Here is a 72089-nt window from a genome sequence, read left to right as displayed (position 1 = left end):
TCTTATTCAGTATTTGTGAAACTTGGACTTGGAGAATTACACCCAACTCCAGTGGTGTTACAGCTTGCAGATCGGTTCACGAAAATACCTCGTGGTATTGTGGAGGACGTACTTATCCATGTAGACAAGTTTTATTTTCCTGTTGATTTCATTGTAATAGACACTCAACCAATACAGGATTCAAGGAAGCACATCCCCATTATCCTAGGCCAACCTTTCTTGGCAACTACGGATGCTTACATTCAATGCAGGACTGGAAATATGCTGTTGTCCTTCGGCAACATGACTATGGAGTTGAACATCTTCAACATTGCCAAACAACCTCATAATGCAGATGATGGAATTGTTGATGTGGATTTAATAGAAGCATTAATTGATAATACTTTTGTTTCAAACCTTAATGATGATCCTTTACAAACATGTTTAACTCACTTTGGTTTGGATTTTGATATTGACAGATCAGTCGATGAGGTCAACACCCTACTTGGCTCAGCACCATCCATGGGCACTAATAAATGGAAGTCAAGAGTTGAACAAATAGCACCATCAGAAAAGAAACTCATCCCATCATCACAATCACCACCAAAACTCGAGCTCAAACCATTGCCAACACTCTGAAATATGCATTTTTGGGAGAAGAAAGTATTCTGCCGGTAATCATCTCATCATCCCTAAATGACAAACAAAAAGGTAAGTTGTTGGATGTTTTAAAAGAGCACAAAAGAGCATTAGGATGGAACATAGCGAACATAAGAGGTATAAACCCAGTAGACTGCATGCATTACATTTACCTTAATGAAAATGCTAAACCTACTAGGGAAATGCAATGTCGGTTAAATCCTAACATGAAAGAAGTTGTTAGAACTGAAGTCCTTAAGCTATTAGATGCATGTATCATTTACCTCATTTCTGATAGTTCATGGGTCAGTCCTGTACAAGTTGTCCCCAAAAAGTCAGGAGTCACAGTAGTTACGAATGCTAATAATAAATTGATACCCACTAGAGTAACTACAGTATGGCGTGTTTGCATTGATTGTAGAAAGTTGAATTCTGTCACACGTAAAGACCATTTTCCTTTACCATTTATCGATCAAATGCTTGATAGATTAGCAGGCCATGAATTTTATTGCTTTCTAGATGGCTACTCAGGATATAATCAGATCCTCATAACACTAAAAGATCAAGAGAAAACCATTTTCACTTGCCCTTTTGGCACTTTTGCATATAGGAGGATGTCATTTGGATTATGTAATGCACCTGCTACATTTCAACGATGCATGTTGAGCATTTTTTCTAATATGGTTGAACGATTCCTTGAAGTCTTTATGGATGACTTTTCTGTCTTTGGTGATTCATTTGACCAATATTTACGTCATCTAACATTAGTTTTGCAGAGATGTATCGAGAAGAACTTAGTCTTAAATTGGGAGAAGTGTCATTTTATGGTAAAACAAGGTATTGTTCTCGGTTACATCATTTCAAGCAAAGGTATTGAGGTTGACAAGGCCAAGGTGGATCTCATTTCCAATCTTCCTCCACCTAAAACAGTTAGAGAAGTAAGATCTTTCCTTGGGCATGCTAGTTTTTATCGACGTTTCATTAAAGATTTTAGCAAAGTTTCTAGACCCTTATGCAATCTACTTGCTAAGGATGCATCTTTTGTCTTTGATGATTCATGTCTTGTGGTTGAAAAATTGAAGCAGTTGTTGACATCATCACCCATCATCCCCAAACTGGAGCTTACCATTTGAACTCAAGAGTGATGCATCTGATTATGCAATAGGAGCAGTATTAGGACAAAGAGTTGATTGAATTCCCTATGTTATTTACTATGCTAGTATGACATTGAATGATGCACAGTTGAACTATTCAACTACTAAAAAAGAAATGCTAGCAGTAGTGTTTACATTAGAGAAATTTCGATCTTATCTCATTGGTTATAAAATAATTGTATTCACAGATCATACTACTCTTAAATATCTTCTCACAAAGAAATATGTAAAAGCTAGACTAATTCGTTGGGTGTTACTTTTGCAGGAATTCGACTTGGAATTTAAAGATAAGAAAGACACAGAAAATGTCGTGGCTGACCATATCTCTCGTCTCCATTTTGACACAATTAAAGAGCCATTAACATTGAATGAGTCATTCCCAGATGAACAATTGATGAATGTGGAAGTATTACCGTGGTATGCTGACATCGTGAATTATCTTGTTACAGGTCAACTTCCAGAGCATTGGATCAAGCAGGACAAGGCCAAATTTTTTGCAGAGATAAAGAATTTCTTTTGGGATGACCTATATTTGTTCAAGTATTGTGCAGATCAAATTGTTAGACGATGTGTCCCAGAAAGTGAAATTCAAAATATCCTTTTATTCTGCCATGAGCAAGCTTGTGGAGGCCATTCCAGCGCTAAGAAAACAGCGACTAAAGTTTTACAATGTGGTTTCTATTGGCCAACTATATTTCGAGACGCTTACACTTTCTGTTCTTCATGTGATAGGTGTCAACGAATGGGGAGCATTACACGAAGGAACATGATGCCACTAAATCTAATTTTAGTGGTTGAGATTTTTAACGTATGAGGTATCGACTTCATGGGGCCCTTTCCCCCTTTTTTTGGCCATCAATAAATATTGGTTGCTGTTGACTACGTATCGAAATGGGTAGAAGCAATTCCATATAGAACCAATGATCACAAGGTGGTGATAAGATTTTTGAAAAGCAATATTGTTTCACGCTTTGGATTCCCTCGAGCGATAATCAGTGATGGTGGTGCCCACTTTGTAACAAAGCATTCAAAGCTCTTTTGACAAAGTATTCAATCACTCACAAAGTGGTGACCCCATATCATCTGCAAACCAATGGCCAAGTTGAGATCTACAATCGAGAAATAAAGCACATATTAGAAAAGACGGTGAGGCCAGACAGAAAAGATTAGTCATTAAGACTTGATGATGCATTATGGGCATATAGAACGGCTTTCAAGACCCCGATTGGAATGTCACCCTATAGGCTAGTGTATGGAAAAGCTTGCCACGTACCTGTGGAACTCAAGCATCATGCATATTGGGCCATCAAGAAATTCAACTTTGACATGCAGTAAGTTAGCTCAGAAAGAAGATTACAGCTGGCAGAACTTGAAGAAATTCGCAATGATGCATACGAAAATGCCAAGATTTACAAGCAACGAATGAAAGTCTTTCATGACAAGCAAATTATGAGAAAATCTTTCACTCCAGGTCAGAAAGTGCTTTTATTCAATTCTCGCTTGCACCTATTTCTAGGTAAGTTACGCTCTCGATGGTCTGGCCCATTTATTGTTCATACTATTTTTTCACATGGGGCAATTGAAATTAAGGACCTAAAGAACGGTGTCACATTTAAAGTTAATGGTCAAAGATTAAAGCCATATCTAGAGTACCAACCACATGGAGAAGACACCAAAATAAATTTGAATGACCCACCAGAATCGAATTGATTTTTTTTCTTTTCGATGATTTGATTTTTTTTAATTTCTTTTTATTATTCTTTTGCTAATTGAAATTATTTTTGCATAAGTGTGTTTGTTTAACCATTAAGTTTTCTCTTATCATTGTTAATCATGAGTGTCATAGCTAAACAGTTCCTCCTGAATATTCTTAAACCACTTCAACGTGTAAAATCTCATCTCAAAAGGCAGATTCGATTTTGTAAAACACATTGTATTTGGGCTTTGCAACCACCAGAGTTAGTATCCTATGTTGAGGATTTAGAAAGCCAACTCAGAGATATTGAGAGAAGTGTCTTCGACGTCCAATTGGAGCTTGAGGTAAATTCAATAAGAGGACGATTTTAATTTTCTTTGTGTGTTTTAATTTATTTTTCTGTTTGTGTGCTTTAGTTTGTTACCCCGGTGAAGTGTGGATAACGGTACTCCGTGACAATCAAGTCGGTTACTTCAGTTTCCCAAAATAACTGATTTTCTAAGGCGAAGGTATGGACAGAAACGAGATTTTAGCAAAGCTTCACAATCGATTCCCTTCACTTCCTCAGAATGCCCTCCTTACAATCTATAAAGCTCATTCCGAACGCATGCGATTGCTCATGAGGAATAACATACCTGCTGATATCCGCTGGTTAATCGAAGCTAAAGTACGATTGGCAAGTGAGTTACCTCCAAAATTTATTGCATACATGCCTGGTTGTGGTAAAGGAAATTATGCAAGAAAACGAAGAGTTCGAAGAATTTCTGTTGCTTGTCATAAATGTGCCAAAATGAGATGCAATAAAACCCATGTTCTTTAGGAATAATGTCTGATAACAGGGAAGATAAGATTCAATTCATTAGGGATGGCTTGAATAAGGAGTTATTGGATGATATCTTTTTGTCTCTTAAAACGCATCCCAGTGGATATGTGCAAGGAACGATTCTCTAGTTATAGCCATTATTCCAGAAAGAGCATGCACGATATAGTCTCGGGAATCTGACTATAAACGACCCTGTTTGCCAGTTTATAAGAAAACTGGATGGGAAGCCTATCCTCGACCCATAGAGGGCGTTCAAGCCGTTTCTAGACGTAAAACCAGAGGAAGATGTGAGCCACAGTCACAACTACCTGTAAATATCCTTTTACTTCATTGTTATTTTATTTCACTGTTGTTTTATCATTTGCATTATTGTCTTTAATAATTTTATTTTATCATTGTTTCTTTTTCTTTTTACTGTTTCCTTTTTGACTCGCGAGCCATGTGCTTTACGCGTTATTTGACACTGACATGCCACCTCATACACAGTTGTGACCCACTATCACCAAGATTCTTAAATATGACTTTTTGTTAAGCATTCACAAATTGTTTTTGAGAAATATTCCAATGGCAGCTACTCCCAATAGACAATTCAAGAACATTTGTGTGCTTTCTGGATTTAACTATGACAAACATAAAGAGTTCGTTGAGGCAGCGGTAGATCTTGGTTGAAGTATAGCAGAGAAAAAATTAAACTTGGTGTATGGAGGAGGTAACCGAGGGTTATCAAAATTGGTCTCAGAAGCTGCTTTTGTCAGAGGAAGCCAAGTGTTAGGTATCATCCCAAGAGCCCTAAAACCTTTGGGTAGTTTGTCTAACTCACCGACTGGAGAAGAGTTAGTCGTCTCAGGTATGCAAGAAAGAATAACTGAAATGCTTAATCATGCTTATGCTTTTATTTTTCTTCCAGGAGATCTTGCAACACTAGAGGCACTTATCACACTAGCATCTTGGGCCCATTTGCACATCCAACAAAAACCCATCGGTTTGTTAAATGTCAATAATTTTTATGATGGCTTCATCGCATTTCTTAACCATGCAATAAAAAACTATTTCATTCCTTCCAATGCGAAAAAGCTTTTTATTTGTGCTCACACTGCTAATGAGCTACTTGATCTGTTACAAGCTTATAGACCGGAGCCAGACCCCTGGACCTTTGTATTGGAGCGTCCAAATAATGATGGTAACAGTAGCCGTAGTAAGAAGTACAAATTAGATTTTCTTCTGTGTTGCACCACCCAGGTGATGTCTTCTAAACTCTACTTCTTTCCTTTAAAACATTGAGGACAATGTTTCGTTCTGGTTGGGGGGAGGGAATAGTCGACAATTGTGAAATTTTGGTTAAGTTTTTACTGATTTTTTGTTGTAGAAACTAACTGTTGCTAACTTTTTGTGTTGAAGATGGCTGAATATGGAGTATAGTGACTCTAGAAACGCATTTACATCGTTTGAAAAAAAACAAAAAAAAAATTTAAAAAATTTCAGACATTTTCTTTTTCTTTATTAATCTTTGATATTCATTTTTTTTACTTCTTCTTTTTTAATTTCTCCTTTATAAATATACATTTTCAAAATTTTGAGTCGAAGATGGCTGAATATGGAGTGTAGTGCCTCTAGAAACTCATCTTCTTAGTTAAAAAAAAAAATTCATTTTCTTTTTCTATTATTTTAAGTTTAACTTTTCTAATTAGTTTTTCTGCATCATTTTCACATTTCTGCATGCATATTTTCCTTTCATGTTTAGAATAGGTTGGGGGTTGGATGTTGTTTGAAAAAAAAAAACGATTGTGTGATTTGTTTTAACATTGGATGACATGATGAATTTTAAATTTTAGTATTTGTATTATCTTTGGTCTTAAGTGATGTTACAATATGTTTGCTACTCTATATGTTGATGTCAGAGATAAATATGAGTTGCTTGGAGGAATGAACATGTCATAATAAGTACCGAGTGAGTTTTTGAGCCTATTATTTTTCTTGGAGAGTAACCATTTTGCCCATTCTTTATACGACTTAGCAGTTCATTATTTTATACACGATTTCTAGATTTCTTTTGAGTTAACTCTTAAAAAAAATTATAAAATTAAAAAAAAAATGTGTGTTGCTACATTTGGAGGCCCATCTAACTAGTAGATATGGAAGATTATTTAGAGCCCTAAAAGATTATGGAAAGGCCATCTTTGATCTGTTTGAGCCTTTCTAGTCATTCCTTTTATGAAATATCCATAGTTAACTCTTTTGAGCCTTTAAAAAAAAACATTTTCTTTGTCAAACTTATCATCTTGACCCACTCCGATTTGGAGTAGTACCCAATATCTTACACGTTCCATCACCTCTTTATGTTTGAGAAAAATATAAATAATTATTTTGTTCAATCAAGTTGTGCCAAACAAAAAAAAAAATTTGTTGTTTTAAAAAAAACGAAGAAAAAAAATAACAATAATAGGTGAAATCCACCTTGCAACTTCAAAAAAAAAATATTGCTGCATTTTTCTCAAATATACACTTGGTTTTCCTTATTTCTCTTCTTTGTTAGCCATGTCCCTAACCTACGTTACGTCCTAATAAAAGTCCTTCTTGATTTTAGAGAACTATAGTCTGAAGTATAAGCTAGTTATATGGGCTAAAAAGTTGTAGTGGTGTATAAAAAAAAAAAAATAAATTAGGTTGACTAGCATTTTTATTTGACTTGATATCATATTATTTCTAAGCTGAGGGCATATTTCTTTCATCTTAGTGAGAGCATGTGATATCACTTCTTTATTATTTTCTCTCTCAATTACCATTCATTGGAGTGACTATTTTTATTGGGGTTTAACATGTCATTCTTGAAAGTAGCTGTGACAAAATCTACTGAGCTGATTTATGTGGATGGTTGATGTGGGTGTGATGTTTCTTTAGACTGGAGATAATGCTTATACTTTTATTTGATTACTATCATTTGTCTGATTGAATAAACATGATTGTTAAAAAAAAAAATTCATTTTGGATTTCAATTTTGTTTTCGCTTTATTTGCTAGGGACTAGCAATAAGCTGGTTGGGGGGTGTGTTGAGTGTTAGAAAATGTATATTTATAAAGGAGAAAATCGTCATTTTACATTTCAAGTCTTACTAACACCCTTACTTTTATGTATCTAACCTTCTTGTGATTTAATTACGTGTATTTTATTTTATTTAAGTATTTTATGTATTTAGGGGCATCATGGTCATTTCACAATAAATGAGAAATCAAACGGCAAAACGGACATCACACATGTACGGTACTGTTTACGTTACTGTTCACATAGACAGATCGATGACGTGGCATTGATCGATGATGTGGCATTGACTGATGAGGTGTCACAATCCTGTTGGACTGAAATTCTTATGCATTGTTGATTGGTGATGTGGCAGCATGTTAGTGGACCAAAAATTGCGCGTACGGTACATGCATTACACAAGATTATTCAACCAAACTGCGTCACTGTTCAAGTCGGGTCAAACCGTGTTACTGTTCAAACCGCGTGGTAAAACCGCGTACTGTTGACTGATGATGTGGCGCAATCCTGAGCGTCCAAACTGTTTTTAATTCGATGGCCATGATTTACTCAATGTATCTATAAAAAGGGGACCTCCCCCCCCTAATTTGATATCTCTGAATCCATTTTTGGACTCCATTTTTTGTAATTCCTTCTCCATTTTGTATTTTTATTTTAATAAATTTCCATTTTACCCCTCGTTTAATTATGAGTAGATAATTATTTTCAAGCTTGGGTTGAAGGTGAAGTCTCAACATGTGTCATGGGCTTTATTTGGTAAATTTATTTTCTCTTTCCCTCTAGTTTTTGTGGATATTTTGACTTCTCGTAGACATATAATAATAATCTTGTCTAGATACCACCCTGGTTTCACCGGCTCCTTAGTACAAGATTATTATTATTTGGCACGATAAGCCCTTAGCACCATATTGATTAGAGTGTGGTTCATGAGGTGTGGATTCCCCCCTCATGATTTAATTGGCATTAATAAGGAATATTTAGCCTATGGTGCATGTTGATACGGATCTAAATACCCAAGTATGTCATTTCAATAGATTTCTCTTAAATTTATTCTCACCATTTCAATTCCAATTTTAGGATAATCTAAGTCACTTTCACCAAAAATCCAACCACCCTCATACAAAATTAATTCTACATATAATTAAAATCCACCTTCTCGTGGGATCGACACTCGTCACTATTAATCTATTCTACAATAGATTCGTGCACTTGCGAGTTCAATAAAATTTGCACAACAATACTTTGAATGAAAACATTAAGTGCTTAGAAGTAGAAAACAAAGTTTGCATGAAGAAATTGCGTCTTTTAAAGGAAAACATAATGTTTTATCTAGAAATGAAGGTTTATTTATAAATGATTTGAAAAATGAAAATGAAATGCTTAGAGAAATGAGTGATGAGCTTAACGATATTGTCTTTAAATTTACAAATGGGCAAAAGATTTTAGATAACTTGCTTGGCTCACAAAAATGTATTTTTGATAAATGATGTATTGGCTATAAACCAAATTTAAAACAAAAGTATTACAAGAATCACATTGTGAAATCTAACTCCATTGATGATCAAATTGTATGCCACTATTGTGATAGAAATGGACACGTGAGTTATAAATGTCTAGTTAAGAAAAATGCATATTATGGAATCAAATGTGTTTGGATTCCAAGAGGAACCGATGCTAACACTCAAGGACCTAAAAAGCCTTGGGTACTTATAACTTGAGATTTTTTTTTGTAGGGATTAAATAAAAGAAAGAACAAATGGTATTTGGATAGCAGATGCTGGAGAAATATGGCAAGTAATTACTCTTGGTTTTCGAGTTTTGCAAAGATCGAAAATACTAGAGGAGTATCCTTTATAGATAATTCAAAAGGAAAGATTATTGGTATTAGTAACGTCGGTAAAAATTCCTCTACATATTGAAAATGTATGTTTAGTTGAAAATTGGAAAAAGATGTGTTAAAGTATACACAATCAATATAGATTGTGCATCAACTCATGACAAATATTTTTTCGCATTACACAATGATAATTGGTTATGTTATAGAAGACTAGGTCATGCAACCATGGATTTGATTTCAAAATTTTCAAAAAATGATTTGGTTATAGGTCTTCCAAAAATTAGTTTTCAAAAAAATAGAATTTTTGAAGCTTGTTAATTTGGGAAACAAATCAAAATATCTTTCAAAAACAAAAATCATATTTCTAATTCAAAAGCACTTCAACTTCTTAACATGGATTCATTTGGACCTTCTTAATATTCAAGTCTAAATGGCAAGTATTATACATTTATAATTATCGATGATTATTCTACATACACATAGGTATTGTTCTAAGCTAATAAGGATGATGTCTTTGATGCTTTTAAACTCTTTTGTAAAAAGGTTTAAAATAAAAAAAAGGTTATGATATTTCTTATATTAGGAATGATCATGGTGGAGAATTTGAAAATCGTGATTTCGAAAATTTTTGCAATAACCTTGGCATAGAACATAAATTTTCATCACCAAGGACCCTATAACAAAATGGAATCGTTGAGAGAAATAATAGGTCTATTCAAGAAATAGCTAGGATTATGCTAAATGAAAATGCTTTACCAAAATATTTTTGGGCCAAAGCTGTCAACACTGCTTATTATGTTTTAAATTAGATGTTGATTAGACTTTATCTCAATAAAACTCCCTATCAGCTTTGGAAAGAAGGAAACCCAACATTAGTTATTTCAAATATTTTGGATGCAAATGTTTTATATTGAATAGTAAAGACAATCCTGATAAATTAGATCCAAAATCTTATGTTGTTATCTTTCTTGGATTCAAATATAAGCAAAGCTTATAGAGTGTACAATAAAGGAACCTTGGTTGTTAAAGAATCTATACTTGTCCCATTTGATTAGTCTAACCTTCTTCTGCAGAGAAAGTTGTTGTTAATTATGATGTAGATGAAAAGTTACAAAAAGAAGAGTTTTCAAATGACAAACAAGATAATGCACCATGTGAGAATCAAGAGGAGCAACAAGAAGAACAAACTAGTATAGAGCACAAGGAAGGTAATCAAGTGGAGCAACAAGAAGAACAAACTAATATGGAGCACAAGGAAGGAAGCACTCCCCGATGAGTGGAGGTATGTTTCTTCTCACCCTAAAGAATTAATCTTAAGAGATCCTCATGAGGTGTAACTACTAGATTATATCTTAAATTTGAACATACTGCATTCATATATTAAATTGAACTAAAATCCTTTTTGGATGCAGAAAATGATAAATCTTGGATTATGGCAGTATAAGAAGAGTTAAAATCAATTTGAGAGGAATAATGCATGAAAACTTGTTCATAAACCAGAACATCAATCTATTATAGGTACCAAATGGGTATTTAGGAACAAAATAGATGAATCCAATGTGGTTGTAAGGAATAAAGCTAGATTATTACCTCAAAGATACAACAAAGAAAAAGGAATTGATAGACTTAGCAAATTTTTATTAGATAACGATTTTTCAATGGGAAAAACAAATACTACTCTTTTTGTTAAGCACAAAGACCAAGATATATTTGTTCAAACTTATGTTGATGATATTATCTTAGGCTCTACTAATGAATCTTTATACATGGAGTTTTCATCTTAGTTGAGCAAGGAATTCGAAATTAGCATAATGGGAGAGTTGAATTATTTTCTTCGAGTTCAAATTAAACAACTTGCCAACATCGTTACAAAACCGCTTTGTGAGGATCAATTTTTCAAAATTCAATATGAACTTGGGATGATGAAATTTTCACATTAGCACATCTTTGTATGATATTGAGATTACTAAACTGCCTATTGTGTGATTATTGATGTGTATGTGTGTTAATGTTGAATGATTTGTTTTGATTTTGAAGCTTATATTTGCATTCACTTTTCATGCATTAAAAATGGCTTTTTAAGACATTTTGGGCTTTTGAAATAACCTTGGAATAGAACAATTATTGGTGAAAGATCAAAATAGATGTGTGAAATCGTTGTTAACATAAATGAATAGCCGTTTGTAAATAAACGGTTTAACATTTAAAAACAAAAACTTAGGAAATGAAAACTACAAGTTATCAATTAACTGATTGAGGATAACATTTTACCAATTAAAAATATAAAGGAGTTTGTGTTAACGGATAACCGATTGGAGTAAACAAATGACCGTTTGAGTGAAGGAAACATTTTATTTTATAACGGTTAATTGATTTGCACAAACAGTGAACTGATTATGCATTAAGTGGTTGCTGGAAATTATCAGTTAACCATTTACAGAAAATGGTTCACTGTTGTTGCATGGTAATTGAACAGTTCTAGGTTTTCTTTTTTATTTCCAGCAAATCCTTCACCATTTTCTTTCTAAACTATGGCGGCTATGCTTTCTCTCTCTAAAATCCTCTATGTCCTTGTGTTTTCTTGCCAAATTGAAGCCATATAATCATTTACAATCACTCTAAGAACATTTTTTTTTTCTGATCAAAACATCAGTTCAAGCCTAAAATAAAAATTTCCTAATTTTAGACCCCACTGTCAGTCGAACCTCTCTCTTCAAAATTAACCAATTTTCACCAATTTTTGATCAAATTGAGCACCCACATTGTTTCCTAAACTCTTCATTTACATTCTAATCAGTTTATCTTCTCTCAAAACACCAAATGGCCAGAATAAAGTCTTGAGGGGCTGGAACAAGAGAAAACAAATGGCAAAAAAGAATCTAGCACCTCCTAGGGAGGTCTCGGAGTTTGAAAGAACCCATTACAGATAAATGGAAATTTTATTAATAAGACCTTTTTCAATTGTAGCCAATATCTTATTACGAAAAATTCTAACAACTTCAGGAGAAAAAAAGGCATTCTTCTATCCCTATAACTAGACAATTCTAAACCCACTTTATGAAACACAAGGTAACAGATCCTTACTTTATGGGTTTGGATGATTTTAAGGAGCTAATTGTATGTAGTGATCGTATAAAGGAGATTTTAGAACCTTAGGAAAAAGCCTTGAGTATTAAGAGAGGATATATCTTAACCTAACTAGAGTATTCTACTCGAAATGGAACTTTCTGCAACTAGGCTAGATAAGATAATTACCAATATTGGAGGGGTGCCTATTGATTTCGATGTGATGGATTTGAATCTATTTTAGGTACTGAGGATGTGGGTTTACAGTTTTACACTTCTAAGAAAGAGCTCCAATTTTAAAATTTTGTCCTAAATATTGGGGTTAGGAACATTTGTAGGCGTAGCGGCCTCACTGGTGATAAATGTTCTTTACCCTTCCGTTATTAGCTTTTACCCCTTCAAGTTAGAATCCTTCACAGTATCTTATAGCATATAGTCACTCCTAGGATAAGTCATAGTGATGAGGTTACAAGGCTGGATATGGGATTACTAGATTGCCTTATTAGGAGACGACCAGTTAACCTAGGCTATATTATTCCTCGCTACATGTTTGCTACTCCGACAGTAACCAATAGGTTATTCATCTATAGTAGTGTCATTACTAAGATTTTGAGAGCCCTTAAGTGAGCCGGTCTATGTGTAAACCAAAAGTTTAGGAAGGGAAGCCATAATAGGGATAGGCTTTCATGAGAGGAACATAGAGTGGGTTAAGACAATTTCATCTAAGAACCGGAACAATCTTGTAGCCTTAGAAGATGATTGAGTGCTTAATAATGTCTATCTCGCTGATCAGTTGCCTGATATTAAAATAGGAGCTAGACCTTTAGGGCCACGTCGAGCTACAGCAGCACAGGCTGAGTAGCTAGAGGAACAAGAAGGACATGACATGGATACCGATGAGCTTCGAGTTCATGAGAAACCTCCATTTTCTGAGGGCATTCTGCAGTAGTTGTTTGGCGAACTTCAGACACTTTTCGAGCAGTAGCAATAGTCCTAGTTTTCGTTCACTTTCTTCCATCTTCAGCAACAGCATATCTTTAATCAACAGCAGCAGCTTCTGGATGGCCAGCAGTGCATCCTCATTGCTCTTGGCATTCTTCCTCCATTTTCTTCACCACATCATCTACAATAGTCCATTATTAGTTTCTGTATTTAGATCTCACACAAACATTTTTATGCATCATTATTTTTACTTTATGACACCTTGATTTTGTTGTATATTTGAGATGTGTGTGTGTGTGTGTGTGTGTGTGTGTGTGTGTGTGTGCGCGTTTGTGTGTGTGTGTGTGTGTGTGATTGGCTATTTGTTATTTAGTATTCATGCTTTGATGTTGATATTTGATTATATGGGTGATATGTGTGGTGGTTTGGTGATGATTTTGATATGTTGTTATCTATGATTTAATGATTAGGGTGTAATCTTATTATCATGTTTCTTGAGGTAATGCTTGTTGTTAGTGGGAGGTTCTGCCAAAATTTCAGATAACATAGGCAACAACTTTGTGAATCTTTCTCTTTATTACTATATTTTCTTTTTTATGATAAAGGGGGAGATATATTAAAGTGTATGTATTTGATGAACTTGTTAAAATTATTATACACACACGCACACATAAAGGGGAAGATACATTTTTCAATAGATAAAATTGGATTAACTTGTGATTTTGGCATTTAAAAAAATTGTTAAACTCTTAGGGAGGTCTCGAATTTAGGAGGATCTAGTATTTTTAAATCATTCACACTATAAATACTTGCAAGGTTTGTCATCATAAAAAAAAGGGAGATTGTTGACATCAATGTTTTTATAACATTGATTTTGATTATAACAAAACATATAAGTCATAGGTTAAGAATGCTGGAAACTTTAAAATTGATAATTTCTGAGGTCGTATGATGTTTTTTGGAAAAGTTTGAGAATCCAGACAAAAACGGATGATTGTTATCCTTGAAACAGTAAACTCATTTTATATGGTTAGCATGTAATTTTTATTCTAAAATAAAATGGTAGACCGTTTCATTAGAAAACGGTGAACGAACAAAGTCCAAAGAGGATTTAGTTTGCAAATGGTGGACCTTTTAGCTCAAATGGCTAGCCGATAACTCTTTACGGGGTCACTAAAAGATAAAAACCAACCGACATAATCTAACAGTCAACCATAATTCAAAATATGCATAATGGTAACTTGCACAAAGTCAAAACAGCAATCTGATAGCAGTTAACGGTGATTTGATTATGCTTAGAAAGTCAACAACGACTAGTTTGCTTCTCCAGTTATAAAAAAGCTCAATCAAATTCAAATTAGATCGAATTCTACAATTATCATTGAGCTTGCTTTTGCATATTCAAACTATATTGAGTTCATACTTGTTTATTCTTTCATAAAATCACACTTGAGCTTTCATTTGTAAACACATACATTGTGTGAGGAAAAATCTGTGTAATTTTCACTTCAATATCAAAATTAAGTGATTGTAAGTGAGAGAAACACTTTGGAAAAAGGGTGAGAAATCATCTCAGACTGTAAAGGTTTTATTAACACCTTGGAAGTTAATTGCAAGCGTCTTGAAGGCTATTTTGTAAAGGCTTGGATAATGGAATCTTCAAGCTCTGTTAGCTTGGAGGCATGGATATAGGCAAAGTTTTACGAATCAATTAAAAATATCGTATTTACTATCTTTTTCTTTTCTGTTGAAACCTTAAAGCATTAGTTTAAATTGTTACATATGTTTATTTGCTTACTTTTTAAAAACCTAATTCAGCCTCTTATTGGGTTGCTTAGCTAGAATTTTAGTTTTGCTTGTTCATTTGAATCGTGTAAGAAATTAGAATGTAATACTACTAACATATGCTCTATACTTGATTCTACGCAGTGCCTAAAGATGACAGTAGCTAAATAAACCATGAAGGAATGATATAACTTAAAGAGGCAAAGGAAGAGAAAGCACCCATGCTTGAACTGAAGCCCTTACCAGAAGGATTAAAGTATGCATACTTAGGAGATCAACAGACCTATCCAGGTCTAATTTCCTCTCAATTTACAAGTGACCAAGAAGGTAAATTTCTTATTGTCCTAAAAGGCATAAAGTTGAGTTTGTTTAGACTTTGACGAGCGTAAAGGGCATTAATGCTTTAATTTGCACGCACAGAATACACTTATAGGAAAATGCCACAACAGCTTGTTGTACAAATTTTATTGAACTCGAAAGTGCACGAATCTATTGTAGAATAGATTAATGATAACGAGTGTTGATCTCACTAGGAGGTGGATTTTAATTATGTATAGAGTTAATTTTCTAAGTGGGTGATCGGATTTATGGTGGAAGTGATTTAGATTATCCTAAAATTTAAATTAAAATGGTGGGAATAAATTAAAGTAAAATCTATTAAAATGAAGTGCTTGGGTATCTGGATCTGCATCAACACATACCATGGGCTTAATATTCCTTGTTAGTGCTAATTAAATCATGAGGGGGGTTTCCACTCCTCATGAACCACACTCTAATCAATATGGTGCTAAGGGCTTATCGTGCCAAATAGTAATAACTTTGTACTAGGGAGCCAGTTATACCATTGTGGTATCTAGGAAATATTATTACTATATGTCGACAAAAAGTCAAAACATTCATAAAAATCAGAGGGGAAGAGAAAGTAAATTTACAAAATTAAGCCCATGGAACATGTTGAGACTTCACCTTCAACCCAAGCTTGAAAGAAAATTAGCTACTCATAATTGAACTAGGGGTAAAATGGGAATTTATTAAAATACGCAGAAAATACAAGATGAAGAAGGAATTAGAGAAAATAGAGCTCAAAAATTAATTCAAGGGTGTCAAATTAAGGGGGAAGAGCCCCATTTTTTTTAGATACAATGAGTAAATCACGACTATCGGATTAAAACAATTTGGACGCTCAGGATTGCACCACGTAGCAAGTTCTGATTGGATAGAACACATCATCAGGGTTGTTATTCCGTGTATATGCATATAACGTACGCATATTTTTTGGTCTACTAATATACTGCCATGTCACCGGTCAACACTACATCAATATTTTAGTCTAATAGGATCATGACACATCATCGGTCAATGCCACATAAGCAGTCAATGCCACATCATTCGTCCAATCGAATATTGCCATATCATCGGCCAATGTCATGTCATCAGACCATATATGTGAACAGTACCGTACATATGAACAGTATTGTTTACCCTTTTCTGCTTCTTCTAAGGTTTTCGACTGTCCTGAGTCCAAAATTGTTGTCCGTTTTGCTCTTTGATCTTTCGTTCATTGTGAAATGACCATTATGCCCCTAAATTACATAAAATACTTAATTAAAATAAAACAGACATAATTAAATCACAAGGGACTTAAATATATAAAAGTAGTGATGTTAGTGAGACTTGAAATATAAAATGACGATTTTCTCTTTTATAAATATACACTTTCTAACAATCAACACACCCCCCAACCAGCTTATTGCTAGTCCCTATCAAATAAAGCGAAAACAAAATTCAAAACTAAAATGATTTTTTTTAAAACAATCGTTTTTATTCAATTAAACTAATGATAGCAATCAAATAAAAGTATAAGCATTATCTCCAGTCTAAAGAAACATCACCCCCACATCAACCATCCACATGCATCAATCCAGTAGACTTTGTCACAACTATAGTAATCAATCCACTTTCAAGAATGACATGTCAAACCCTTAAAGCTCACCGGTAGTAGTGACACTCTCACAAAGAAATCAATACCTTTGTTAGAAATGATGTGACCGAGAACAATACTTTAGTTTACCATAAAATGGCACTTCTCCTAATTTAAGACCAAGTTTTTCTCTATACATCTCTATAGAACTAGTGTTAGATGATGTAAACATTGATCGAATAGAATTAGTTTTATGCATTGGGAAATATTTATTAAAAATTTTTATTACCATTTGTTCCCATGATGTAATGCTATTAGCAGGTAATGTATTGAACCATGAACGAGCTCTATCCTTTAAAGAAAATGGGAATAATCTAAGTTTAATATCATATTTAAAAGTTTGACAAACAACATGAAAATCATTTAGATGATTATATGGGTCCTCATTTTCTAGGCCATAGAATGTTGAGAGACAATTTAGCACATTAGGTTTTAACTCAAAACTCCTAGCAGCTACATTTAGGTAACTTATGCATGATGTGCTCAAATTAGCTAAGGGACTAAAGTAGTCCTTAAATGGCCTCTCTTGTGGTGATGGTTGTTGTTGTTGTTGCAAATCCATTTCAATTTTATTTTTTATTGCAACGTGTTTGTATGCGCGAAGTGTTTTTTCGAGTTCAAGTGTATGGGCTCAAGATTAGGTATTTGTGACCTTCAACCATGCAACAACTTTGTGAATCTTTCTCTTTATTACTATATTTTCTTTTTTATGATAAAGGGGGAGATATATTAAAGTGTATGTATTTGATGAACTTGTTAAAATTATTATACACACAGGTATGTTATTTCTATAACCAATCGCATGCATTCGGACCGAGCTTTATAGATTGTAAGGAGGGCATTCTAAGGAAGTGAAGGGAATCAATTGTGAAGCTTTACTAGAATCTCGTTTCTGTCCATACCTTCGCCTCAGAATATCAGTTATTATGGGAAACTAAAGTAACCGACTTGATTGTCACGGAGTACTGTTATCCGCCACTTAACCGGGGTAACAACTAAAGCACACAAAGAAAAATAATTTCACAATCGTCCTCTTATTGAATTTACCTCAAGCTCCAATTGGATGTCGTAGATACCTCCCTCAATTTCTCTGAGTTGGTTTTTTAAATCCTCAACATTGGATACTAACTCTGGTGGTCGTAGATCCTAAATATAATGTATTTTATAAAATCGAATCTGGCTTCTGAGATGAGATTTTACACGTTGAAGTCGTCTAAGAAGGTTCAAGAGGATCTGTTTAGCTGAGGTACTCATGATTAACAATGATAAAAGAAAACTTAATGGTTAAACAAACACACTTATGGAAAAATAATTTCAATTAGCAAAAGAATAGTAAAAAGAGAGAAAATAAGAAAAACAAATCACCGAAAAGAAAGAAAAATCTCAATTCAAATTTTGGTGGATCACTCAAATTTATTTTGGTATCCTCTCCATGTGGTTGGTACTTTAAATATGGCTTTAATCTTTGACCATTAACTTTAAAAGTGACATCATTCTTTGGATCCTTAATTTTAATTACTCCATGTGGAAAAACAGTATGAACAATAAAAGGGTCAAACCATCGAGAGCGTAACTTACCTGAGAATAGGTGCAAGTGAGAATTGAATAAAAGCACTTTCTAACCTGGGGGGAAAGATTTTCCCAAAATTTGCTTGTCATGAAAGACTTTCATTCGCTGCTTGTAAATCTTGGCATTTTCGCATGCATCATTACGAATTTCTTCAAGTTCTACCGGCTGTAATCTTCTTTCTGAGTTAGCTTGCTACATGTTAAAGTTGAATTTCTTGATAGTCCAGTACGCACGATGCTCGAGTTCCACAAGTAGGTGGCAAGCTTTTCCATACACTAGCCTATAGGGTGACATCCCAATCGGGGTCTTGAAAACTGTTTTATATGCCCATAATGCATCACCGAGTCTCAATGACCAATCTTTTATGTCTGGCCTCATCGTCTTTTCTAATATGTGCTTTATTTCTCGATTGGAGATCTCAACTTGGCCACTGGTTTGCGGATGACATAGAGTTGCCACTTTGTGAGTGATGGAATACTTTGTTAAAAGAGCTTTAAATGATTTATAACAAAAGTGGGCACCATCATCACTGATTATTGCTTGAGGGAATCCAAAGTGTGAAACAATGTTGCTTTTCAAAAATCATATCACCATCTTGTGATCATTGGTTCTACATGGAATTGCTTCTACCTATTTCGATACGTAGTCAATAGCAACCAATATGTATTGATGGCCAAAAGAAGGGGGAAAATGTCTCATGAAGTCGATACCTCATACATCAAAAATCTCAACCACTAAAATTGGATTTAGTGGCATTATATTCCTTCTTGTAATGCTCCTCATTCGTTGACACCTATCACATAAAGAGCAAAAAGTGTAAGCATCTCGAAATATAGTTGGCCAATAAAAACCACATTGTAAAACTTTAGTAGCTGTTTTCTTAGCGCTAAATGGCCTCCACAAGCTTGTTCATGGCAGAATCAAAGGATTTTTTTAAATTCACTTTATGGGACACATCGTTTGACAATTTTATTTGCACAATACTTGAATCGATAAAGGTCATCCCAAAAGAAATTATTTATTTCCGCAAAAAATTTGGCTTTCTCTTGCTTAGTCCAATGCTCTGAAAGTTGACGTGTAACAAGATAATTAACTATATCAGCATACCATGGTAAGACTTCCACACTCATCAATTGTTCATCTGGAAATGATTCATTCAATGGTAATGATTCCATAATTGTGTCAAAATGGAGACAAGAGAGATGGTCAGCCACAACATTTTCTATGACTTTCTTATCTTTGAATTCCAAGTCAAATTCCTGCAAAAGTAGCACCCAATGAATTAATCTAGCTTTTGCATCTTTTTTGTTAAGAAGATATTTAAGAGCAGTATTATCTGTGAATACAATTATTTTACAACCAATGAGATAAGATCAAAATTTCTCTAATGCAAACATTATTGCTAGCATTTATTTTTTAGTGGTTGAATAGGTCAATTGTGCATCATTCAATGTCATACTAGCACAGTAAATAACATGGGGAATTCAATCAACTCTTTGTCCTAATACTGCTCCCACTGCATAATCAGATGCATCACACATGAGCTTAAATGGTAAGTTCCAGTTTGGGGGCTAAATGATGGGTGATGATGTCAACAACTGCTTTAGTTTTTTAAATGCCACAAGACATGAATCATCAAAGACAAAAGGTACATCCTTAGCAAGTAGATTGCATAAGGGTCTAGAAACTTTGTTAAAATCTTTAATGAAACGTCTATAAAAACCAGTATGCCCAAGGAAAGATCTTACTTCTTTGACTGTTTTAGGTCGAGGAAAATTTGAAATGAGATCTAACTTGGCTTTATCAACCTCAATACCTTTGCTAGAAATGATGTGACCGAGAACAATACCTTATTTTACCATAAAATGACACTTCTCCTAATTTTAGACTAAGTTTTTCTCTATACATCTCTGCAGAACTAGTGTTAGATGATGTAAACATTGATCGAATATTTATTATGATGTAATGCTATTAGCAGGTAATGTATTCTTGTATTTATGCATTGGCAAATATTTATTAAAAATTTTTGTTACCATTTGTTCCTATGATGTAATGCTATTAGCAGGTAATGTATTAAACCATGAACGAGCTCTATCCTTTAAAGAAATTGGAATAATTTAAGTTTAACAACATCATTTGAAAAATTCTCATATTTAAAAGTTTGACAAACAGTATGAAAATCATTCAGATGATTATATGGGTCCTCATTTTCTAGGTCATAGAATGTTGGGAGACAATTTAGCAAATTAAGCTTTAACTCAAAACTCCTAGCAGCTACATTTAGGTAACTTATGCATGATGTGCTCAAATTAACTAATGGACTAAAGTAGTCCTTAAATGGCCTCTCCTATGGTGGTGGTTGTTGCAAATCCATTTCAATTTTATTTTTTATTACAACATGTTTGTGTGCGCGAAGTATTTTTTCGAGTTCAAGTCTATGGGCTCAAGATTAGGTAATTGTGACCTTCGACCATGCATGCAAAGAACACAAAAAAATGAGAACAAAATAAATAAAAACAAAGAAGAACGAGAAATTACAATACCAACCTTATCACGCTGTTACAACTTTACTATGAGAACACACTAAAAAAATACGTGAAATAAATTAACTAAAATTAAAATAAATTAATAAGATAAATGAAAAATTACAAAGAAAAAAGACTTGAAAATTAAATTACAGAATTTTAAAAAAGAGAAAAAGAAAAGAAATTCTTACCTCAAATTAGAGATTCATTTTTTTTTAAATAAGAAATAAATTACTAGAAAACAACTAAAAGAAATTATTTACAAAAATTAATTTTACGAATTAAAATAACTTACCTTCCCGGCAACGGTGCCAAAAACTTGTTGTGCAAATTTTATTGAACTCGCAAGTTCACGAATCTATTGTAGAATAGATTAAATAAGATCTTGCCATCACATGAATTCTTAATGACACAACTAAATTTATCAAAAATAACTTTATAACCTTTGTCACATAATTGACTAATACTAATCAAGTTGTGTTTCAAGTTCTCAACCAAACATACATTCTTAATTAGAGTTGAGGAAACTTTACCAACATTACCAATTCTGAGAATTTTTCCTTTTGAGTTGTCTCCAAAAGATACACCTCCACCATTTTCAATTTTGGTGAAGCTTGATAACCATGCATAGTTTCCGGTTATGTGCCTTGAACAGCCACTGTCCAAGTACCATTTATTTTTCTTTTTCTTCAAGCCCTGTAGAGAAAGTTTATAGGTTTTAAGTACCCAAAACTTCCTGGGTCCTTGTATGTTAGCAATGGTTCCTTTGGAACCCAAATACATTTCACACCATAATATGCATTTCTTTTTGCTGGACATTTATTTTTCATGTGCCCGTCTTGATTACAATAATGACAAACAACTTGATTATTAATAGAGGTACTCTTCACAAAGTAGTTCTTATAATATTTTTGTTTCAAATTCGGCTTATACCCAATACCTTCTTTGTCGAACACACATTTTTTAGAATTGAGCATATTATCCAACATCTTTTGTCCATTTGTAAATTTTAGCACAATTTCATTTAGTTCATTATGTTTCTTCTTAAGCACTTCATTTTCTTTCATCAACTCATCTACATGTGACTTCTCATACTCATAAGTGCTTTGTTTATCTTTAAAAGATGCAATCTTATCATGCAACATTTTATTCTCTAATTCTAATTCTTTTATCTTCTCATTATTGTATTTTTCCAGGTCATCCTTTTTATTTGTAAGTTCTAACATTTTCTTTTTAACACATGCATTCTTTTTACCAATTTTCATCAACTCATCATGTAATTCTTTAAAAGCGTCATACAATTCATCATATGAAGGATCACTTACCTCATTGAGATCATCATCATCTCCTATTGCCATAAGCGTTAGGTTTGATACTTCTTTTCATCACTTGAATCTTCATCACTATCATCCCAAGTTGCAACCATGGCTTTCTTCTTGAGTTTGTTGATAAGTGCGCACTCTGATCTTATATGGCCAGGCTTCTTGCATTCATAGCATGTGATTACCTCTTTCTTCTCCCTTTGGTTTTTGAAGTTTCTGAATTTTCTTCGCTCACCAGTTTTCTTGAAAAATTTTCTGAACCTCCTTGCTAGCATGGCCAACTCTTCATCATCCGGTTCACTCTCCCCATCACTCTCATAGTTTGAAGCTTTAAGAGCAATGTTTTTCTTCTTCTCCTCATGCCCTTTCTCTGCTGCCAAATCTTCTTCATATGAAATGAGAGAGCCAATTAAATCATTAAGAGGTAAAGTATTTAAATTTTTGGCCTCTTCAATAGCAGTTCTTTTAGGTCTCCATTCTTTTGGAAGTGACCTAATGATTTTCTTTACATTCTCACTATTTGAGAAAGTTTTTCCTAGGGCTCCTAGAGTGTTCACTATGTCCGTAAATCTAGTATACATAGAGTACACACTCTCATTTTGTTCCATTTAGAACAATTCATATTGTCGAGTGTATCTACTGATTTTAGACTCTTTCACTTGATTAGTCCCTTCATAAACAACTTCAAGTTTGTGCCAAATTGCATTTGCACTTTCACAACTAGACACTATATGAAACCCTTTCTTATCTAGTGCACAAAATAAGGCATTCATACCTTTGAAATTTAGAGATGCTTTTCTCTTTTCCAATTCATTCCATTCCCGTGAAGGTTTTGGAATATTTTCCCTGACTTCATTTTCAGTCAAAGGCATGAATGAACAATCACATACAACTTCCCAAATTTCATAATCTAGAGCTTGTAAATAAATTCTCATCCTAGTTTTCCAATAACGCTAGTCATTTCCGTCAAAGAACGGTGGTTTAGTTGTGGATTGTCCTTCCTTAAAAGTTGAGTCATTTTGGGTTGCCATAGATCTTTTACTGTAGACGATTAAGTCCTAACAAGAGAACCAAGCTCTTATACCAAATGAAATTCTAGTTATGCAACCCAAGAGGCGGGGTGAATTAGATTTCTAAAAATTATTCAATTCTAATGCAAACCTTAATATAAATCTTAAAATGAATTTAAAGCAATGATTAATAAATCAATCACAGTATAAAAACAAAAGGGAAGAGAGATTCAAATACGATGATTTTTACGTGGTTCGGCCAACCTCGCCTACGTCCACGCCTCCAAGCTTTCCGGGCTTGAAGATTCCACTAAACAAGCCTCCAAGGATTTAAATGCTTACAATTGACTTGTGTCAATAAACTTTTACAACAAGAGATTATCCTCAATCTCTTAACCCAAGTGTATCACAACACTTACAATCACTCAAAACAAAAGATTACAAATTGTTTTTCTCTCACACAATATTTAAGATTACAAATCAATGCCCAATGTGTGAATAGATGAAGAATGAATGTGTTTAAAGCTCTTTGAAGATTGTATTCACGAATATAAGCTCAATGATAATGTTGTGATCAACCCTTGTTTGAATTTGAATGAGCTTATTTATAGTTGGAGCTGAAAAATAGCCGTTACAGACTGTCTGCCCGAAAACGGTTCGCCATTAACTATTAACGGTTAACCGTTTGAATTGGTCAAAGTTACAGTTGGGCTAAAATTCAAATAAACGGTTTGTCGTTTAGGCTTACTCTTTCGCCGTTTAGGCTTACCCCTTCGCCGTTAAATTCCAAAGACCTCCAAGATAAACGTCAGCTATCCATTTTCACTAAACGGTTAAAGATTAGCACGAAATGACATTTTGAAATTTATCGGTTAGCCGTTTGTAAGTAACGGTTCGCCGTTTATTTCCAGTAACCTGCAAAACACATTAGCCTTATCTGTTTTTCTTAACCGGTTAGAGCTAAAGCAATTTGTTACTCTCTAGATTTAATCGGTTAACCATTTCAAAGTAAACGGTGAACCGTTTACTTCCAGAATCACAGTTTTAGCCAAAAATTGCAGGAAGTCATTTCCAATTGAAGTTTGACAGATATTCATCTTTTATGAACAAAATAAGAAAGATTATAAGGCTTTTTTTTTATTAAAGTAATAGCTCCAACATTTAATCAAAAACATTTAAAGTTTGTTATCATCAAAATCAATATTATGAACATATACATGTTAACATTCTCCCCCTTTTTGATGATGACAAACTTCATTTAATATTTTGCTCCCCCTTAATATATGCTCCCTCTAAATGTATGGCCAATTTAAAAATATGTCCAATAAACAGATTTTTGCTCAAAGAAGCATTTAAAAACATATATTCATTTCAAAAGTAAATTTTATTTTTATTAATTGATATCTCCTATCTCCCCCTTTTATCAACAAATTATACATGAGCAGTTTAAAATCCGAAAGCTGATCGGGAGGATAAACATCGTACATCGTTGAGCATACGATCATCCTCTGGAGCAATCAAAGTATCCCGATTTTTGGAGGTGGAATTCTTTATCCACTTGCTATTTCTTCTAGAGAATCTGATACTGGTCATGGCCTCCGGACCAATCCTTTTGGTCTCCATATAACCTACATCTCGGAGAGGCACCTCAAAGTGTCGCAGTATCTTAGAGATGATACTGCCATAAGGAAGCAAGCGATGATTAACCACGAGAGTACTTAACATGTGCCGCACAATAATGTAACCAAGGTTAATAGGTCTCCCAGTAATGAGACTATCTAATAACCCAACATCCAACCGTGTGACCTTATCCGAATGACCCTTCCTAGGTGTAATGATATGTTGTAGAATAGTATGAAGGATACGAACTTGGAGCGGTAACAATTGAGATCGAAAAGGTAAAGTACAGATGTCTTCAGGCAAGTCCCGACGGCGACAAATATTTCGGACACCCTCACAATGTTCAAAGCTATCAAAAGACAAGGCTTTCTGAGATGTATAAATCTTATGCCCGTCATCCGAAATTCTTAAAAGGTTGTTTAAAAACTCAACATCAAACTCAATGAGAACACCCCCAACTTGAGTAACTATTCTGTCTAATCGAGTTTCAGAAATTTCCATGTTTGAATAGAAAACGCGGACTAAATTTGGATATACTCGATCATCAAAATCAATGGCAGACTCCCAAGGTCGAAGCATATTTCTAACACTTCTATCACACACGATTAAATCCTTAAAATCTTTTATGTCAACATAGTAAGAATCTAATACCTTTTGGCCTAGAAAGCGATCATCGAAGCGCTTGCACAATGGTGTTATGGGAAGATGAAGTCTTTCGAATTCGGATGTCTCCTGTGGTGGAATGGGAGTTCTTTGAGGCGTAGCTTTCCTACTTCGAGTGGAATGGGTGGAGGTAGCCATGGTGATGACTAGTGACAATAATGAATTTTAAGGAAAATAAATTTGGAAGAAAATGAATCGATTATTGAGTCAAGAGTTAGTAGAGGATGTGAAATTATCCTTCATCTTTTTAACTTATTTAATGCCATTAATAATTATTATTTATAATTTTACTTTATTGATTTAATATTATAAATGGACCTCCGCCGAAAAGTCATCGGACCACCGTCGGACCTCACCGGACCGCCGCCGTACCACCGTCGAACCACCGTCAGACCTCGCCGGAAGATCGCCGGACCACCATCGGACTTCTCTGAAAAATCGCCGGACCACTGCCATACTTCCACCGCCAGCCACCGGACCGCCATTTTATTTTATTTATATATATATATTATTACTAATATAAATAGTTTAATATTTAAGGTAAATGATAAATTTGTCTAAAGAAAAAAATTATAATTTATTTTCTTATCAAATTTGATATCAAACCAAACAACAAAATTTAATTTCACAACTCTTCTCTATTCCTTTCTTCTCCCTTCCTCTCCATTCCACTCTTTTCCTCTCCTCCCTTTTGTTCAAACCAAACATGACCTTAGATGACCAGGAAAGGACCACACTCACATGCCCATTTGGAACATTTGCATTTAGAAGAATGCCTTTTCGACTCTATAATGCTCTTGCAACATTTTAGAAATGCATGCTAAACACTGTTACCAACATGGTTGAAAATTGTTTGGAAGTTTTCATGGATGATTTAACTTTATTTATAAATTCTTTTGATAAATGTCTTGATAATTTGGAATGAGTCTTGGAAAGGTGTAAAGAAAAAGGTCTTTTATATTAGGAAAAATGCCATTTTATGACTATTTTTTAAATTGTCCTAGGCCACATTATGTCTATAAATGAAATTGAAGTTGATAAAGTCAAAGTTGAAGTCATATCAAAATTACCTTCACCAAATAAAGTTAGGAAAGTCCGTTCCTTTTAGAACATACAAGGTTTTATAAGAGGTTTATAAAATACTTTAGTGTCATATCTAGATCACTTTGTAACCTTTTGATAAAAGACACACCATTCGAGTGGACCAGAGAATGCTAGAAAACCTTTGAAAATCTAATTAGTCTTTGAACATACACCCTTATAGTGCAATCCCTTAATTGGTCTTTACCACTTGAACTAATGTTTCATGCTAGCAATTATGCTATTAGAGTTGTTTTAAGACAAAGAAAGAAGGGTAAACCCTCTGTTATCTAGTATGCCAGTAGAACTTTGAATAGTACCCAAATGAATTACATCACTATTGAAAAAGAATTGTGTGTTGTAATATTTACATTAGATAAATTTCGATTATACTTCGTTGGTTAATCTATTATTGTTAATTCTGACCATGCTGCTGTTAGATATTTAATGTCCAAACAGGATGTCAAGCCAAGATTAATATGATCGATTTTTCTACTCCAATAATTCAATCTCATAATCAAGGACAAAAAAGTTGCCAAGAATGTTGTTGCAGATCACTTGTCAAGACTTACAAATGATTCTTCAATTGACACAACAACTATCAATGATTCGTTCCTAATGAGTTTTTATTTTCCTTACACAATATGCTATAGTATGCTAACATTGTTATCTTAAAATAAGTGAAATGGAACTCCCATGAAAAAAAGAAATTCTTAACAAAAATAAAAAGTTTTTGCTAGGGTGATCTATACTTGTTCAAGTATTGTTCTGATCAAATTTTTGGAGATGCATACTAGATAATGAGGTAAGTAATGTCATTCAATTTTGCTATTTTGAAGTGTGTGGTGGCTACTTTTCTTCAAAGAAGATAGCTGCAAAAATATTGCAGTCTAGATTTTATTGGCCTACATTGTTTAAAGATTCACATGTATTTTATAAAACGTGTGAGAATTGTCAAAAGTTAGGGTCCCATCTCAAAGTGAATTATATTGTCCCTTTAATCCATACCATTGTAATTGAAATATTTGATGGTTGGGAATAGATTTTATAGGCCTCTTCCCATCATTATTTGGATTTGTATATATATTTATTGTTATTGACTATCTTTCGAAATGGATTAAAGCGATTCCTTGTTGGCACAATGATCACAAAACTGTAATCCACCTTTTAAAGAAAACTTTTGAGAAAATTTAGAATCTCTCGAGCCATTATCAGTGACAAAGGTAAGTATTTTCGAAACAGGTCATTTGAATCTTGAATGAAGAAATATAGAATTATATATAAAGTTCCTACTTCTTATCATCCTCAAACAAGCAGTCAAGTTGAATTAGCAAATTCGAAGATAAAATAGATTTTGTAAAAGATGATTAACCCAAATAGGAAGAATTGGTCTCTTCAACTTACTGATGCACTTTGGCTTTACTGTACTGTATTTAAGACATCTTTAGAAATGTCACCCTCTCAACTGATTTACGGTAAACCTTGTCATTTACCAGTTCAACTTGAGCATAAATCAATTTGGGCTATTAAAACTTTTAATTCAAATCTTGATGATGCTAGTAATGTGCAAAAATTACAATTGAATGAACTTGAGGAGCTAAGAAATGATGCATATGCGAATTCCACAATTATTAGGCAAGAACCAAAGCTTTTCATGATAAAGAAAGTTATCGATAAACATTTGAGATTGGCCAAAAGTTGTTGCCTTATAATTTTCATCTTCATTTGTTTCTAGGGAAGTTAAAGTGAAAGTAAAATGGTCTATTTGTTGTGAAAGTTGTATATCTACATGGGGCCGTAGAAATTAAGAATTCAAAGAGTGGTAATGAATTCAATGTAAATGGACAAAGATTGAAATCATTCTTGGAAAAGTTAATGTCTCGAAAACCTTTCTTCTCTATGATCCTGATTACTATGGAAATTAAATTTCATCTTATTACTTGTTTTTATTTTTTCTTTTGTTTTGTATTTTTATGTTTTTCAGGTTACTTAATTCTTCCACTTGGTTAAATGTCGGATGACAGTACTATAACTGATTTCTTCATTTCTCCTATAATAACTGAAATCCTAAAATCAAGCATGAAAGATATCAAATATAAATTGCATAAGTATTTTCCTTCTCTCCCTAAAAATGCTCTCAAAAAAATTTACAAAGCACATGTTGAACGATTGCATCTATTAATGATCCATGGGATTCAAACTGACATTCATTAGTTAATTAAAGCACAATTTTGATTAGCTAGTGTGTTTTCTAATCACTTTGTTTCTTACATGCCTAGTTTTAAGAAAAACACATTTGCTAAAAAAGAAGAGATAAACGACTTGACTCTAAATGTCATAAATGTGTAAGACTTTCTTGCAAAGCATATTGTAAAACTTTAGGAATGGTTTTTGACAATCAAGAAGATAAAATTAAATACACTAAGGATGACCTGAGTGAAAAATCGTTAGATGATATCTTGCGATCTTAAGAGACGCATCCAAGTAGATACTTGCAATGCAAGATTCACAATTTATGGACACTGTTCCTAAATGAAAGTACAAAATTTAGTCTTGAGAACCTGACGTAAAAGATGTTATTTGCCAATTTATAAGAAATTAGATGGGAAGCTATCCCCAACCCATGAAGGGCGTTCAAGCCAATACTAGACATAAAACTTAAGAAAGATGTGAGCTACAATCAGAATTATTAGTACATATCCTTTTCATTTTTCTATTATTATTTTGCTCTAACTTTGTAAACTTGTTGATCTGGCATTTCCTGTAGCATTTGAATAATTATTATTTATACTTTTTATTACACTTTGTTTGACAAATTGCCAGTCTCTGCATTTATTATCTTTGATGCATTGCCTTTCTTGGATTTATAAATACTTATGTATATGTATATGTATATGTATATCTTTCTTTGCACAATCAAATCCTTAAAAGAAAGAGAAGCAAAATCGCAACAGTTTTAATTAAAATGATTAAACATATTTGTGTATTTTGTGGATCAACTTCTGGACATACTCCAAACGTTGTTGAAGCTGTCAAAGACCTTGGAAGGGTATTATCTAAGCAAAAAATACATTTGATATATAGAACTAGTGATCTTGGATTAATGGAGGTTATCTCGCAAGCTGCAAATGCTAGAGTAAGTCAAGTTTTAGGTATAATTCCAAAAGCTTTTGCTAAAGCGAATGCCAAAAGCTTTTGCTAAAGCGAACATCATGGGCACAATTTAACATCCACTAAAAACATATTGGACTATTAAATGTAAATCATTACTATGGTCTTTTAATGATGTTCCTTGATGATACTATCAAGCACGGTTTCCTTTTTTCTTCATCACATAGAATCTTTGTCCATGTCAAAATCGCTTCTGAATTTATTGATCGACTGCAAGAATATCAACCATAAACGAACCTCCTCACTTACAAACTAGATTGGTCAAATGCTGATAGTGGCAAGAAATGCAAAATGGTGGATTTGAACCACCATCTGTAACTATTTTTTATTTTTTTATATGCTAGTTGTATTTGTTTGCAAGTGTTTATTTTCCTTGCATGTTTATCAGGTGCAGTCTTCTAAATTTTACCTCCTTTTGCTTTAGACATTAAGGACAATGTCTCAATCTAGTTGGGGGAAAGGAATCATTAATATACCATGTTTTTGTCTTTTTTACAAAAAATAAAAAGTTTCTGGCTTTTGTTTCCTTCTTAAAAGAAATTTAAAAAAAAAATTGTATTTGTCTTACCTCTTTTTAACAAAGAAACTAATTGGTTTCGTTTAAAAATGGCATAATAAGGAGTTCATTCGCTTTACTCTTGAGATGCATTATTTTTAATAAAAGTTATTTGTGTCATTTTCTCTTCAAATTAATTTAATTTGTGAGCTCTTCTTTCTAATAGCTTTTACTCATCCATTTTGTTTCATTTGATTATCTTACGGATGTTACTAAACGATTCTAGCACACACACACACCATGACAAATACTTGTGGATTGTAAGTTGAAATAGCTAATATTTAGTTCTCTTAGTTTGTTGGAGGTGACGTCTAAGACAATGAAAAATGTGTGTTTTATCCTTTAAAAAAATAAATAAATAAATAAAAGAAAAAATAAAATATTCTCAATTTTGCCAAATCTTAAACTTGAGTGAATAAGATCATAGGAGTGTTTCAACACCCAGTGCCCTAAGGCCAGCTAGTTTTGGAGTCATTGGCCTAAAGCTCGCTACACTGGTTAAAGATATATTGCTTGCTTAACTATAAATTAATTAAAAGCCCGAGTAACTAAATTCGCAGATGTGTTTCAACATCTAGTTTCCTAAGGCCAACTGGTTTGGGAGTCACTGGCCTAAAGCTCACTACATAGGTTGATGATATATTATTTGAATATTTGTAAATAATTTGTTGTTTAATGATTGAATATTAATAAACTTTTAAAGCAAAAATATTATGCTTTTTTTTATGAAACCCCACATGTTTTGTGTTTATTTACAATTACGCACAAAGGAATGATTATTGATATCCAGTCAATGAGTTATTTCTTTCATCTCCAAAAAAAAAAAAAGTAAGGAAGCTCACTTATTTAATTATTTGAAGGGTAGAAGAACAATTATCAGCTTATGCATTAATTTTAATTAATGTAGTTACCGATGTTATTGCTAGGACTAACAATAAGTTAGTTAGGGGGTGTGATAAACACTAGAAAGTGTACATTTGATAAAGGTTAAAATTATCATGTTTCACTTACAGTGTTAATAACACCAAACAATTTCATCACATTAATAAATCCCTAACCTATTTTATGAATTTTTAATTTTTAATTACGATTTTCTGTATTTAGTAGGTAATTCCTTAAAATCATGATGCTTGGACTGGAAAAATAGACGTGAAATTGGAATTTTAAAAATTAAGACGGCTGTTCAAGATTTTCTAGCCTTTTGATTTGGCATTATTGTTGAATGGTTGAGATTGTGCCACGTGTCTAAGTTCATGTTAGCACACAAAATTGTGTAGGTAAAGTACCTTGACAAATGAGCTCAACCACATTAACAAATGAGCACAAGAAGGGTCCTGCTTTGACTTCAATCATAGCCATTGATTATATTGAATCTAATGATTGATAATGGTTGCAAAATTTAGACCCTTGAATTATACTACTAAATCCCATCTATAGGTTGTGATTGTAAGCTTACCAAAATATCATGTAAACACCCACATTTGATCAGTCAAAATTTGCCTATAAAAAGGAAAGAGCTCTCACAATTGAGGATGTGCTAGTTTTGGGGAGAGAAAGAAGAAAAGGAGAGAGAATTTGTGGTGAATTTTAGGGGTGAGCATTTTGGGTGTAAATCTAGAGTGAATTTTGGGGAAACCTTTTTTTTTTGTTTTCTTTTCGATTTCCTTGTATTGTATTTCACAAAGTTTATTAAATAAAATAAGTGTTTTTCTTTTAAACATGAGTGGCTAAATTTTCTAAGTTAAGGTGAAAAGTGAAGCTAAGGGATTCAAATCATGAAATTAATTATTCTCTCAAGTGAGTTTTAAGTTTATTTCATCTGTTATATGTGTATAATTTGTATTTTTTTTCTTTTATTGGTTATTTTTGTATCATGTTCATTTGCAAATCTAGATCACCTTAGATCTTTATGGAATTCTGACATAATGTCGAAACTCTAATATAGTTGTAACACATTATATACTTGATCTCATATTTATCCATACAAATGGTCAGTTAAGAGTTAAATAGCATAATAATTAATTGGCTAAAGAAATGCAAAATATAAATATAATAGAGTATTATGACCATAATTTGAAAATCAAGAGTAGATCCCGTAACCTCAGAATTTTTCTAGATTGGTCTCTATTAACTTTTTTTTTATGTAATTGACTTTTATTTAATAATTAACTACTATATTTATAGATTCCCTTAGGTTCAACACTCTAATACTTGGGAGTAATTAACATTTTTAAGTTGTGTCAATAAGACAGATAATACTAAATATTGTCCTAGTACTAGACTAAGGCAATGTAATTAGCTTACACTCCAATCAAAGCGTGATTAGATCTCATTCTTATCCAAAAGACTCAAATGAGATTTTTTAATAACGCGTTAAGCGAGATTAGATGTTGTCAAACGACTTCACAAGAGAAATTTTTTATAGTTAACCCCAGAGAGAATTATAAAAGAAGGGTTTTATTAATTGAAAAAAGGTTGAAGTTACAATGATAAGACCTCTCTATTTATAATAAAGTAAACCCACTTCTTTAAGTTAATTTAGAAGGAAAATTAAATCACAATTATAATATAAATGAAAACCTAAAACGTAAACCACAATGGACTCTAATTAAAAAAGAAACTATTAAACATTTTAAAATAATAAAATTCTAGAATCCTAAAATAACATTTGACATCAATCTCCCCCTCCTAAAACACAACTCACCCTCGAGTTTATCATAAGGATGGAACTTGAAATGGAGGATGAATGCATCTTAGAGCTTGCACTTGCAGCCTTGCTCATCAATCATTCTTGAAACTCGAAATTCTCCATGCTTCTTCTTCTTCTTGATCTTGCACTCTGCGAAAAAGTGAAATCTTGTTGGGACAAATAGCTCTCAAGCATCTAAAGTCTTTTGCTAAATCTCGTTCAATATTATTGCCAATTAACTTTATCTTCATAGCCAAATCTTCTTTTAGAAGAACATTCTTATCTTCAATGTTGATAAGCATAATCATGTCAATAATTGCTGGGGTCTCTTCAACTTGATCTTGCCACACAAACTCGATCATATTGCTAAGCCCAATGTTTAAATCAAAAGTTGGTTGTAGTACTTCTTTAAAAATCTCATAAAGATCAATAATCTCATCATCTTCCATTTTCATTGGTGTAAAAAGAGATGGTTTGACATTATCACAATGAAGAAAATTTTCTTCCATCAATCCTCTCATATCAAACCATTCTTTAATTTCTTCTTGCCTTTGTTGAATCCTTGATTCTTGTAGTTGTTCCCACCCATCCAAATCATCACCTGCCAACTTAAATGATGCATGAGAAACAGCAACTTTCAATAAGTTAGTTTGAAGAAAATCATCCATCATGTATATTCAGTCAAAAATATCATCAAGATTACCATCAAAATATGGGATATCTTCAAATTCAAAAAGATAATACGAACCCTAATATTCCATCTATATCATTTTTTTCTCAAAATAAAAATGCAGCTACTGGCAAAACTATAAATGAGGCTCAACTTTCAGGTTGGCGTGGCCCACGGATGGTGGTCGTGATTCTGATTGCTGATGATCAAAACTGGCAGATGGTGATGAGGAATGCAAGGGAAATTATACAGAATCGACGTGGTTTGGTCGGAAAATTGACTTCAAGTTGCAACCATGGTGCTTGGTTGCATTTTCATGGCCGCGAGTACAGTGAATAATTGGATGTGGTGGTGGCTGGGATTAGACGGACGATTAGAGGGACTTTGATGATGGTGTCGATCGTCGATAAAAATGGCTAGTTTCGCGACGACAGTTGGTAGAGAGCTCACAGGTTTTGGGTTGTCTGCTCAGTGGTTGCACGGCTGATCAAGGGCAGAGCGTAGTCAGATTTTGGTTGGCAACTGACGGTGATTTTGGAGGTAGGTTGGACGGCGATGGTGGTGGCCATAAATGGTGGCAGTAGTGATTAAGATCCCGTTTAGGATCAAGGTGCTATAACTTTTAAGCTACTGCTGCTGTGGAAAAAAAAACTGTAACTATCAAATAAAAGTTAATAATATGTAGTAAATATAATTTTTAAATAATAATTTTGATAAAAATTATTATAGATATAATAGATTTTTAATTATACAAGTAAAAAATCATATCAACATAGCTTATAAGTTACAGTAGTTAGTGTTTACCAAACACTTTAGTGCTGTAACTTTTAAGTTACAACTGCCCAACCTCAATCCCAAATGCACCCTAAATGGTGGCAACTAGGATTTTGTAATTTTGGGATTTTGGTTTTTTTTTTTTTTCAATGGTGGATTTGGTGGTGATGAATATGGGTAGTTAGGAAAGTTGTGTAATTAGCTCTAAATTGCTCTGATACCAACTAACAAAGCAGGCATGCTGGAAGTGGAATTGATAGGATAGTTAGTATTATTATTCTAGTATCAAATCAAGTCAACACAATTCGCTTACCCTCTAATCGAAGCGTGATTATATCTCGTTCTAATTCAAACGACTCAATGAGATTTTTTAATAATGTGTTGGCGAGATTAGATGATGCTATAATCCAAACGACTATATAAGAGAAATTCTTTATAGACAATCCTAGAGGGAATTATAAAAGAGTGGTTTTATTAATTGATCAAAAGTTGAAATTAGAATAATAAGATCTCTCTATTTATAATAGAGTAAATGCCTGTTTGGTATGGCTTATCTAATAGCCATAAGTGCTTATTTAATCCCATAAGCTCTTCTCATAATTTTTATTGTTGTTTGGTTTTTTTTTTAGTGGAGCTTTTAGAGCTTAAATAAGTTATTTTGCTTCTACTAGCAAAAACCTAAATTTTGGGCTTTTGGGAGTAGAGGTTGAAAAGTGTTTTTTTAAATGTTAAAATATCTAAAAATATCCTCTACTTATTTGACAATCTTATTTTATATTTTTCATAACATAACTTAAAAAACCTTGTCTATTAAAGTAATTTTATAGATTTTTAATAAAAGCTCTTATTGACAACCAAACAACTAATTTTTTTTAGGTAAAAGCTCTATTTGTAAAAACTCTACTTAAATAAGCTCTACTTGAAAAGTTGGACGGAGCTTAAAACTACTTCCCTAAATTAACTTAGAAGGAAAATTAAATCACGGTTATAATAGAAATAAAAGACTAAAATATAAATCACAGTGCACTCTAATAAAATAAAAAATATTAAAGACTTAAAATAATAATATTATAAAATCCTAAATTAATGTCGTACATTACACTTATCATTCTTTAGCTTCAAGTATAATCGTTGGAAGCTTGATAAATTTCATGGAAATTCAAGAAACACTTGATCAGTTTGTTCACAAAAATCTTAAGGCAAGATTATGCTTTCAAATTGGTTTCTACAACTTGGCTTCATGTGTGGAAATTGCAAGGAAATAAGCTTGACCTTTGTTTTTAATTTTACCGAAAATCATCATCTCCTCCTGCCTTTGACCCAGAGCTGCAACAGCAAAATTCAAATCCCTAACATAAAGAAATGCAAAGACTATACTGAGCAATGTTAATAACAGACTGAAAGTATAGAGATCCAAATCTACAGATCAATTGCTTTCCTTTGGTGATGCTTCATTTGCTTCGTTTCTGATTGGGCCAAAATTTATATCAGATTTATAATCCAAAACTTGCATTTGTTAGTCAATTTTATTTAGCAATCAGTTACAATCAATACAATTTTTTGTAATATAGAATAAAAGCATGTAAAGGTGATTTCAAAATAAATTAGTATATAATCAAAGACAATAGTTTTTGATGTAAATTTTATCAACAGTGGCCCTTGGCGCAGTGGTAAATAGTTGAAGTTACAATCAATAGTAGGATTGGCAAAATATGGACTTAGGTCGAGCTTCTTCCTAAAGCACAAAATATCAAGAGAACTTAAAGGGGTTGGTTGAGAACTATTTATAACAATGGCAGGCAACAGATCTGGCAATCTACTTCAAAATAAAGGAGTTTCTGTTTTCTGTTCTAGAATACAAAATTTCAAGGACGCATTCTCACATTTCTGATTTTTCCAGATCTTTTACATGCCACAGCCTAGAGCTACTTTGGCAACTACTTCCTCTGCATCTTAAATCTGGACACTGGCTTTGATGATTGAGAACCAGAAGGCTGCAGCAGTCAAAAATACAGTTAGGATTTAAAGTTGATGAACAACATTTTTGTCAACGTGTGGATCAAAAATACCTTTGATGTGTTCCTGATTTGTTCCTGCTGATCTGTTTGCAGATTATAATTGTGCTCTATGATCGATTCTGTAAAAGCCTGCCAAAAAAGGAAAGTTAGCATGTCACGATGGTTAACACTCATGTAATTACACTATTTTCTTCACCTCATACACCCACAACACCAAAATCATTGGTATTGAAGTTTTTCTATTTATCGAATTTGACAATTACAAAGGTCAAACTAGGTATCCGGTTTTGATTGTGCCTCGTACTCATAAATTGTATGACCCCGATTCTTGGAAAATTGAGACAAAGTAGACAAACACAGCCTTGAGTTAGGTAGTTCTTCGGGAGTTTTACAGCATCAGCTGTTATTTAGCACCTTGGTTTTGTGCACAGGAATACTTGTATAACACACACTATAGAATGAAGTCTGAAAATGATGTGCTTTACATGTTTCACTAATTAATGCTAGGTCATTTTTGTTTCGTACAGAAACAATTCCAGAGATGCAAATGTGTTTTAACTGTTGCATAGAGTATTATGTACAAATTATGTCCTAATGTTGATGTGGGCTATGAAACTGACACAGCGATACAACGAGTATGAACACAGTCTTGAGTTATGTAAAAAACATTAATATTGTATATAGATGAATGGCCATCTTGATATAGAAACTGCATTCATACTCTTTGTACTTATACTATTCATATGTAAAAAAAATTAATATTGTATATAGATGAATGGCCGTCTCGATATAGAAACTGCATTCATACTCTTTGCAACACTGTGATTCATGGAATCTTGATGTTCTCCAAAAGGAGTTCCCATTGTAATCTTATTTATTTTGAATCAGTGGATTAATTGGTGATGATTATAATGCTTAGTGCAATTGGATGGCAGCTCAAATGCCATGCATTTTGATAAAACAGTCAATTAGACACCATCAGTCATACCAGAGGAAAAAGAATCAAATGAAAGGGAAGAAGCTTTGTTCCATAGTTATTGTCAATTGATCTCACTGAATTGACAATAAACAATGTGGAAAATACCTTGTAACGATCAAATTCTGGCTTTGAAGCCTGGGCAGATATCTGTTTAAGGAAAAAGATTTGTTAGGGCTTTGGCAAGGCAAGCTCTTCACCATACAAACAAATTGTGCACATCTCGTAGCAAACATGATATATCTTCTTGTTAACACGGAAATCTATAAGAAAGTATTACATCTATGATGATACTAAATATATCTTTTTCCTATGATACTAAATATATCTTTTTCCTTCCCTTCCAAAAAATAGATGAGCAGCATGAGGTTGTTCCATTACTCTTTTTGTAATAAGAACAGAATTTGGATTAATAGTATGGGATTTACAAAAAGCAAAGGAATTTCTACTTGGCGTCAGAGCTTGATCTGGATGAAGTCACCAAAATTTGTTCCGATTACAAAAGGTTATCAATTAGGTCCATAACTGTCAAAAGGAGGCTGTGTTGTGATCTGAAAACGAATGTTTGGTATACCAAAAATTGGAATTAATGACTGAGGATCAGTTCATACATTTTGAATTCTTCACTTAGAATCAGCAAAACATATTTCATATAACTGTTTAGGTAGCTTCTTTTTTAATTAAAGTATGATACAATGAAGTTGATACATTGAATTAGATAATGAGGGAACCGAGCACAGTTTGCAGGTTCTCAGTAAAACACCTGGCCTAATTGACCAATGAATTCTACTTCAGAGATATTATAAAACAGTCAAGAACTGGGGAACTGAGACAGCATATTATAAGGGCATAACCACTTTATCCAAGTAGGGCCAACTATCAAGACACTACATTTCTGCCATAAGAATAGTTTGTGCAACTAAAGATACAGTGGAAGAAGCTATAGAATGTACTACATTTATACCGCTTGGCAAGCAGTTAATATGCCAATTCCACAAAAGCATAAAGGAGAAATAATGCTTGTTAAGCTCAAATAGAATTACCTCCTGTATTGATAAAGGTGCTGTTGCAACATTATCTTCTTTAGGAAGCACTAAGGCCTTCTCAGCAGAATTAGCTTCCACATTAACATTGGTTGCCAAACTTTTGGTTCGAGGCTTTGCATCTAAATACGATAGAAAACTTTATTCTTAAAAAGCATCAAAACATGAAACATGCTCACCATTCATAGAATTGCACATACATCAGATGACTGTCTAAAGAGTATTATTGAGATTACTGATTTATGAAATCCACAAATCATGAGACAATGAGAAGTGCCACTAAAACATGCATTTCTTGTTTTTGTGTATTATAAGAATCTGAAAATTACTACTTCCAGGTTCCCTAAATTCTATCAAAGAGAATGATTAATGCACAAAACCTACAAATAAGTAGTAAATTCTAGATTAACCTTTGCAATAAGTTAAGAATAAGACAAATCAGCCACAAAAGCCTCCATGCCAAACAGAAGCCACTATAGAAAATTGTTATATTTAAAAATAAAGAAATTAAATTTCTTCAAACAAAATTTTTGTCTTCTTTTTGGGCAACTAGAAAGCAATGAAGGAGTTCTAACAAACTGTGGCACATAAATCAAAAAATTTATGCAGCCCATAACTTGTAAACCACACATAAGAAGAAATCGTAAAATCGCGTAGCTATTTCTTAATTAAAAAAGCCTTGTAAGGCATTGACGCAAATCAATTTCTCACAAAAAAAGAATTGATCATATAGTCATTTCAAACTAGCAAGAATTATAAAATTGTAATTAGAAATTTACAGAAACTGCACCTTGTCCAAACATTTTCCTGCTTATTGAGTTCCCCCCCCCCCCCCCCTCTCTCTCTTCTCCCCTCTTCTTTTATCCTCATTTTAGTAAGTAAAATTGAGCTCAAGTCAAACAGAAAAAACATGGGGAACTGCCAATGACTAACCTTCGAGTGCAGCCTGCACTGTCAATCCCGTACACTGCACTTCAAAAGTTTTTAGACAATGAATATGACTTGATTGGATAAAAAATGATTCATCAATTCAATAATGACTGTCAAGAGTGTCAGTAGCTGACACCCATTAATGAGCAATAATAACAACTAAGCAAGAATTTGAGATGCTGTCAACTTATGGACTGATTAGCCAAAACCTCAAAGGTTATTTTTTTTTATCCACTGTGGCAGTTTACTCCATGGGTAATTTTTAAGGACCTTCCTAACGTTTGGTGTATTGACAGTCTGATAAAAAACATTTATGTAATTACAAGGACCTCCCCTGATGTTAGTATACAGTAGACTGCTAGTGGACTGACGAAAAGTCAAAAATGCTCTTGGCTCCAAAAATGTTATGACAGCTACAACATGTGTAATGATAATAACTACAATTTGGCGCTAAACGGTCACCAAGGAAGTCTAAAACAACCAAGGAAAACAAATCATTGATGTAACATAATATTATTAAAAAAAATAAAATATAAATTAAGAAAATCAACAAAGCTGCTAATTTATTGAATATTTACAGCAGCCATGGCTATAAATCCAGCCATCATCAAGCTAGAAAATAACCATTACAGCCACTACTTCTTCAACTTTTTTCTCACAATTTTTTCCTTCATCATTCAACACATCTCAAAAGCTCAATAGTTAGTAAACTTCCATTTCAGCTACTGCTTCTTCAACTTTCTTCTCACAATTTCTTCCTTTCATCGTTCAACACATTTCAAAAGCCCAATAATTAGTAAACAAGACAATAAAGAAACCATAATTCACTCTTCAATGCATTCAAAATACACAACCAACACAACAGAATTAAATACACACACCCCTGCTAATGAAATACAAGGACAAACAAAAAATTGAACTGATATGACTAAGATACTCCCTTCCCATAGCTGTTAGAATATTATCAAATATTGTTTTTACTTTTTCAGTATAATAGAAAGATAATGTGCGATTTATGAATCCTGATGCTTGCTTTACTTTCTGGCAATGGCAGCTTCAAATTCAATGGCATTCATTCATTATGAATGTAGTTGTAAAGCCAGGAATTTATAATATTCAGACTGTGGAATTAGAATAATATTCCTTAGCCATTTAAACTGAATCCAAAGAAGAGAAGAAAAAAAGTCTTCCTTTGATATTTCAAATTTCAAGCCACGAGCCATATGAGAAAGGCAGGCCAGACGTAAGAACTAATGCTACTGCCATGGCAAAAGTCTGGACCAATTGGGTAATGGTACCTGCCATGCCAATTTCATGACAAACAAAAATCAAGTTATCATCCCCAGACCAAAACAACAGCAATCCCACCTTTTGAGTCTAAAATAATAAGTAAATAAATCAAAGATTTCAATTCATTTAAGTTTGAAATCAACTAAAACAGCCAAAAAAAAAAAAACAATTTCTTTTTCATTCAACATAACTCATCTAGCAGCTTCTTCAACAGATTGAGACACATTTTTTCATTCTTAATCATCACAACAAATTTGAAAAAAAAAAAAAGCAATGAATCTAACATCCAAGGTTTTTTGCGAAACTAACCTTTTTTGGGCTCCAATTCCAGTTGTCTCAGTTGCTAGCTGCAGGTGAAATTTGCTCAATGGCACCCTTTTGCTACCACTGCAGCTTGTCATGCTCATGCTCAGCTTAAAATTACTTGAAGGCAGAAGAGATTCTATAGTTACAAAAGCTTCTTCAGAGCTTTTCAGGCTTCAAAATGGCTGTGCATTTCATTTAATGAGAGAGAAAATGGATTTTTCTTTCATCTCAGATAAACTAAAAATAATATGCAGTGTGGATAATAAATTGATTATCCGTACCCAAATCTGAGTCATCGATGCAACTTTGTGTTCTCTTTTGAATTTCCTTTGATTTTTATATATGAAATCACTAATTTACCCTCATATACTAACAATATTCGAAAAGATGTACTAATGTCAGGGGAGGTCCCTGTAATTATGTGAATACATTCTATCAGACTGTCAAAACACCAAACCTTAAGGGAGTCCCTAAAAATTACCCTTTATTCAACTCCTTGTCCTATTTCAAATTCAGTGAAGTTATAAAGGAAATTATAATTATTAGTTCCACATGCTCTAACAAAAGGCAATAATCATGAACAATACCTCTGAATGTCTGAGATTATGATCAAGGGAAATCTGATTTGAAAACTGGTCAGAAACAGTATTAGCTTGTTCATCTTCATTGTTCTCATTGTCACTTCCAGCCGCATTATTTTGCTTATTTTCATCACTCCTATTTTCAGTTTCAGCAGCAAGTTCTGCCTCCTCAAGTTCATTATCTTCGTCTCCATATTTTGCATTGTCACTTTTAGCCACATTATTTTGCTTACTTTCAGCACTTCCATTTTCAATTTCCCAAGCAAGTTCTTCTTTCTCAAGTTCATCCAACCTGGACATAATACGGGCATATAATTCATCTTCATCTTTCAGGTTGTCAGCTTCAGAAAGCCGAGAAGAATCTTGTTTCAACAGACCTACAAAACAACATTGATATATCATTTTGAGTTCAAGTACAGAAAATATTCTAATTCACAGCTAATATCATTATGAATTACAAGCATGACATCTACAGAACAAAATTTAGAAAAGAAGAAATCCTAGAGCCTGCCCTTGGTGATGATTGGCTAATTTTAGATCTTGGGCTTTTGAAATGCCATTGTGGAGCTAGAAGGATAGAAAAGGGCATTCTTATTTCCAAGGATATTCTCAACCTTTTACAATTTTCCAAACAAGAAAAGGACCAGAAGGACACAAGAACCTACCTGATTCAGATGTCCTTTCAGACAAATTTTCCTCCCCATATTCTTCCCTTATCTCTACAAGACCCTCCTGTTAAACATATCAGTTCACAATTATCATTGTAGGGAGAAACACAAGTGATGAATCTTGTACAGCAGCATTCAATAGCTAATATTACATTTAATAACAGTGGCTACCATAGAAACTTCTAGGCAGACCTGAAAACAAAACGGTGAAACTTACTGCTGCTTCAGAAGCTGTAGTATCAAAAAATGAAGCCTCGGCTTGAAGATCCTTCATCATGGCTTTGAGAGAATCAACCTGGGAATCCAAGACCTTCCCCCTCCTCTTCAAAATCTCAACAGTTTGCTTGGATGTTCTCTCTGCATAATACCCTTCTCCCAAAAGAACCTAAAAACAATAGTCACTAAAAATGAAATCAGATGCTCAATAAACTACAAAACCTTGTACTGAAATTTTACCAGACAAGGCATTTTATTTCTTCTAATATTTTTCTTTATCTAACTATGGCTGGGAAATGGCAGTGGTTCTACGAAATTAACTTTCTAAATATTTTAAAATAATCTTTTTGTGCTTAAAGCACTTCCCGAGTGCCTGATCATCCTAAAAGAGGCTATAATTCACTATACAATGGACAAAAAGCACTTTCAAAGTTTACATAATGACTCCCAAACACTCCTTAGATTAACTAGAATATAAAAAAAATTAAACTTATAAGAATTACCATAAACTCATTGGTATGTATCAAACGCCCAGGAAAAAATGCTGCTTTTCCAAAAGGAACCTGTCAATTAAAAATTAAAAAAAAAAAGTTATTACTTTCTATTTTGAAAAGGTGGAGCAGAAAAAGTGCAAGTTAGTAGTGATTGGTGGGAAAGTGACTTGCCATGATATCATGGTGAAGTTCTTCGGGAAGTTTCTGGACGAGGTTAATGAGGTTTGTGTTATCACTGATGAATTCCTTAACTCGCTCAAGCTCCTGCTGCTTCTCCGACAGCGCGTCCTGCACGCGCTTAGCTGCTTTCTGCACGTCGTCGACTGGAAACATGGACGAGATCGAAGTCACTGTTCCTTTCGCTGTTGGCTCTTCCATTACTGATTGATTGATTTGATTGATTCTCTGAAGTGGGTTTTGATCTGTTAAGTTTACCGAACAGGCCCTAAAACTCCCAAGAAAATTGGCAAAATGCAACAAATTTTGCATCAACTACCAATCGTGCATCCTTTTAAACTAACAAACAAAATTTCATTAGCAACATCGCAACAATACCAATACACCATCACCATGACAGAAATCAAATCAAATAAATACTATGAACATTGAATAGAAGAAAAAAATTAAAACATGTGCTATAAAATTTATTAAATTAAATAACTAAAGTATTAATCACAACTTAATTAATTTGAATAATTTAATTCAGGCCAAAAATTAATGAAAAATAAAAAACAAGTCTCAACTCACTGTCTCCGACAGCCATTGAGATCGCAACAGTTGAAAGAGGCTGCGATGGCAAATAGTTCAGACCAGAGGGTGATATGGTGACGAAGATGGAGTGTGAGAGCGAGCGCGAGAGAAAGGGGGGTTGGTGATGTCGGCTTAATGCTGCATGCGTGTGAGAGTGAGTTGAGAGAGAAAGGAGCTGTTAGTGGCTTGGTGCTGCCGTGCTCGGCTGCCACTGTGCAGGCTCTATGCCAGCAGCGTGCATGTCACTAAGAGAGAAGGGTTGTTGAGGAGTGAGGCCTGAGAGAGGGGCTACTTGTGTGCGTGCTTAGGGAGTTGGGCTGCTTTTGGCACACATGATTAGATTGCACTAATTATAAAGATGGGATTGAATTAGATTTAATTGAATTAAACTGAATTATATATTATTGTCTTATGTTTGGTACAATATTAGATTAGACCATACTAAATTATATTTGAATGAAATTAAATAGCATTTAGGTTGACATTTTAATATAAATATAGACTATTCATGAATATTTAATAATAAAATAATTACTAAAATTAATTTAATAACAATTAATTAAAAATTAAATAAATAAAAAATTAGTTATTAGGTAATTATAGTAATAATAAACAAATATAAATTTGATTAGGTTAAATTAAATTAAATAAAAAAATTTAACTTAATTTTTTATTACATATTTCAATAAATTTTATTTTATCAAAAAGTTACAAATAATATAAAAGCAATCAATTATTGGTATTGTTAATCTTCATTACTAATTTTAATATAGTGATTATTGAATTAAATATTATATTAGACATTCAAGTAATAGTTAACTAAATAGACAATTGTTTTAAAAGCTAATCTCTAGTAAACTTGTGTTTAAATTGGGATTGATAACCCCATGATCTTAGGACTAAATTCAAATTTAGTCCCATAATCCAATCCAAAGTGAAGTTTGCCAAACATAAGATAATCACAAATCACAAAATTAATCTAATTCTACATTTAATCCTATCTTCCAAACATAACCTTAGGAATACAGTAATTATGACTTTTTTAAAGTTGAATGAACCGATCAGTTTGTATATTTAGATGCCCAACTGAACACAAACCGTTCAGTGCATGTAAAACTAAACCATTTGGATTTTGCCCATGAAATTAATCGAATCGAACCAAGTAATTTTGGTTCGGTTCGATTCGGAACCGAGCGCCTAGCCTATCATTTACATTCGATTTGAAAAAATTAGTTATATTTTACTGGATGTACTTGGGAAATTTACAAAAATGATCCAAAAACATTGGTATTTTTTAAAATTAGTCATCCTAACTTTTCTATCATATTTAGCCCAAACAAAGGGTCCAGCTACCTTGTAACGGTTATAAGTAATCCCCCTATTTTGTCTTTCAGAAAAGCCACCATTGGATTGAAACTATTGTAATCTAACGGGTAAAATACAATAGGCTAGATAGAAGAGGTTAAGTGCAACCGGCTTTTCTGGTGGCAACACTTTTTGTTCTCCGATCCACTAACGCCCACTACAAACAAAAAAAAAGGATTTTGATCAGGTGTAATCGAGAATTTCTGTGTCTAGCTACCAATTACCAGCAACCATTTTCTTGAAATCGCATGCTTGAACATCTCACATCATTTTAAAGTTCGTTGAAATTGAGTTATTTAATAATTTTGGGTTCAAAGAAATTAGGGTTGTATTTGGGAATATCAAGTGTAAGGGGATTGTCGTCGATAATAAAAAACGAAGAGGAATGCAAATGGAGGCTTTTTTCGCATCACGGTAGCCATATTATACAAGAGAAATAACAGTTCAGGAGCATCATTCAACTTAGAAGAGAGGTGGTGGGCGAGGCATAAAGAAGGGGATTTGAAATGATCCCAGTGCGGGTGTGGAGAATCAAATGCGAATGCGCGAGCGTGAAACTTGAAATTTAGGTAAATCTTCGTAAAGAATTGCAAAATTGGGGATTCATTATCGTGATTGCACGGAAAAAAATTAAGTTTACTGGAATTGAAAAATAGTATTGTATTCCTTACTTGAAATGATGCAATGAAGTACCCACATTATATGCGTCGTGAGTAGTATATTGTTTTGGATTATGACAATGGATTTCATGTAAATGTAATTTAGTTGGATTGATTTCAGTATGCAAGCACTTGATTTTATTTTATACCATGTAAACAGGTTATATTGTCTTTGCCCTCGATGATAGACTGGTTATGTGAAAAAATATTGTATAGTAATTATTAGTAAATAGATGAAATGTTAATATGTGATGGTTATATGATATATGAATAATTAAGGCCAAAGTCACTAGTTTGAAGGAAGGAAAGAAAAGAGGAATGTTAAAGCGATATGTATGAATTATTTGACAGTATTTTGTTGCAAGAATGGAACTGGGGAGAATTCGTAAGTGGAAGGCACGCAATCATAATAGACATCTTGAAACAATGACCATTGTCAATGGCGAAGGCAATGAAGCCGCACAAAGTAACTATGGATTTGTCAGCTTCTTGTAAGTTTGTGAAAGAGTACCGATAAATTTTGAAGTCAATTAAATTGTTTGCAAAGACAAGGTTGAATATGATATATTGGTAAATCATTGCAATTTTGTAAATGTGCAGTGGGGAAGCTGTACGTCGAATGAAGGCAAACGATGCAAGGGCATGCATTACGAGAGAGGTTAGTAAATTGGAGGCGATGTTTTAATTGATTTAGTTGAGAATATATTGGAAATGTTATGTAATAATATTAATTTTTTGTAGGTTCGCAAAGAACTAGGAATGGAATTTACAAACTTACCTCCGAGCGAAAAAAGCAAATATATAAGTCAATCGCACAGAGGTGAGAAAGTTGTTGTTGAGGAGACAAAGTTTCTAACTCGATGCGCACTCGACAGGTTTGCAGCTGCTGTAGGACAATTGACAGATGACCAGAGGGAAGTAGTTTCTGAAATGGGTCTGGACAATCTAATTAAGCTTAATTGTGGAAGATTGAAAAAGGAAACTATGTTGTTGGCTTGTTCAGAGGACTGATGTGGCTAGGTGTGTGATAGAATTTAATGGTAGGGAGTTACAGCTTAGTGCCAATAGTTTTGCCTATATAATGGGAGTATCTGATGGGGGAATGCGACTCCAATTAGAGGGTGATAGGTCAGATGTGGCCGCATATCTAGACAAGTATAATGCAACATCAAGTGGAATTAACGTTAAGACTTTGGCCGATATTCTGCAGAATTCAAGGGAAGCTAATGATGAATTCAAAGTTACATTTATGTTATTTACCTTGTGCACCATCTTATGTCCTCCCATTGGGGTACACATAAGTTCATCTTTCTTATATTCTTTGAAGGACACTGAATTCATAAGTAAGAGAAATTGGGCAAGCTTTGACTATGACAAATTGATTCAAGGTATTACAAGATACAAGGAGGACCATCTTGCATATGTCAGTGGTTGTGTGCTATACTTGGAGGTAAATATCGTATTATCTAATTTCATGTAAACGTATAATTAATAATATAAGTGTTTCATACGGTTTTATACAATCACAAATATTAGTTTTCACGTTAAAGATATGAATGCACATCAAGATACGGGGATGAAACTTGAACATGAGATATATCAAAGAAATTACTATTTTGTAGGACTTGTAAGCAATTACACAGCTTCATTTGCCATGAAATTTTTTGGAGTAGTAGTTAAACTGACTTAAAATTATTTAATTTAATTGTTTGTGTAGATGTTCTGTAATTCAATTGTATATGGTGGACTACGTAGAGATAGATCGATCAGCCCAATTGCACTATGGAATGGGTGCGAGATCAAGAGGTTAATAAAGTGGATAGAGAAGAAATGTGGTTATGGGAGCATTAAGGTTGGTTAGTTATTTGTGTTTTTTCCTCAATTGCTGGTGTTGTAGGTTGGATGTACTGATAGGCAATTGTGTTTAAGTAACTAGTATTTTTGGTCGTAATGGCATAACATCTACATGTCTTTAAATAAATGAATTAAATGGTTAACTTCCAAAGCCATTTTGTTTCAGGTGACAGTTCCTTTAAATGCCGGTACAATGAAGACATCAGCTGGGGGTAGTTGTATTCATAGTGAACAAGATTGCACTAATCAATCATCAATTAGGCAACCCACAGACACAGTAAATGACCCACTCTCGAATTTAATAAGCCAATATAGGGCTGGACCTTTTGTTGTTGCAAGGTCATTGGAACACATAGACATTAAATTAATTAAATACATCATGAATGAAGACTTAGAGGAAGGGTAAGCTTTCGTTGACAATATTTCTGTCAGCTATGAGGGTGTTATAGTTTATCTGAATTTGTGAAATATAATAAACGCTATGACATGTGTAGGGAGACGATTGTGCAGACGGACAAGCATTGTTTGAGCAGGAACTGCATGTTGTCGTTAGCACCCACACGGTTGATAAATGTAAAGGTTAGTAAAAAGTAATGAAAGTTAAGGTGGATTCAGAAATAACTATTGCTTATTAAATTAAATGATTTTTCTTTTGATTACATGTTATTTGGGCTTGAAATTATATGATTGTGACATAATTCAATCATGAACTGCATTAATGTTATGCTGTCCCGGTTTGTTTTAGTGCAGATTATCTTCGTTATCACCGAAATGCTATCTACACTGCAGAAATGCAGTGAGGCAGACCAATGCGACAATTGGTTTCTTCCAGTTCTTATTATTGTAAGCAGCCAATTAATGACTATATGTGCATCAATTGATTTGCAGCTGTTTTGTTTTTAATGGATATCCTGGCTGCTTGAAAGAATGATTACTTTGTTTAGTGTTTTATGTTTATGTTCAATATGCCACGGAATGGAATTGGATGTTATCACATAATATGACACGATGACAATGATGTTCCTGTAATGTTAATAGATTTGCTAGGGTGTGGTATTAATATTTGAAAACATCTGTTGCAGCCACAGGTAGTGAGTGGAGAGGGACTCCTGCAGAGGTGGGTTGAGGAAAATGTGACTTTGACACATAAGAATAATGACCTTCATACATACGAGAGGGTATGGTTAATTAAGTTTACTTAAATTCTATAAAATTTATGTTCTGACAGAAGACTAGAAATCTTAGTATATTGCTTGTTTAACATTAATGTACAGATTATTGTCCCAGTGAATCAATGATTTGCACATGGGTACTTGCTAGTGGTTTTAATTCAAGAGCACTGTACTGAGATATGGGACCCAGTGCCTACTTCATTGACATCAAACCTGTTTGTGATAGAAGTGCAACAAATTGTAAGCTACGCCTTTATGTTTTGAATATAAGAGTTGGTATTTAATTGTTATACAAGTCAATTTAATTCCACTAAATTGCATCACAACTTATTTTATGACCAGCTGAATTGTCTTGATACGGTTCTGAACGAGGAAACCCGGACAAAATTTGGCGGCTGCTTTGCATTTCGGACATTCTCTATTTTTCAACCATACTCTCTTGTTAAGGAATGTCAGGCACACGACTGTGCTGTTTATATTGCTATGTTAATGAGGCGCAAAAGACGAACAATACAACCTGCACCAGAGGTAGAAAAACATGTTGTTGCCGTGATACTCATAATTTTTATTATCCACGTATAGAATAATGATGTATATACAATGTTATTTGATTGCAGATTTGGTCTTCAGACGAAGAACAATTAAGGCTTCTGTTGTTGTTGGTTCAGTTTGAGAATAATGATGTGAGGAATAAAGTTGTGGAAAATGCAAGCTTTCATTTCATTGAGACACAAAGAGATGCCCTCAAATGAGACGATGATTTGGCAAAGAGGGTAAGGACTAACAGAATGAAGTCGCGAAAAATGGGCTATGGGCCACGAAAATAAGTGTGAGAGTTAACAGTATATAAAGAAGATTAAATAGACGTTTGTCATGTTAAGCCTACAATAGTTTGTGGTAATTACAAAAGTAATGAACTGATGCATTATTGTCTATCTTAGTTATAACTTACTATCCTTATTTGATTCTACATTAAGTAAGATTGGTCGTATACCGAAGTTTTATAAGTTTTTGTGGTAAAATATTATAGAATCTGTTATTCTACTTCTTTATTTACTGGATCACTTCGATTTATTTCAAGCATGAACTTCAGCCATAAATTTAATTCTGGTTCGTTAGAGTATCCAACAAAGACGGGTACAATAAGGCCATAAAGCAAGTTCATCTAAGATATAAGTATATTTTAGGTCAGCTAACCGCTGTTTTTTCCTCGAAGCCGATGCCTGAAATGAGAGAATTTAGGCTTACCACTACCCGCCATGAGGTTAACTATTGTAGTGAGATATAATACCCGTCATCTTATTATTATAACCTACGATTCATGTGGCAGAATAACATTTAGTTATATAGTCACCCTGCATTCAAAACTATCTTTATTTATTAAATGCAGTACTTACTCACAATACTAGAAACCATGTCCCCTCCATAGGTGACCGTAATTTGTTGCATATATTGATGTACTTGCATTGGCCCGTTCATAATTCGATAAGAATCCTTCGATGCAAGTGTTGTCAGTTGAGTCATTGTCTATGCTGACGGGGAATTGTTGAAACCATGGTTGTGAACCACTGTCAAGGCTTAAGCTATTGCTGTTATGTGAGTGTGTGGACTGAGCATTCTCTTGGTTGCCTAGTATAGGAGTTGCCGTACGCATTTCCGATTCTGAGTCCTCTTGTATTCATTACCACATTCTTTTCACACATGAATTGACTTCCTTGCGTGGCACATTCAACATTTGCTTCTGTCGGTTGTTCCTTCCTTTTGCACTTTCGAATCGTATGTCCAGGCTGCCTGCAGCCACTGCATCTTCTTTCTGGTGGAGACCCTATTTTCTTCTTCTTTCTACAACCTTTGGTCAAAACTACAGTCGGGTCTTGAACATGACTTCTTCTTCCTAACTAGCCCTCTAATGTGTCTTTATCTTTATCATATATTAGTGCTTCCAACCGTAGTGACAAGTTGTGTGCATCTGTAATGGTAAGCTCAAAGGTTGCACAACTACTGGCAGCTAGTCGTTGCAAGTTTCGACAAGCAGCATGCAGTGATCCCAGTCGTGCTTCCATGCTCATGTATGGGGAATTTGATTTTTCTTTCTTCTTATGTGGGCTTACCCCAGTTTTTGCATTCTTAGTCCATCTACCCAAAATAACACAATTTGGAATTGTTCTAATATTTTCTACCTTCATCACAGTAAAAATATGTGAGCAGGGAATGCCAATAGTCTCAACCATTAGGCAGCTACATAAAACACTATCCCACATGCCCCCTAATTTCAACATTCCACTCCTTATCAGCAAAATCATATTTTTTTACCTGATAAACTCGTACTACATCGTCATTGGATACTTGTTTTGTTGTCATGATGCCTTCCTTGGTAATTTGATTTGTGATAATGCGAAATATAGCCCTTGTGTAAATGTCCCATACCTGCCCCTCGTATACCTTCAGGTGAGTTCTCAACACAGGCCGACCGTCGACACTATCATAGTCATCATTACCTTCGACATCTCGCTGTCTATCCATTAGCCTATCCATTTGTTTGACAAATGATATGAGTCTAAGTCTAATACTAACGTAGAGATTTAAAAATGCATTCATTCATTCGGATCGCTGTGTGCTCCTCATTCCACCAAAAAACTTTCCTTGTAGAAATGCTTCAGCCCATATATATTTGTCACTGTACATCTTCGTCACCCAGTCATTGTTTTCAACATTATGGCGTGCCACTAACTCCGTCCATGCTTGTTCAAGCTAATCAATAGTATATGGTTGCAGCATGCATCTTTGAAATCCATTAGTAAAATCCTTGTGGATATTTGCCTGTGCATTTCTAGCTAGTTGCCAACAACATAGTCTATGTACTGATTGAGGAAATTTCTTTGATATTGCATTCTTCATTGCCTTGCTGCCATCCGTTATTACTGTTTTAGGCTGCTTACCGTCTACTACTTTTAAGAAAGTTTCCAATAACCAAATGTATGCGTGTTCCGTCTCATCTGAAAGTAATGCAAATCCAAACTCAATCATCCATCTGTGATGATTTATGCCCAATAACACAACAAATGGTTTCCGATAAGCATTTGTTCGATATGTTGCATCAAAAGCAACAACATCGCCAAACACCGCATAATCTGCTCGGCATCCACCATCACACCAAAATAAGTCTCCTAACCTATTATCTTCATTAATTGTGTGCGCAAAGTAAAAAGCAGGATCATCGCACTTCTTCCCTTCCAGATACGAGAGGCAAGTTTCCGCATCCGATTCATGTAGTAGTTTCCTACAGTGTGTGTCCATTTGATTATGCATGTCCTTCCGCGAATATCCAATCTTATTGTACCCTCCCGACCTCTCGACCATATACTCATGTATTTGGGATGGTTTCATACCAACCTTGTGAAGAGATGATACCGCAACTAAGTCTGCTCCAGAAACCTTCCAATGGCTCCTTATATAGTAAACATATTGAGGTGGTGTTAGTGTGTGGTTGTGGCCAGCACTGAATTGCGTACATATCCATGCAGTATTCTCATCATTCCGTTTAATCTTAAATGCAGCTTGGCAACCAGTCCGAGGCAGGGGTCTTGCCTCTCTTATCCTATTATCTTGACAAAGAAACTTCTTTGGTCGATACCCTTCTCGGCTGCAAACCCACTTTCTTCCAATGAGCACACCTTTAGTATTCCATCTTTTATTATGTCGTCGAACTCCGAATCCCATTTCCTTCGCATATTTACAGTAAAAGGAATCATCATCTTCATCAGTTGTAAATTTCCGACCCAAAACATCTACTGTCTTAATCCTTCGTAAGGCCGATTCATTGTTATCAGCATTCACCTCATTTTCTGCCTCCTCTTCAGTTTCTGTATCTATTTCAATGGAGTCCTTATTCATCTCGGTGGGGGGATCACCGTCGGTTGCTGGCCATTCATCGTTCTTGTCTGCATGCATTTCGTGAGCTCCTATCTCCATAATTTGGTAACTCAAATCACATTCACTCTGAGAACCCGATGTCCACGACATTTTATACCAACGGTTTGGCTGACAAATTAAAGAGTTTTTTTTATCAAGGATTTATATAGTAATGGGTAGTCGATATAAGCTCACGTTAATGATTCAAATTTAGTTGTTATAAACTAAGAAAATGAAACTAACATTCATGTAATGTACACGTTAACTAAGTGTCTATAGGCAAAACGAATGTTAATGATTTAGCCAAAAATGAAGATACTTACTTTGTGAAGTGGGACGAGCTGATGTACTCTCAATCCCAATATAGGCAAATAGTGGATATGATTATTGTAGATGTTATCCGTGAACTTTACCACCTCCTGGCTGCCTTTAACGTCAATAGAGTTTGTTCTTGTTAAAGTGTCTTAAATTTTGCTTTTGTCCACATGCAGTCAATGTTGACCTTTGATGCACAGTTAAGCGCGGGCTCATTGTTCAGTCTCCCGCCCTAATAATTCGCAATTGGTTGTTGCAAAAAATTTAAAACGAATAATTAATCACATTCGATAATGCCTATGCTGAGAAGGATTCCATAGCTCGATAGTCATCGCTTACAACCATTTCAATTATTGCTTAAAATAACCCAAAAATTGTTGTTGTGGCCTAAGACTAATATGAACTCTCTGTGACCATCAAAGCACGTATAAGCTCGTTCAGCCTGAATAAAATATGTACTCTGTTTAATGTTTGATTATTTCATACATACTTTCATTTAATTGTTTTAATAAGAGGATTCTGCCTTTATAATGCTGTTTAGGTGTAGGAGTATATCAGACATGTAATATTTAGGTACATAGATGGCAATAAAAGCGTTATTTCATTAGTGCATTCATCTAGCTTGTCGATAACAATGATAGTTTGTCATTTTTTAGCCATAGGCATAGTGGAGTTGTTTGATTAACTTAAGTACAGCTGCAGTAATAACAGCAAATAACGCAATGGTTACACCAACCTCCAACCACTTTCGGTTTATAAGAAGACTATCATTATCCATGGCGTTGAAGGAGGTGGGAATTTCTTCTCTGCGGTCTGCCACAACTATATCGGAATATTTAGCTTCTTGGTTACAGGCAACACAATGTGCTTCGTATGCCTTTTCAGCAGATTCCTTTGATTTATACGACTTGAATAAGTTTCCAGGAAATCCATTCACTTGCAATTGACATTCAGGCCACGATTCATAAATCCCCAGTCTTCTTCCAACAAACACTACGTAATAAGTAGTTCGTGCCATTGGCTTCAAAAACCTGCATTATTCCCAAGTTTATTATCGACAGTAAGAACTTATTTATGGGGGGATTGGTTAGGCTTTGTTTCAACATGTGAAGTAATTGCAACACTGAAAATTTAATTCCTTCACATAAGGCAATTACACTAACTTAATTGACTTTTTGATCTACCCACATTAGTTACAAATTGAACATTTACAATAGTACTGAAACCCTAACAAATCCCGACAGTATTAACACAAATAGCAGATGTAATTGTACACGACATATTATAATCCCCTCTTAATAACAAATCTAACATACAAAACCGCATATAAGGAGATTTCATGCTAATTTTATGGTTTATTTGAAGACATAGTATGATTTAGGGCGATACTTTCCTTTAATGGACACTGACTTGAAAAAGAACAGTCCAATGCGAGTGCGTATCCCTCGATCTCTTCCGTCAGTGCACGTAATATGAGGACAATTACCACAGATCAAACATTCCTCTCGACAGCAGAGTACATGCCCCAGTTTATAGAGCATCCATGCCTGTGGGAATGGATAATTTGGGTCGATCAAGAAATGGTTTGAACCTTCGCTGGGAAAAGGTTTTATACTGGCCAAATAGATATAGCCATCTGGCACGTGGCAAGGCCACATATTGGTCATGGGATCTGGAAACTATTGCAATACTTTGTTTCTTACACATGTTGACATGTACATAATGTTATTTCATAAATATTTGGGACTTCAGATTACGTTTTGCTCATCGCAATTTAGTTATCACCTTATATGTTAAATGCGTTGTATATGATAGACATTATTTTTATTTAGTTGATTGTTAGGTATATGTGCCAAATACGAATGGATAACCACTTACTATGTTTGGATTACAACACATGCAATGAAAACTATAATCACAATATATGCCCGCATATAATGAAATTAATTTTAATTACATTTGTAACGCGATAATTAAAACAACACTCTCATGCTTTGGTGAATGGATTATCGGCTCTTTCTTGGCAGTCAATTTGTTGATGGTCCGCGAATTGTATATCGAGATAGTAAGTTATAGGGTTTGAAAAATAAGTATTCATTCATACGTTTATTTTAATTTATTGATATAATTATTGGTATCATATAACTGTAACAATATATTAAACTGAATAATAAACCCCATCTTTTAGTTATACAATATAAATTTTTACAAGACGTTTGATTACAGTTAAGACTGTTATGCGATTAACTTATGTTTATTTATTAGTATAAATGTGATTATTCACTTATTAATTTTTCATACAACAATAATAACTATTTCTATTATTTAATGAGCATTCTATTGTTATTATTAATAATCTTTGTTATAATAATAAAAATCATATGAATATTAATATTAATAACATTAATATTAATATAATGGTGATGATGATGCCATAATTAAGGCATTTTAGTGAGAGTATAACTATTGGCACCCCTATAATGTCTTCATAAAACCCCTGTTCAGACGAACCCCATTACTAATGGACATAATTCATTATTTGTCCAATATTACCCCTAAATTAATTCCAATAAATCGCTTCTTTCACTTTGTGAACAAATCCATTTTTTTGAATTAATACTTCATCAAAAAAATAAAACAAATTTAAAGGGGTGCCAATAGTCCCACTCTTCTACTGAATAGACGGAAGTAGGCTTATTAAGATTCCCAACATAAACTGAGATAAACACGTAAATGGGACACAAAACCATTCCCATTGCGATTACAACAGGTTACATCAAAAACTTCTTATGATCCTTAGTTCTCGTTCCCAGTGCAAAGCGCTCCCATCCTAGCCAGTTTCGATTCCAACCCATTTCTATTAAGGCTCTCGCTAAGTTGGATCATCTCCAACATGGAGCCAACAAACCGCAACTGTTAGAATTGGATGTTAATTTTACGGTGAAGATAAATTATGTATGAAATATAAGCATTGACACCAACAACACTCTCATTTTGACACTCTCAAACACAAAATTGTATCTTGTTTATTCTTCTTCACACATCTGACGCTCCTATTACTTCTTTTTGTGTTTTAACAATATTCATCACCAACTACTACCACTGCTGCAATGTATGGCGAAATGGAATAGTAAAGGTGGGAAGGACGAGGATGAATTTTAGTTATTATCCAATTAGGGTCCTGCTACTTTGCAACTAGTGTTTGGTACCCCTATTTTATCATTTATTGATTTAATCATTAAATCTAATAAAAAAGTTGCGTATCGGAGCAGATTGGTTTTCATGGTTATTAACATTGTCATCCCTAATGTTTGCTGAAAAATTAAAAAATGCAAAAGTCTCTAAATGTTGACATATATGTCCATATTATTTCAAATTTTTGTATAATTAAATGTATTGACCTAGTTTGACTATTAGCATGAGTATAATGTATGGACAATAATGTAATCTCAAGTAAAAAATTTAAAATGCACGAAAAATTAACATGCCTTAATAATTTTTTTTAACATAATATCTATTTAATATACAATAATTATTTGAATATGTCAATTAAAAAAGAATACATGATAAAATATATATTAATTTGTTAACAATAAGTCAATAATAAATAAGATCATAACGAACATGTATATGCCTAAATTAAATGTTTCCAATAATATTATTAATGAACAAGTTGCGTAATTCCTAAGCTATATTTAATTAAATATTTTTTATTTTGATATTATTATCTTGTGTACGATAACTAAATTTCATTTTTGTTCTTTCTTTATTCCTAATTAGCAGTTTAGCACCCATGAACTATATCCTCTATTTTTGTTTCCTTCTTTTCATAAACTCTAACATAATACAATAGTTTTAATTAAAACCATCATATGTTAGAAGCATATTTTTTTATCGACAAAAATCCTACCATTGATTCTTTGGTCTCTACATTAGTGTGATTTAAAAGAATTATTAATTTTTCATACATGCCATTGAATAAAGATTTATAGCTCTTAAAATTTTATTTTTTATAAACTTACCCTTCTCTAAAGTTCTCTGGCCTCTAAACTTTTTCTTGGGAATTTTTTTTAATTTATATAAATGACTATTTTTATGTTAAATAAAAGATAACACAGTTAGAGAATAAATGATTATAAATTATAGATTATTATTCTTTGTCCTTAATAGTAATTTAATGAATGGTTATTTTTATAATATTTTTTATCATTAAATTATAGTATGAGGTTCTTTGAACCCACTAAATTACTTTTTACACCCAACTGCTCAAAAAACCCGTAGCCTAAATTAAAATTAGACAATGTACACCTCATAATAATCAAAATAACCCCAATTTAATTTATTTTTTCAATAATAAATATTCACCTCTGTTTTCTTAATCAAAATTGATCTTTTATGGATTAGATAAGCTTACAAAGTGTGGACAATAAAAATGAACAAAAAAGTACTTTAAGCATCTAAAAATTCAACTCTTAATTTCATAACAATAAACATTGATTTATCTCTTTATTATTCATTTTTTTTTCACTTGTAATGGAAAAAGAATTCTCTACAATTTTGTTATCAATTGCAAACTTACAACTAAGATCAAATGGGGATTGGTGCTAAATATTAAGTTAGGATGTTCAAATCTTGTGTTTGTGTGTGTGTTTTTTTGGTGCTATTGGCCTTTGGTTTTACGGTTAATTAATGATCAATATGCAATTCTTCATATATATACACTTCTAGTGTTTATGCAATTTTTAAATATTACTCTACTGAAGGATTCCATAAAAGCCCAATTCATGTCTCATGAAATTAATGCTAAAACTTGCTTAAATTAAAGGTCTCCAACAACAAAGGTGGATGGTAATTCAATTTGATTCATTTGTTTCATTAATTTTTACACTATTTTTCTTTTTTCTTTTTGAATGAATATTATTTGTTTACAATGAAATTACGTTTACTTTAAAACAAATTTTGAATTTAAATTAGGATAAGATCAAAGAAAAGTATAATTAATTAAGTATATATCTTGTCCTTAATAGTAATTATTTCATAAGCATTTTTATAATTGAAAATTTTAATTAAAAAATAAGTGCAAAAAGTATTTTTAAGTCAAATAGCCTAATTTTAATTAAAATGAGCTACTACGTGTATTTTTCTAATTTAAATATCTAAAATGCTTAATTTATTTTTTGCAAGGGTAAAATTTTATTAATTGTCATCTCAACAGTATAAGTATTAAAACTTGAAATGAATAGGACTTGAATGTTAAAATTTAGAAATACTACTTTTTTTTTAATTAACAAAACAAGGGGTTACTTACCCTATTGGGTTTAGGAGAAAAATTAACTACGGAATGGAAATCGGTAAGTGATAAATATATTCATTGAAATCATAATTTATGGTCGATATAACGATAATACCAATTTTCGATGCATTTTTGTGTGAAACATAGTTGTAATAGTACGATAGTGGAGATTTCAAACCACGATTGCAAGCTAGCCAAACCATTGAGAGAAAATGCATTACCATTCAGATAATAAGTTAGGGAATTATTTAAAGATGGGTCACATACTACGCAATAGTGTTGTGGTTCGTGTGGGTTAAACTATTCAAGTAAACTGGAACTAATAAAGGCATAACTTTAAGGGAAATGCATACAACTTAATGGACATTTGATTAAGTCACGAGTGAAACGTCCCATTATTTATTCCATTGGTGCCCATATTACAACATACTTGGCATTTATGCCTGATCACATATTTTACAAGGCATACACACCTAGTACACAACATGGTACATTTTCAAACATAGATATCACCGCGAACTTCAGCCTCTAAGGCATATAGAAGTGACTTACCACACCTTCACTTTCTAACAAAAGCGGTGCATATACTCGAACCAAAAGTGACTTACCGGACCTGTCACTTTCTAACAAAAGCGGTGCATATACTTGAACCAAAAGTACATTATCACTACCCAAGAAAGCTCGGCGGTGGCCGAAACCACTATTTAGTTGACATAGGACGCTCGGTATCCCCATGCATAACATTGGGGAATGCTTCAATATCCACTCTCTGTCCATTATCCTCTCTTTTAGCAGCCTGGAACACAAGACAATACAACTTACAAGAGGAAAATAAAAATTTCAATCTGAATACCCAAATGAATAATCGTGGTAACTTTGAAAATAATTGAAAAAAACATATCGTACATCAAGTTTTTACTTCCGCAGATGCAGAGCTTTCAGGCCGGACAGAAGCAGGTTTCTTAAGCTTACAGAAGCGCTTGCTGTGTCCAACGCCTTCGCATTTCTGACACTTATACATACGTTTGGGGCCGGAAGGTGGCTTTCCACAATCCCCACTGTTTGGTGTATTAACAGTGTTATCTCCAAGATCTGCTTGCACTGGAAGAGGGGTAAGGACAACTTCCATCGCTTGTTGGACCGAAGAGTTAACATGCACCTCATTATGTTCGCTCTGTGGTGGTGCATCGGTAAGGCCTTCAGGTGGTGGATTGCCTTGGACCTCACTTGGTCGTTGGCCCTGAAGACCATTGACAGCTGAAGAAACAATTACAGCGGCCACATGAAAACAGACGAGCATCCCAGTTGGTGGCGCATGCTCAGGCACTCCATTGAAGGGTTGTTTCAAGAGCATTGAAGGCACTGCTAGCCTAACTGCGATCGCCATTGCAGTCGGAGGCAAGGCATGGACATGAGTCGCATGTGGAACGATAGGATGGCGATGTCGGCCTCCCATGTCCACAATAACTGGAACGTCAACAGGTACACTGTTGAGTTCTCTTGCTGGCCCCGGACGACGAGTGCCAATAGGTGTGAAATTCACAGAAATATGAAGTGCATTGTCACCTCTTTTAATGCTCTCGTGGATCATGACTTGAAGTACGTCGTCGGAGAATAATTTGGCTACATGGCCCAGCCAGGATGGTGCACATGTCGGGCGGAACAGATGATTTGGTGGTGATTCATCGTTTTGCAAAGCTGAAGAAGCTATGAAGCAGAGGTTCAATAGCTTGAATTAGGTGGACCGAACGGTTGGAACAGCAATGCTCTCACCCATATAATCCAAGATGTACGTGAAATGGCCATCAGAGGTATAATGGGTACTATGAGGCTGAACCATCTGAAAAATTTAAACACGGTGAATTGATATAAAATATATTGTAATGCAACAAACACCACATCATGAACTGTGGAAATTAAAATGATAAAAATTATGAGGTTACAGTCCAGTATTCCAGTCTATGAGGGGAAATATACGAGATACTCGGCTGATGTTAATGTAATGGACTGAATATCAAGAATGACACTTTTAATTAGGACTTATGGAGGAGCGGCAAAGTATTCAAAACATCTTTAAGTCCCACATGCTAACGACTATAAATCTACAAGCAAAGCCTAACGTTGCACGAACAATAATAATTTAGTTAAGCCTACAATATATGTGAATGAAGTGTAAGTACAAAAGGTACCTTCTGTTGTTGCAAAGCTCAATGGATTTCTTGCACAAATGAATGGAAATGTGTTGCTCTTATAGTAAAAGGTCAGTGGTGGGGTAGGTCATTAATAGAGCACGTGATCTAAATCCATTAACCTAAAACTCTGGAAAACATGATATTTGCGCCAATAATCCTCCCCTATTAGGAATTTCCATGTATGAAGCTAAACACTGGTATTATTTATATACACACCTTTTGTGAATATGTTTTTTATTTATTTCTAGGAAAATAGTAGTTCAGTTCAGTGAACGCGCATTTGTCTATAATTATAGGTAAGAGAAAATGTTAGAGGGGCTGATTGTAAATTATTTATAATTATCGACGCTAGGTAATAAAATATGAAAGCTGAAGGTGCCTAAGCAAACCGCTTAAAGATCTTACCAACCTATGGATATGCCCATCCCCGCAACCACTATTTATGGGTGTCTTTTATGTACTTTTAGTGACAAATAACAAGGGTCAATGATAAAGGCACCAGAGCACCAAACAAAAGTTCAATGCTTCCAAGCACGGACAATGCTTGGATAGTCCAACGTCATGTCATCAACTGTAGAAAATAATAATAGATCCAAAATAACATTGTTGCCTTTTTTGAAAGAGACAAGACTTACTGACTTTGCTTATGTCCTGTCTATAAACCCGCCGTGCTTTTGGGGTAATGATGCCATACTAACTTGTCCCATCAAAATAAAGTGTTAGTCACCCATCGGGCACGTGGCATAAGCAGGTTCGAGAATTACTTACGTGACACTACTTTTATTTGAAGTAGCCATCCCCATCGAACCGACATGACTTGGAAACAACACAAATGCAAGCTAATTACCAGTTGACTGCTTGTTTATATGGCTTAAGTGGGTGATTAAGTGCTTACCATCTAATATCAAATGGGAGGTTGCTACCTTACACACTCAATGGGAAGCAGCACACGTGCTATCAGGAGAGAGAAAAATCGTGCAAATGCAGGCGATGGGAGTTGGCTAAAGTTGGATCTGTAACTTAGTCAACTCCTATTATATGTTACACAATAGCATATGTTACAAAATATAAGGTTAGCTGCGATGTAGTTGGAGGGACCATAGGAGGCCCATTTGTGAAGTAGTGAACAGATGGGAGAACTTAGGTCTTGCCAAATTAACCGGCAAGTTGGAAACATTATTACCATTTACCATATGTTAACGTCAACTCTTTAAACTATAAAAACCATTTCAAACTGAGCCATGCCCATTAATTACTTCCTGACCGGCCACGGTAAACCCTGTCACATCACGCCACCAAATAATTTGTCCTTTTGTCCTAACTAATAATTTTTTATTTAATTTAGCATATGTGTAGTTCTTTTTCGTACATGGGATAAATTTGCAATGACCACATGCGTGTTTCAAACTGAAACCATACATGATTATACGCACAGTGTAAATTCAATAATTTATTTAGTTTAATGAATAGATTCAAGTGAAAAAAAAATTTATAGATATTTCATCCGCTGCGAGAAATTTTCTAGGCCTTATATTGTGCATTACTTGGGGATTGTATTAAACAAATGTTAACCACAAATAATATTGCTACGTCGCTAACAAATAATATTCTGTGAGTTTATTCAATGAAAATAATTAGCCGATACTTTTCTTACGCACTAAATGCTGGAGTAACAATTGAAATATATACGATGGTGACTACCCACCATCGTATATATTTATATGCAGATATAAATTGGTATAAGATGGGGATTCATTTTTTCATACCGTATCATTTATATGTATGTAGTTATAATGCCAATTAACAAACGCGCTTACTAATTCCGTAGCTTAATCTGTGAAAATGTGTGAAAAAAAAGAGGCAAAACAACTAATCAATAATGCCATACAAAAGTTCCAAAAAATCAACCAATAATCTAATAGAACGATATACCTAGTACCGGGCCGTTCAAGGATTTAGGTCGGGCCCAATTGTACACAGTTGGATTACAGTATTAACCATGATATCAGTAACAATGGCCTGGCCACATGTTACTTGGCGGGAGTCATCGCCTTTATATAGTTGTAAAACACGATTAAATGCCTCAACTTCGAGCTCTTTAGTTTCGAATTTGAACAATCGGCAACCGAAATTTGCAAAAAATCATGCGCGAGGAACGAAATCCTCATTCCACCAAAAGTTTAATCTATTTTTTCCTACAGCAGAACCACTTGCGAATCAATAATTGAAGGTTTTATTTCTAATAGTACCATGGCTCTCTGGACGGTTAGTTTGGCATAGTAACAGCATTGGGGAAAGCATTTACTGTCGAAGATGCGAATCCGGGAACAATCTTCAATACAACTATCGAGAGGCATCAAACACTCAACTAATGAGGTATTGCCTTTCAGGAAGACGTAGAAACCAATAACTCTTCAATATTAATTATAAATTCCTTCTGTCATTTATATTTTATTCGTCTTCTATACAAACTTACAAACCCAAGACTGTTATGTTATTAGTCATAAATTCCAGCAAAGACTATGCTGATTTTTAATATTTATCCCATCCATTAACAGAAGCTACAATATCGAATTATTGTAATTTTAAAGAATATGTTATCAATGTATCTGGTGTAATTATTTTCATATATTTGTTAGGGAACCCAGGCATTTGCGAACTTCTCCAAGATCGGTTGTTAAAATTCCACAGAATATTCAGGACGTTGAATCAGTTACGATTGAATCGAAGACGAGAACAAATAATATGCGTAGAAAAAACATTGCCAAGGAATTGTTTCCAGATGGAAATAGGTCAGCGGATGAGAGATGTTCTCATTTTAAAGTTCACCAGTGCCATGGACATGGCTATGAAGGATCAACTTGTGGAGTTCAACTACAGATGTCTTGTGGTCAATGCAGTATGGCAGTTGATTCCAAAAATGCTTCCGAACAATCAAGGGGAGTACATATTTCCGACACTGAGGTAATAGATGCTCTAAAGGACGTTGATGAGTCTGATAATGTTGGCCACTCTCTCGTAAATATTCTGGATTCTGCTATCAGCCTGCTTGCCCAAGATGTTATTGGGGAATAACCACATTCGCCATTTTTCAATCTTAAATGTGATATAGATGAACTCTCGAATTATAGGAGTCTATTTTTGTCCGACAGAACTGACAATGATGGGAGTGTATTAGAAAACTCATGGGAAGGATACGAGGATGATTTATTCCAAAATGTGTTTGACAAAAAAGATGAAAGATCATCCATTGCTGGGTTCGTATTTGAAAAACAGGGGACGAATGATATTATAATGAAGCCGGGACATAAATTTAAGGATGAATTTCAGTTTAGAACAGCTATAGACATTCAGGCAATGCGAGATGGCATCAAGCTTTACGTAATGGAGAATACAAGTACCTTCATCAATTGTGAATGTTCTGACCTTATGTGTGATTGGAAAGTAAGTGCAGCGAAGGTGCGAAAAAGCAATGTGTTTGTGCTGAAGGAAATTACACCAAACCACACATGCAAAAGGCGCAATTACAAATTTCCATTGAGGACAAAGTGGAATGCAGAAAAATTCTTGCATTTGTGGGTGCAAAACCCAAATATCGATTTCCATATATTGAGGTATGAAATTGAAACATGCTCTGGTTTCAAATACCCTACATGGAAGTTAGAGGCTATAGACAAAACTGCAAAATTATGGCTGCGAACAGATCACAATTATGGTTACGAGCGCTTGTTCCAATACAAAAATGAAATGTTAAAGGTTAATAGTAACAACATTGTCATAATACAGACAAAAACATTCGATGATCCAGATGTTGCAGTATTTGACAAGATGTTTATTCTATTTGCTGACTATTCACATGCTTTCAAAACAACATGTCGGAGACTAGTAATTGTAGATGGATGGGAGATTGACAGTCCGTACAAGAGTGTGATGCTCGTTGCGGTGTTTCGTGATGCCAACAATGTCGTACTCCCCATTGTATTTTGCGAGGTACAAGAAGAGAACTTCGATTCGTGGTCCTTTTTCCTTAAGAATCTATATGAGAGACTCTGCATGGACTACATGGATTATGAAAAGGGTATTTGCATCATGTGTGATGGGGATAATAGAGTCGACGAGGCAGTGTCAAAGTCCCTTCCCTACGCTCAATACAGGCAGTGTTGTTTTAGTCTTTACAACAAACTTAAGGAGCAATTTCCTCTTGCACCTGTGTACTTGTTGTTTTGGGCTGCTTGCAAGAGCACAAACAAGGTAACTTTCCAGCAGCATATGATGCTATTACAAGATCAAAACAGGGACTGTTATGGGTGGTTGATTAATAGAGAATACCATTGTTGGGCTCTTTACTGCATGCCTGAATGGGCTAAGGGCACCGACATAACTATAAGTGCTGCGGAACAACTTCGAAGTTGGTTATTGAAGTATCTAGATATGAATGTGGCAAATAGATTTACTACAATAACAAGAGAAACTGCAAAAAATTTTGAAAAAAAGGTACTTGGCTGGGTGGGATTGGGTGCAGGACAACATCACTCCAGTAGCACGACAACAAATCATACAAAATGTCAGTGAAGGTGACAGATGGAACATCAATGGTGGCGTAGACTCAAATATTTTAATTGTCACGACGAATGGACTTTCCTTTGTAGTTAACAAGGAACTTTCGGTGTGCTCTTGTGGCTTATGGCAACTTTCGGGAATACCATGTTCCCATGCCTGCCAATGCATCATCTGTTGGGCTGGTGGATATCATAACTTTGTACATGTTTCAATGACAATTGACGTATACATGTCAACTTATGGACCAGGTATGAAAGAGCTTCCCGAAATATGTAAGTGGACACCTCAGCTTATTGATATTGTTCAGCCACTACCAAAAAGGTTGGTGGATCCTATGAATGGAGATGTTGAAACAAAGGTAACATGCAATTAACTATTTAATATCTTACAGTTCAACATCTTATGTTGTCATATGTAGCTAAATATCATATGCTAAAATAACTATTGCTTCTTATTTGTTCTTGGTGTTTCTTTTTATACCATCCCACCAGAGCCACACGCCTCTGATCGAGTACGACAGCCTCAACATTGTAAGCAGCAGCAGTTGTGACAAATCCATTAGTAAGTGGGATCACTCTTCCCAATTGTCGTTGTATGATAAGAAATTTATTCACTTTGTTTGTTCTTCTCTGCAAGCCTTTAGAAATGGTTTCAACGATCTCCAACTTTTTTGTTTGTAGCGATCTCCAACTTTTTTGTTTGTTGTACCTGGGGAATTCAATGTCGACTGCATTGTTATTTTGTATGCTTTGATATCATAATAACAATATCTATATTGCCATGAATGTTGTATGTGGTTCGTTGTTCATATAAAACTTATTATTGTTCCTTGTTCAACTTGGTATTCCAAATGGCTCATGCATGACGGTGGTGCTTCGGTGAATATACTAGTTACATCCTCTGGAACGTTTCTGACTGGAGATGTTTAAAATAAATAAAAACAATTAATGTAAGGATTAAAAGAGCAACAAATACAACCCAATGGTAGAACTGAACTTTTCTCCTTATATCCATACATTGGTTCATAACAATTATCACACTTGAGTAATAGAGAGATCAAAATCCCCTCAACAGAAAGGAGATGGCTTTGAAGATGATATGATGATCTAATAAAGACAAAAATAGATAAAAAAAACTTATTAACATAAGTCAACATTATAGTCACTACAACAAATACATGCACCATTCCAACTACAGCTTTAGCAGCTTCAGTCCTTATTAATCTTGACTAGGCAAAGGGAATTCCAAGACCATATCCCAATTCGGTCTGCCACTCCTAAATCAAAATCACCAACACAACTACTAGCCAATGCAGGACCTATATCCTTGTATTGGTCACCAGAACATAAAACAAGACCATTCAGTGCACTTATTGGACTTTTACTCGTTTACATGTTAAAAAAAATTACACCATTCAAAGTCAATTAAATATATCCTCAGCTTCGACGGTCAAATCTCACAGACATATATGAAACAACACATGTGTAAATCTTCAATTAAAACTTTTATGATTTTCTAGTCGTTAACCTCCTTATTCTGAGAGCAATCACTTCCCAACTGCATAAATGACAGTATTTTGGTCAGTTAATAAACCTGGTAAACCCCCCCCCCCCAAAGATGGATGCATACAAAGCAACATAACTTTTCCTCTAATGCAAAACTTTAAGCATTGTATTTAATAAATATTGTCCTTAAGCTAAGATGTTTGAATATCCTCTCTGGCAAATAAACGGTATCCAACAATGGAATTGCAGTTGGCAACATATTACATTGTTAAAACAAGAAGGAAGCTAAGTAATTAGCATAAACTTCGTCTAATAAGATAAATCACATTATCAAAGTTAAATCAACTATGAAATTGAATTTATACCCCCGATATGATCACAAGTAGTATGCAAGCTTTGCTTCATGTCCACTTCCTTCTCCTTCTGCCATTGTGTTTACCCTTATTGTTTCACGTTAAATCATGGCCTTTTTCCCTCTCTATTTGTTGCTTTTTCGCTTGGATCTGTTCTTCAATACCTCGTCCAACTTACCCCACAATTGCCTTATTGATGACTCTATTCCACCAAAAAACCTTGCAAGCTCTTCGTTTTTCGCTTTATGATATTCATTTTCAGCATGTATGTTTTCATACATATTCATTTTATGCAACCCCAACACATAAAATGTTACATGGCTGCATCCTCTTTCTTGCCAATTCATCCTCGTTACAAGCCATATTGATTTTGTTTGCCTGTTATACTGACCTAAATTTATCTACTCATCACAAATTACAATTTCCCTCTCCTTACCATAAAAAAGAAAAGCAACAATGGTGAATATACCCATCTTCTTCTCTTCGTTTCCCTAATTATTTTAACCTCCAAATTTAAAGAGTAATTTACAAAAGGCTATCGAAGCCAGTTAATACACTAAGGAAATTATTCCACAAATTAAATGTGAATACTACTTCAACAAGTATCAAATAAGGCCATTAAATTTATTTCTTCAAATTCACATAACCTTTATGCTCCGAAGGACATCTATAATGCATCCAAGCTATAGTAATAAATCAAATGTTAATCCTAAACCTGCCCAATTCTAATGTTTTAAACAATTGCAATGCAAGAAGTTTAATTTCTGAGCCTAATCGATAAACAATCCCACTTCTAAAACCAAGACATGTTAAACACTACCTATATAAAAACTTTGCAAGAAATATCGGATGGCCATACAATTAAACTGAAAAATTTGCCTAAGCTTCAATAGAGAAACAAACAGGATCGTGCATTTCCAACGTTAATTTCTTCTAACGCCACTGGAACAAGCAATTTCTTTTTTAAGAACCTCGAACCCCATTTTCCTTTAAGCCAATTACAAAAAAAAAAAAAAATCTTACATTTTCCGCCTCAGCTGACCTACCTTTATATTCAACAACCTTTGCACATAGTTTTGCTTTTTATGTCTCCCTTTGCTTCTCAGAAATTCAAATTTCTACAACAAAATGTGTGTGTAATTCACCGAAATATAGCAAACAAATCCCATGTACAAGGATATAAATTTAATAATTCAAAAAATCAACTCAATTTCGATTACTACTTCGCATTATAATATGCGCTAGTCTCCCTCAAAAGCTTGGCACCTCGCTCTAAGGGCTCTAGGTCAAACTTTAACATGAGATCGTCCTGGGATTGTCATTCCTTATCCTTGTCACAGGTACGAGCAGAAGCAGACTCATCTCCATTCGCTGCTGCAAATCGCATGCGCTATTTCGATGTTTGAGATTGCCCAGATTGAGAAGAAGTGCCAAAAGAGAAAGGGAGATGTTCAAAGGGACACAGCAAAAGTGGTCTTGGATTAGGACCAAGCAGAAGCCGAGGCTCCTGCTACGGTGATGGTGTTAACTGCTTTTTCCTTTATTTTTTTCTTTTCGCCAAGACTTGAGTTCTTTATCTTTCACCACTAAATAAATTGATGACATCACATGTGAATTTTTGTCCTGCGGAAATTGGAATGGATCCAAACAGTCGTTTGCAATGTACAATTGCATGTAACGAGTTCTTGCATTCAAGAACGTCTTTTCTGCTTGTAACCGGTTACTTGTAGTTGTGTACCACACAATTGTTATGTTTTTTGGTAACCGGCTACTAACTCGTTTATAAGGTTACTCTCTGTTTTCTATTTGTATCTTTTCCAACCGTTAGATAATATCCAACGATTGGTTGACTAAAGACAAAATTGGGGGATTACGTATAACAGATGCAAAGTAGCCGACTCCCCAAACAAATTATGCTCTCAACAAGATATCACCAGAACTCACGAACCTCTACTCACCAAATTTATGAAACAAATATATTATATAGATAAAATCATCAATTGGAAAGAAAGAAGTTAACATTAATATTTGTTTTTACACAATGTGTGCTTTTTATTTCCACTAGTTGAAGATGACCCTAAAAAATGTGCGATAGGCACCTATCGCACATGAGCTTATGTGACAGGCACCTGTCGAACATGAGATTGTGTGACAGGCACCTGTCAAACATGAGATATTACAAGCTCATAGGCATCTGTCACACACTTTGACAGTATTTTTTTTAACTATTTAATTTTTTTATCTTTTCTTAGTTATTCAGGGTTAATGGAGTCATTCTTCAAATGTGTTTTAATGGATCAAAGAAGAAATTGGTAGATGATTGTTTCAAATACATAACCAGCAAAAATAGAGCTTTTTTGTTCAAAAAATGTATGTTTGATGAATTTCTTACAAGATTATATGAGATTTTGCAAATAAATTCGAATGATTATAGCATCAAATTGAAGACAAGTTTAAGGTCGATTTTTTCATCCCAATTTGTAAGTTCACTAATTAGTGTTAAAAATTGTATGTTCATTAAGGAGTTAAAATGTTATTTTGCTCTTATATTATAATTTACGTTTGTAATTATGTAACATATTGTGAATTTCTAATTATGTTGCTAAATATTTGACTTTGTATTTTTTTTGTGTTTATTAGGTAAAAATAATAATTTCACCAAATTTGAGGCTCCAAACAAATGTATGAAAGTCAAATTTGGATTCCAGAGGATCGAGAAGTTAGGTCATTGTCAATGAGGAACCGCAAATTTTGCTGTGAAATTATAAAATTTTACCACGTTAAGTGTGTTAATTGTGAAATTATATGTTTTTACTGTGTTAGGTGCAGTAATTATTAGTGGAATGAGTTGGGTGTGTTTGTGTGGATTAAGTTAGGTTTATGTTTTGTTAGTGAGACAAATGTATGGCTATGATGTAATTGCCTTAATTTATGTGTGTGGTGTGGATTAATCATAAACTAGTATAAATAGAGGGGTGAACAGACCTCTCTACACATTTCCTTCACTTTTTTCCCTTAAATTCTTCTTCTCATCCCTCTTTATAATATATTTTTAATAAATAAAATTAGTTTTATTTTTAATTTTCAAATATCATTTTTAATTATGTGTTTTTTAATTTTAATAATTCTCTTTATTTTAAATATGTTTAGCTAAATATTAGGGTAAGGTGAAACTCTTAGTAGAAACATATGAATTAATCAAATTTATTTTTAATTATATAAATTAAATTATTTTATATTTAATTTTATCCATGTTTTATATTTTAAAATTTGATTTATTGTAGACAAACATGGGAATTTGGCACAATGAATTCTTAATATCTTAGTATGGTAAAAATGATATTTTAACTTATTATAGACAAGTTAAATTTTGACATACTAAGTACTTAATTTATAATAAAATTAATGGGAAAATAATTATAATTTATACAATTAATCATTTGAGCAATAAAATAAAAATAAAAGAATTTATTAAATTGTATTTACTACTAAGAGTGGATCCATAACCCTAATTAATCTAATTTCATAGTTTTGCTTAGGGGTGGGCGTTTTTCGGTTCGGTTCGGAGCCAGAACCGAACTGAGCCGAAACCGATCGGTTCTTAAAAATTCACACCGAATAGAAACTGAATTTTAAAACCGAACTGAACCGATAGTTCGGTTCGGTTCGGTTTAGTTCAGTTCGGCTCATACATCTTCTGGATTTTCATTCGCAGAACTGTAAAAGGGGTTCTCACTATACACCCTAATTTCACACTTATGGTTACCATAACCCATAAGATTCAAGCAATATACACCAGTACAAAAGCAATACAGCCTACGAAATTCAAGCACCAGCAACACAAAAGCAATATACACCAGCACAAAAGCAATACAACCCACAAAATTCAAACACCATCACCACCAAAGCAATATACAGCAGTCAATTTCACACTTGCAGTAGCCGCAACCCGCAAGATTCAAACAACTAGCACAAAAGCAACCCCTCACAAGATTCAAACAGAAGTAAAACAAACACACAATATAAATTAAAAAAAAACTGCAACAGGGAAGATGACGGGCTGACTGTAGGCGATTTGGAGTGATGAGAGTGAGACAAGCAGAGTGAATGAGGCATGAGTGATGACTAACGATAGTGAGACGAACAGCGAAGGTTGAAGATGAGCTGAGTCGGCTGACAGCAGATGAGTGAGACCGCAAGATGATTGTGCTTGAGGGCTGCATCCGCGACGATGTCACTGTGAGAGGCTGCGACAAGGAAAGATTGTCATGCCACCGATGACCGTGAGAGATGGATGTTGATTTATGAATTTACTGATTGAGGTTGTTCTTTAGTATGAATTAGTAATTAGGATTGAAAATTGATTTTAGATTTTAGGTTTTAGGTTTTTATATTTTAAATTTAATATTTTTTAATTAATTCAAACGAACTGATCGGTTTGTCGGTTCAGTTTGGTTTTTGGACCGAATTGAATACAAACCAATCGGTTCATAAGTTTTCAAACCATTCGGTTTTTATCATTAGAACCAAACTGTTTGCCCACCCCTAATTTTTCTTAAATTAAGTTGCATACATTTAAATTTTATTTCATTTTTTAGATAAAACTAAAATAAACAAATTAAATCTTTTCTTTGTGGATCGACCTCGGACTCACCGAGCTATAGTATAACTAGGCACTCTTATACTTGGGAGTAAATTCAATACTTTTGAGTCGTGTCATTCACTATCTATGGACGTACTTGATGATGAAATAGTAAGGGTTCTATTATATATGGGTTCTAATATGGAGAAAGATAGATATATCCCTATTTTTATTACCAAATCCTCTAAAGTACCGAATCAAGAGCCTGTGATATGAAAAACTCAAACTTCATGCAAAGTAAGCATCTTCATTCCTGATATTGAAAAGAAGATATTACTAGTAATGACATTAATGCGGCAACATTACTATCCAATCAGCTACAATAATGATCTCATGGATGAGAACGACATTACATTAGAGGTTGTTGAAGAAGAGGTGTCACCACTAACAACATCGCTGCAACAAGG

At 34.0% G+C, this 72089-nt stretch overlaps 3 protein-coding genes across 20 annotated transcripts; 1 reads left to right on the top strand and 2 right to left on the bottom strand.

Annotated features, from left to right (window-relative positions):
* Nucleotides 1-36171: 36171 nt before the first annotated feature.
* Nucleotides 36172-44190, bottom strand: LOC102629247 (uncharacterized). 14 transcript variants are annotated; one of them, XM_006469818.4, is made up of 11 exons: nt 43858-44189; nt 43282-43626; nt 43120-43179; nt 42618-42785; nt 42398-42464; nt 41739-42109; nt 39559-39592; nt 38626-38747; nt 37691-37732; nt 36658-36735; nt 36172-36582 (listed from the first exon to the last, which is right to left on the bottom strand). In XM_006469818.4, exons 2-11 carry the CDS (start codon nt 43597-43599, stop codon nt 36526-36528), a joined length of 1317 nt encoding a protein of 438 aa, XP_006469881.1. In that variant the 5' UTR covers nt 43600-43626; nt 43858-44189; the 3' UTR covers nt 36172-36525. The 14 variants fall into 14 exon arrangements, 4 of the variants coding, with proteins under 4 accessions (XP_006469881.1, XP_006469883.1, XP_052290592.1 ...); XM_006469820.4 differs by having other exon boundaries at nt 43282-43555; XR_008052238.1 differs by lacking the exons at nt 36172-36582; nt 36658-36735; nt 39559-39592 and adding an exon at nt 41155-41287 and having other exon boundaries at nt 37685-37732; nt 43858-44190.
* A 1094-nt stretch (nt 44191-45284) lies between these two features.
* On the top strand, nt 45285-49962 carry LOC102630503 (uncharacterized). Of its 5 annotated transcripts, none has more exons than XM_006469824.4 (12): nt 45289-45794; nt 46250-46375; nt 46485-46542; nt 46626-47334; nt 47602-47736; nt 47905-48140; nt 48233-48317; nt 48489-48581; nt 48821-48916; nt 49013-49150; nt 49253-49438; nt 49528-49962. In XM_006469824.4, exons 4-10 carry the CDS (start codon nt 46966-46968, stop codon nt 49034-49036), a joined length of 1038 nt encoding a protein of 345 aa, XP_006469887.1. In that variant the 5' UTR covers nt 45289-45794; nt 46250-46375; nt 46485-46542; nt 46626-46965; the 3' UTR covers nt 49037-49150; nt 49253-49438; nt 49528-49962. The 5 variants fall into 5 exon arrangements, with proteins under 5 accessions (XP_024951446.1, XP_006469888.1, XP_006469887.1 ...); XM_006469823.4 differs by having other exon boundaries at nt 46236-46375; nt 46760-47334; XM_006469822.4 differs by having other exon boundaries at nt 46236-46375.
* Nucleotides 49963-50808: 846 nt separating this feature from the next.
* Nucleotides 50809-52933, bottom strand: LOC112497227 (protein FAR1-RELATED SEQUENCE 5-like). Its single transcript, XM_025095010.2, has 4 exons — nt 51773-52933; nt 51549-51661; nt 51224-51437; nt 50809-51090 (listed from the first exon to the last, which is right to left on the bottom strand). Exons 1-4 carry the CDS (start codon nt 52931-52933, stop codon nt 50809-50811), a joined length of 1770 nt encoding a protein of 589 aa, XP_024950778.2.
* Between the last annotated feature and the right edge of the window lie 19156 nt (nt 52934-72089).

Source organism: Citrus sinensis, chromosome 2, assembly GCF_022201045.2.
Source record: "Citrus sinensis cultivar Valencia sweet orange chromosome 2, DVS_A1.0, whole genome shotgun sequence".
In the NCBI taxonomy this organism is placed as follows: Eukaryota; Viridiplantae; Streptophyta; class Magnoliopsida; order Sapindales; family Rutaceae; genus Citrus; species Citrus sinensis.
Note: the sequence above shows the minus strand (reverse complement) of the source record. Positions and strands in the feature narration are given on the sequence as shown.

What these genes read in the sequence shown, in the direction of transcription:
- LOC102629247 (XM_006469818.4), bottom strand. Translation starts at nt 43,599, where the DNA reads ATGCAAAATTTGTTGCATTTTGCCAATTTTCTTGGGAGTTTTAGGGCC. An exon ending in CACCTTTATCAATACAGGAG is followed by an intron (nt 37,733 to 38,625) that starts GTAATTCTATTT and finishes TTCCTTAAACAG; the next exon opens with ATATCTGCCCAGGCTTCAAA. An exon ending in CAGAATTTGATCGTTACAAG is followed by an intron (nt 36,736 to 37,690) that starts GTATTTTCCACA and finishes CTTTTTTGGCAG; the next exon opens with GCTTTTACAGAATCGATCAT.
- LOC102630503 (XM_006469824.4), top strand. Translation starts at nt 46,966, where the DNA reads ATGGGAGTATCTGATGGGGGAATGCGACTCCAATTAGAGGGTGATAGG. An exon ending in AATGAAGACTTAGAGGAAGG is followed by an intron (nt 48,141 to 48,232) that starts GTAAGCTTTCGT and finishes TGACATGTGTAG; the next exon opens with GGAGACGATTGTGCAGACGG. An exon ending in ACCTTCATACATACGAGAGG is followed by an intron (nt 48,917 to 49,012) that starts GTATGGTTAATT and finishes ATTAATGTACAG; the next exon opens with ATTATTGTCCCAGTGAATCA.
- LOC112497227 (XM_025095010.2), bottom strand. Translation starts at nt 52,933, where the DNA reads ATGTCGTGGACATCGGGTTCTCAGAGTGAATGTGATTTGAGTTACCAA. An exon ending in CAAAGAAATTTCCTCAATCA is followed by an intron (nt 51,662 to 51,772) that starts GTACATAGACTA and finishes ACTATTGATTAG; the next exon opens with CTTGAACAAGCATGGACGGA. An exon ending in ATGTAGTACGAGTTTATCAG is followed by an intron (nt 51,091 to 51,223) that starts GTAAAAAAATAT and finishes ACTGTGATGAAG; the next exon opens with GTAGAAAATATTAGAACAAT.